At 37.9% G+C, this 72,089-nt stretch overlaps 2 protein-coding genes across 5 annotated transcripts in view; both read right to left on the reverse strand.

Moving 5' to 3' along the window:
- The window catches only part of SAMD13 (sterile alpha motif domain containing 13), a 12,291-nt gene extending 2,755 nt beyond the window's left edge, over nucleotides 1–9,536 (reverse strand). Inside the window, exons 1-3 of one of the 2 annotated variants that reach the window (XM_042818955.1) lie at nucleotides 9,518–9,536; nucleotides 8,041–8,117; nucleotides 4,045–4,156 (exon numbers count right to left, since the gene is read on the reverse strand). In XM_042818955.1, the coding sequence (XP_042674889.1) occupies nucleotides 4,045–4,156; nucleotides 8,041–8,093 (165 nt within the window). In that variant the 5' untranslated portion in view covers nucleotides 8,094–8,117; nucleotides 9,518–9,536. Of the gene's footprint in view, nucleotides 1–4,044; nucleotides 4,157–8,040; nucleotides 8,118–9,298; nucleotides 9,372–9,517 lie in introns of those variants that run through there. The other variant, XM_042818954.1, reaches the window with a different exon arrangement.
- A 10,700-nt stretch (nucleotides 9,537–20,236) lies between these two features.
- Nucleotides 20,237–52,817, reverse strand: PRKACB (protein kinase cAMP-activated catalytic subunit beta). 3 transcript variants are annotated; one of them, XM_042819590.1, is made up of 11 exons: nucleotides 52,575–52,817; nucleotides 38,215–38,223; nucleotides 35,276–35,337; nucleotides 34,270–34,398; nucleotides 30,605–30,703; nucleotides 29,788–29,870; nucleotides 29,029–29,155; nucleotides 26,817–26,912; nucleotides 25,775–25,897; nucleotides 24,408–24,572; nucleotides 20,237–21,316 (listed from the first exon to the last, which is right to left on the reverse strand). In XM_042819590.1, the coding sequence occupies exons 1-11, from the start codon at nucleotides 52,759–52,761 to the stop codon at nucleotides 21,191–21,193; spliced, it is 1,206 nt and encodes a 401-aa protein (XP_042675524.1). In that variant the 5' UTR covers nucleotides 52,762–52,817; the 3' UTR covers nucleotides 20,237–21,190. The 3 variants fall into 3 exon arrangements, with proteins under 3 accessions (XP_042675524.1, XP_042675526.1, XP_042675525.1); XM_042819592.1 differs by lacking the exon at nucleotides 38,215–38,223 and adding an exon at nucleotides 48,430–48,620 and having other exon boundaries at nucleotides 52,575–52,645; XM_042819591.1 differs by lacking the exon at nucleotides 38,215–38,223.
- Between the last annotated feature and the right edge of the window lie 19,272 nt (nucleotides 52,818–72,089).

Below are 72,089 nucleotides of genomic sequence, written 5' to 3' on the forward strand. Positions count from 1 at the left end.
CTCCTTCCAATTTCTGTTGAGAATGTTAATAGTTAAAAAACAGTTGATATTTTCTTGTTTCCATCTGTCACAATTCTTTTTGTGGAAATTCTGACACCACTGAGTATTTTGCTCATTGATACGACTGATCTGAAGTTGCCTTTTCCACTGCCGTTCAATGACGTTATGGAGTAAGAACAACCTCCAGCTTGGAGGGATCCAGATGAAGAAAATCCAGTACCTGGAACAGGAGAAACTCCATGAATAGGTAGAGATAGTTTATTTCCTTTTCCTTCTTCTTCCACAGGATTCCCCGTGGATTTAAGAAATGCTGGGAAGTAGACCATCTAAGGATTTAATTGAATAGAAGACTGATCCTCTAAGCATACCTGGGTAGGAATGAGTAAATATGTATTAAAATTCCAGTGTGTTACATCTCTATGTCTATTTTATGGTTTACTTCCACCTCTTTTTGTTTTCTTTCCCCTTAAAACTGCTTCCACAGATTTGCTATTGTCATTTCACTTTTTGGCATCAGGTAAGACTTTGGAGACTTCTGTGAAGTTCTTCTCTGCTACTCCACTATTTTCAGGTCATTTTTCAGCTTCAGCTTATTATTCAACTTTAATGCCAGCTTTTGTCATGCCCTTTTAGTGCCATCTAGAGAGGCATCCCTCTGCACATCTAGAGCTAACAGTAGTTCCTCAGCTGCAATAGTCAATTTATCATCTTCAGCAAATCCCCACACGACCAGTCAAGAATCAAGTCTGCTCTTTCTCCAAGTGACTGAGAACTGCAGTGTTCTACATCACAGCTGACAAGGAAGTATACCAGCCAGAATGCTCGCATGCTCCTCCATGCCGTGGATCTGCTAGAAGATGGCAGCAGATACCAGCTAATATCAAACCTGTTTCCCTTCTGGTAAGGCACTGCAGCAAGGACCAGCAAACTATCATTGGATTCCTTAGGCTGAGCTGCATAACACAGTACTAATGGTAAGAAGTTGCGTGGCAGTAGTGAAGGGTCAAGCATTGCACTATCACATCTCAGGACACATCACAAGGAATCCATCTTCGAGCAAGCCAAAGCCCCCTGTGCTCCCAAGGCTCCTAGAGAAATATCAGCCATGTACTTGCAGATAACAGTTCTTTGAAGACATTCACACTCTCACCCACATCTGGTCTGCCACTCTCTTCAGTGATCCTCTGTGCCCAACTTCTTGGCTTGCCTGGAAAAATGTGCTTGATGTTATTGTTTTGGATATTGGGCAACATCTTCCAGTTGAATCTTTTCAGAGAGCTCTTACAGCTTGCTGACATCAATGAAACTCCAAGAAAGAATAATGTATAACCATCATATACTCATCATGCCCTACCAGCACTTACAATACAGTTACTAAAAACATTCTGTAGTCCTTAAAATGTTTTTTCATTTTCCTTTAAAAGTGTAAGAAAAAAATCACATCTTACAAAATCCTTTGAGTCACTTGCGTCATGTGAGTCCAGATTTAGATTCATTAGAGGTGTGGACTTACTGTTACGTAGAAGCTGAACATATTAATATTTCTTGAGATTACATTTTGAACTATGGATGTCTTGCAAGAAAATCGTTGTGCTAACCCTTCTAAAACAGTTCAGCGGAAAACAATTTCTCAGTGTTGTAGGTGAATTGGGATACTTCCCTTCACCACTTACAGCCTCGTTCCCCTTCCAGTACATATCCATGGCAGTAGCAGATCAAACAAATTTCAGATTCTGAGACCCAGACAAGCTGCAGAACAAATGGCATTTAAAACCAGAGATGGCCACAGTTTCAGCTGCACACCTTGTGACTGCCATACCTGGAGAGCCTGTGAGATCCTGATAACAAATACCATAAGTATACAGAGTTAAAATTAGTGTCTTCTAAACAGCGCAGAGGAAACAAAACAACACTGCTGTTAAGAGGATAGAGAAAGAATTGCTCCTGAAGCAGAAGGGAAGGGTCAGTTCTTGCCTGGAGAGCACTCGCTGCTCTCTATGCTGCTAAGGAAATAGAAGTGGAAGGGAGTGGCAATGATTTCCACCTCAAATGTCCATCTCACATCTCCTGGCTATATCTTGGTGGCACCCGTCAGCTTCTCTCCAAAGCTTTAGCATGAAGTGAAGTTAGTAGCAGAACCAAAACCATATTTCTGCCTATGGCAGCTTACTGCCCATCTAACCTAGCAGAGCCTTGGCAATATGTTGCTAAAAATAAGCTTACTGCATCTTTCCTCCTGAAGCCACTTGCCCTCACTGCAGAATACTAACAAAACTTGTACTTGTCAGTTCTACATGCTATTTTCCACCAGGCTGTTGCAAATTGCGTTGCCAGAACTCCTGAGCTAGCCTCACTTTGCTGTTGCAAGATCAGTAGTAATTACTGCAGTACTATTGACAAGCCATCTGGTATTTAGAGAGGTTAAGGCATGTGATGAAAGTCAGAGGTATCTGTCAGAATAAGGAAAAAACCCAGAGGCTGCAATTACTTGGCTTGTGTTTTTCTTATGTCATGTTTCCAGGGTTGTTGAGGAGACATAATTGCTAGTATTAAGGAGTTGATAAACTTAGTCTTTTTTCGTTTGTTTACCCATCTTCAAATTCTCAAAAATTATTAGCAGCTGCAGCAAAAACCTCTCTGCCTTCTGCCAGAAAATTAGCCAGCACCAGGCTTTTCACCTCCCAGAACAAAGAGCTAAATTTAGATACTTCTTTATACTCATCAGTTCCAATCAGATGGGACTTCATAGCCCAGGTGCAGAAGGTCAGCAAGATTATTCTGATCAACAGTAACTCTAGTTCAGTTTAGATGTACTGTTCTCCAGCAAAGTTGGCCATATCTTACTCTGGCTCAGGCCTTGGAAAGTCAAGCCATCCATTTTAATAACTAAACAAAAATGTTCATGGAATAAAACACAGAAGGGTTTGGGTTGGAAGAGATCTTACAAGATCACCTAGAGTTCCAGCTGTGGGCACAGTTATCTTCCACTAGACCAAGTTGCCCAAAGCCCCATCCAAACTATCATGACAATTAATTTCCTGGTACTTGCACACAAACCTACAGATATATCACAGAATGTGCTGAATTGATAATCTGCAGTTTTATGATCCGTCCCTATGGAACAAGTGAACCACAAGCCAAGTAAGCAAACACCCCTATCTTTCCTCACTAATGCACTTTAACAGTGTGCTGATAGGTGAGTTACCAAGGAGCTATACAACAGCTATGCTCTTTGCAAAACTGCCAAAAGAAGCCATTCATTAGCATCAGAAAGTGTGCTTATAATGTAGGCACTTATTATACTGAGACTAACACCATATACTGAAGTTAACTCTGGGGTCAATACCACAAAAGCTAAAGTTGTAAAAATGATTTCTGAAACTTGATTCATGCTCCCACACTTGTTTTTCTGTGGAGAGCAGTCCATGGCTGTCCCTTTAACTGATTTTTCTCCAATAGCCTTTCCTTGACATATAAAGACAGATGGAAAATTCTCCAACTCATAGCTTTTGTTCAGTTTAAGGATCTAAACTCTCCAGGTTTTCCTGATACTTACAACCACCCTTCTGCAAGCCTCAGTCGCTTCATCAGATTGGAAGTCCTACAAACATGCTGCTCCTGTGCCTGAGAAGATTACTCCCTTTAATTGCCAACTTACTCTTTCCCTGTTCACATATATTGTCAAGTTCTGTGGAACACAGCAGCCCTTTTCATTCTATATCCTCAAAAGTAATTACTGTATTAGGAACCTTTGGATGAGAGTATTTGCACAGTATACTTAGGAAGAAGGAAATTACCATCCACATTTTAAACCAGTCCAAGCGAGAAAACTTGTTTAGATTCCTCACCTTTCAGATGACATTTCAAACATACTTCATCCCATTATGTGGATCCTGTAACATGACAATCTTCAACTCCCACAGGTTTTTATACCCAATCACCTAATGTGGGATTTTTCCATTTAACAAGGTATCACTGGGCCCATGGCAAAAACGTGCAATGGGAGAAGGTGGCGGCAATCAAAGTGTTTCCTAGCAAACTTACCTGTTCTTGAAAAGCACTGGCTTGTTCTTCAAATCCAGCTGTCCTGAAATAATTCACAACATCTATAACAGCCCAGTCAGCAGGATCTGGAGGTCTCCCATTTTCTACTGAACTGCAACACACAAACCCAAACAAATAATCACTACTTGTCTGTAGAGTCCCTGCTGCTTCTTTGTAGACAACCCATGTATGTTCCCTTCTCTGTTCCTCCAGGAATAGTACCCCTCAACACACCTGCCACCACTCCAATAGAGAAGAATCACTGCTTTTCTGTTCCATTTCAAAGACCTGATACCAGGGACAAGTGACATACTCCTCCCTTCAGAAAAGAATATGGATATTCACATCAGCCAAAGGCAGTCAATCAGGAGCTTTGCCCATGAGTGCACTGCCTTTGCAGAACAGAGGCTACCTCTGTAGTTTGATTTCAGCTATCAAGCATTTACATAGAATTGCAGTATGCAGATTACTCTTCTCCAAGATGAGATTGTGCTATATTGTAACATGGGTTACAGTACTGGAAATTATCTTTAGCTCATAAAACAAGAAAATAGAGGCACCACTGATTGCATTAATTGCTCAATATAGAGAGTCCTCCAAAATTTCTTTTTGACTTACCTTTGGAGAAATCCTGGGACTTTCTGAACAACTAAGAATGTATGTGTTTAACACAATCAGAACAGATTCTTTCTATGATTGACCTTAAGCAATTACATTCCACAGTAGCAAGACCAACCAATCATTCATGTTGCTACTCTAACCCTCCATTTCTTATCCTCAGCTTGCCATCATATTATCTCAGATAACCTTTGTGTATCTGCAAACTCTTGGTGAAACATGTGATGAGCTTGATTGCCTGCCCTACAGCAGTGTAGTAGGATGAAGAACAAGATGTCATTCAGTAGAAAATAAATTTGGACAAGATGCTTCTCCAGCTAGACATCCCATGCTTACGGGTCAGATGTTTTTCACTGTCCTGCATGCTTAACCATAATGTTAATGAAGAAATTACAAAACCATACAGATAGAGTACCAGATGGAAAGTAAACTTAGATTATACTCCTCTGACAAAGTTCTTGTTCTGTCCTTCAGATTTTCATTTTCCAGCGTTCACCACCTCTGTTCCTTCTAGACTTGTATGTCTTTCAGCAAACTCAAGGGACAATTATTTTTTTAAAACCAGCCACGAAGAGATGAAAGTAGAATCACACAAGGTGCTTTAGATCACCATTTCTACAACATTTCTATTTCTATGACCACATGAACAAGGTGAGCATTCTCTCTTAATTCTTGAAACACACTTGTCAATATGACAACAAAATTCTGGCTCCAAAGACTCACGTTGCAGCCTCAATATCACACTGCATTTGTAGTTGACCTTTTAAAAGCAGTTTCTTGAAATTATCACAGAGTATATACATATTTCAGTGCAAGGAGCAAAGGCCAGAGGTTCTTGCTCTTGCTCATGAAGTAACAACTTTACGATTGGGATTGCAGAGAAAGGCAACACTCAGCAAAATTTTAAATAAGACGATCCAACTTTATCAGAGCTGCACCTGAAGTTTTTTGATTTTTTTTTTGGTGTTGTACCCATTCTGAGGCTTAAGAAGTAAAATGCTGTGAAAAGCACCATGCAAAACCTCTGTATATTTGTAGAACCAAGATCTGAAGAATTATATCTGGATTTCCCCCCCAACACAGATACTCGCAATGACACATCTTTAACTAAAAATTAAAAATAAACTAAACCCCAAAAAACTCAATATTAAAAAAAAAAAAGCTAAAAGAACAATTTAATTATTCCTGAACAGTAAATGAAAGACTCAATCTGTCAAAATACTTAACTGTATTTTACTTACTTCCCAAAGCATTTTCATTTCAAGTTGACTATGATCCCCCCCACAATGTATTTCAGGCCAAGAGCATTGGTTCTTCACACAGCTCTTCTTTTACTGCCAGGGAACGTAGTGCTTGGTCTAGTCCCATCCTAGGCCCAACTGCAACATCTTCAAGGGCTCCACCTTAGTCATTCCTAACCCCAGCAACAATGGCAAATTCCTACTTGGAATAGCATCATGTTGGACCTCAAGCAGAGTCCATTTCCACAGTTATAGCTGCAGAAAACTCACAGGCATGTGGTGTACTGTCAGGGGCTGGCTGGATTTTAAATCACCTACCCACACAGATGCTCATTTGGCTTCTAGAGAGCCTTCTCCTTGCCTTGCTGTTGCACATGGCTCTATTCCTTAGACAAGAAAAGGGAATATATATAAGAGCCACTGTTTAGCCATACACCAGTTTATGCCAGACATTCTGGATGCCCTGAAAACTTAAGAGAACTAGTATGTTAGGCTTTATAATCAGATACTAGATGTGCTAACAATGAACAAAGATTTGACTTGTCTTCTGGTTGCCACTGTCCCTGTACCTTTATTGCCATCATGTGGCCGAAGCAGTAAGGCCTGGGAAAAATATAACTGCGAAGAAACAGATTTTATCCAAGCTATTTATAACCTCTTCAAGGAAGTGCCAAATACTTCCTTAGTAGATAGGCACACATACATACTATATATTTTTCTTTAGAAACCACAGCTTATGCTCTGTTTAATTATAATCACAACCAGATTTAAAAAGCCACCATTGCAATTAGTAGTTGAGTCTTTATCACCTAAGCCTTGGGGGAAAAAGATTAAAGCTGTCCTTGTTCTCACTGCTTCCCTTCTCGCCTCTGCCATGGAGTCTCAGGTGCAGAAAACAGGTAACTGAAGGTGGCTTCTGAGAGGCATAATCTATGCTTAGTCACTTAACAGGGAAACACTTTTTACATCGGTGTGGTATTGCCAGACTCTTGAGTTAATGGGGAAAAATACAAATTTTATTGGCTACCAGCAGATCTTCTGATGCTGTATCATAATCATGCATTTCAACAGTATCCCAAAGAGACCATTACTATTATTATTATTATTGTTGTTGTTTACATTACTTGGTGCTGGGGAACCTAAGCATCATCACATTTTCAAGGACAACTCCTGGCAAAGGGATGTGAAAGACAAGAATGAGGTGCAGCTTCATAGAAGTGCTGCAGTCTGGCAGGACAGGTGACAAGCCCTCTCTAGTTCCTTTCTTAGCCTTACTTATCAACAGAGTATTTATAAGCCTAACAGAACTTAGCTGTTTTTCCCACACAAAACTTCACTTTTCAGACAGTAAGTTAGATTAGGACTGGTGATCCCAACTGAAGAACTGATGACCTTCAAAGATAAAGAAATGCATCTAGAACAGTTCCTATCCCTTAGCCTGCAGCCCACCACACTGAAGAAACCTGCAGAGCAGCGTACATCATGTCTTTCTTTCCCTTATTACCACCATAGGTTTGAAGAAGGAATCTGTTTAGGGCTTCTCCAGCAAATAGCATAAAATATCTGCTTTGAAGGGACACATGCTGCTTCTCAGCTTATAATGGCTGGACAGTCAGCAGGGAGATAAAAAGAATGAGAGGAGACACATACATGGGACACTTCTCCCCATCAGGCATTGGTTCTAGAAAGCACAGACACCTCAGGCACCATTTGCTGCTTTGACTTTTGCCTGTCCTTCCTCAGGAATTTCACCTCATCATCAATGCGGACGGTGAGAGGAGCTTTCCCCACAACAGCAAACAGGTGAATATGGGCAGAGTGTTGGTTGCTGTGCTACCACTCGCTTTGGTCTCCAGCTGAGATAAGAAAACAGTGGAAAAAGGAATACTACCAACTTACTAGCTTCCGCACTTCTCCATTGCTGTACTATCCTCCTGCATACCACTTTAAATCACTTCAGTGCCCTAGATTCTTTTATTTCAAAGTAGAAATGCAATAAAACTAATAGAGAACACAGATTGGTAGAAATAAGCAAAGATGGAGATCCCCACCCTTGCCATCCATATTAAGTCAATGGACAAATACAATCAAAATTCACATGCTATTTGCATAAAACAAACTTTAAGGAATCACTTACTTTTTGACGTCCAGAGAACCATTTTCCTTGTTTTCCATGTCAACAGTTAGCATGGAGAAGAGAGGTTTCCTCAGCAGCTACCAACAGGAAAAAAGCTGCGTTTAGTTACTAGTAGTATGAAAAGAACAACCGAACACAACAGAAACAAGTATTCCATAGAAATGCAACTGTTTCCATCTGAGAGCAAAGTGCTGTGGAAGACCACTTCCCTCAGAACCTTGGCAAAGCAGGTAATAACTAATGAATTCGGAAAAGTTTGCCTGTGCTTTGAACACAGGAAATCGCATCTTCCTTGATTTTCAGTCAGGAAGCATCACATACGATCCTTTTTTAAACTAATACAATCTTGACTACGCAGAGAAAGACCAGCCTGCAATATGCCTATAACCAGTAATAGGATACCAAGCATGCTCTCAGTGCCTTCAGTCACCCCGAGCAGAAGCACAACCCTACTGCTAGTGAGGCTTGGAAATCTACGCCCTTGTTTTACAAATGGGGATCTGAAACACCGATGAGATATGCGATTTCTACCCCAGTCACAAACCCGATGGCAAGGCGAGTCACTGAACGAGTCCAAAACTCCTGAGGCCTAATTGTGCACCTTCTCCACCAGCCCATCCTTCCTGTGCTTTGCACTGCTGCCTCCATGCACACTGAGCTCGGAAGGGGGAAGGACCGTACAAAGGACGCGGAAGGAAAGGAAAGCCAGCCCGCTGGTTGCTCCCACCGCCCCAAGGAAGGCACAGAAAGCAGCCCAGCCTCCTCCTTCTGCTCTCAAAGGCATTTCTATGTCGGGGAGCACCGTAACTACCCACAGGCTCGGGATGTTCCCGCTGTAGGTTAATGGACGCCGGCGGTACATCCGAGAGCTCGGGGAAGTACAGAACGGGGAAATCGCGCTCTTCAGCTAAAACTTTGCAAAAAACAAACGATAGCAATTAACGGCGCTGCTAACAAAAATAAAAGGAAAGGAAGGACCTTTTATGAGCCGATTACCAGCACCAGATAGCAGCACCAAACTGGCAGTAAGGATGCTCCTTCCACGCGGAGCCCGGAGCACTCGGCGCAGCCCAGGTGTGGGCGCGCTGACAGCCGCCGGCTCCGGGCCGGGACGGAGCCGCCGCGACCCCGCCCGCACCTGGGGGCTCCCAGCGGGCGCTGCGTGCACCATCTTACGAGCATCTCCGACAGGCAGCGTGGCACCACATTGTCATTATTTTTCGTGCGGGAGAGGGGGAAGCAAGACAGACGGACCTACCTACGGGCAACTATACCGAAGCATGGCTACGCGCTGCTCCGGCGCGGCGGAGCCCCGGCCGCCAGCCCCCCGCCGGCAGCGGGGCGCTCGGAGGCGGCTCCGTGTGGCAGCGGGCAGCGGCCCCGCCTGGCTCCCGGCCCGCGTGACGCCGCCGCCACACACGGCCCCCACCAACCGCCGCCCGCGTCATGGCGGACGTTTTAAAGGCGCCGCGCCTACCTGCTGGATGGGGCTGCCTGCCTCCCTGCCTGCCTGCCTCCCTCCCTCCGCGGGGCTCGGGTTCTCCCGCGGCCGCTTCCACCCTCCTACCCGCAAGGGTGTGCCGGGGAGTGTCAATGGAGAGCGTGGTGGAGATGGCAAACAACTCCGCGGATAGCTTTGGAAAAGAGCCTCGGGAAATAGAAGGGAAATAGGAGCAGGCAGGCTTTGCAAAATTAGAGAAGTTGCATCGAACTATTTCTGAAATGAGTTTGTCAGTACGTGAGTGGGCAGGTAGCGCTGGGCTGCCTCTCAAACCGGAAACCAGCCCTGGCACTGCAGCCCTGGCACCTTGGGGATGTGAGGCCGTGCTCCCCACTGCCCTGTACATCACACAGTGCTGTGCTGGGTTGCATGCGAGTCCCTGCAGGGTTTGCAGTGCAGTGATGTACAAAGGCCAGGTCTGGCCCACTGGGAGTAATGTTCCACCCACTGAGATTAACAAATTTTGGCAGTTTTCTCTTGCAATTACATCTTTGTTTTACTCTACTACACACTGCTTCTTTCTTCTCCCAAGTTTCCCCAAATTCAAGATGTTTCTAGCAGTATAGAAGTATTCCCACAGATGACACACCATCAGTGTGAGCACTGCTTACTAACACATCCTACCTTGCCCCACTAAGGCTTGGCAGACCCGCCTTGCACAATGCCCCACTGACTGTCTCACTGCTCCTAACAGCACCAATTTGGTATCAGTACAGGAATCATTTTGGTATCACCCCCAGTAGCAGCTGAGTGCACCATGTGTTTGCTGACAGGGATCCAAGCCCCAAAACAGCAAACCAGACACAGCACACCAATCACTTGAAAGGCACAACTGAGCTCATGGGCCTGTAGACATGGTCCCCCCTGAGCATTTCATTTTGCCTTAACCAAACAAATAACCAAAGCATACAAAAACTAGGCAAATAATGATAAGAGTGCTGAAAACTAACAGCAGTATGAGTTCTAGCTGCTTTAGATTTTAAACAAACACAGATAAACAAATCAAATAAAGTATTAAACATACCGCACCCTAAAGAAAACCCTCTTCATCTCAAATCCCAGTGCGTATGGTAAAATGTGGCATATTTGCATTGGACAAGTCACAGAAGGCAATTCTTTTTTGTCTCTTGAGAAATAAGCACTCTAAATGAGGTGATAACGAGTTTTCTGCATCAGCTGATTTCTGATTTTGGTAATGAACTGACATTTGAAGCTACAAATATAGACCAGCTCTTTACTTGTGCTCTCCTGTGTCTTCCATCATGTTTTCAATTAGTCTTTGGAGCATTCGGTACAAAGCATGCAGCATAAAGACCTTGAGCAGCAAAGAGAGGAAGTTTAAGAAAACAGGCTGCAGAAGAATTCAGTGCGGAATATGATCTGCAGCTCGCATTTTCACTCATTAGAGTAAGGTGATTTAATTAAAGCAAGATTATGTCTGGAGGGAAACAATGCAGGAAAGTGAATTAAAGGTTTTGTTTGCCTACTTGTGTCCTGCTTCTGGCAAAAACTGTGTCTAGGCCACGTGAGACTGGAGCAGGAGCAGTGCTGGCTGAGCCACGCCAGGAGTCAGCCCTGCCTGACTGAATTTCTGCCGCTTCTCAAATGTGGAAATCAGTGTGGATTATTGTACACAATGATCTTATCTTCTGGCTATAGGAGAAGATGTCAGTTTTTTTGCTGAAAGCCCAGCAGTGACAGCTGGGTATGCAGACAAACATCACACAGCTGGCATGGGACAGCACCAAACACTGACTCTCCCAGAGCTGAATGAGGGGTCCCTTCAGATCCTTCTTCTTCTTGTGTATAAACAGGACTAAACTCATTCATTGGGAAGGTTAGGTGAGAAAACAGCAAAGGAGTTTTGCGCTTCCAGCTGGAGGAAAGCCAGGAGTGCTAAATCAGCCTTACACAGAGCAGAATAGGTCACACACCTGTATAAAACACACATTTCTGTCAGTAAAATACGTGTCCTTTAGACTTACCAGCAAAAAACTGGGGACCAAGAACTCAGTGCTGCAGTGACCCAGTACTGGAGCAGCCCCTCTGCCAGCCCTGCCATTACTGCCCATGCATGGCCCTGCTAACTGCTGCTGGGATGGTGTCCATGGGGCTGCTGGGAGCTGAGGCCCCACCAACACTGCAAGGGCATTCAGGCTGGTCAGGCTGGTCACAGGGACACCGGCACCCTCTGCCAAGAGCCTGCAATGTGGCTTTAGGCAAAGACATCATAAGAAGTGAAGTGTGGGAAGGGTTGGGTCACTTTAAGCAATTCCTGTCACAGGTGTGAGAGTGGCACACAGGTTGATAGTGGCTGCTTGCAGCTCAAATTGAATTCATTTGTCACAATAACCTACTTACCTTCCGCCTTCCCTACGTGCTCTGAATACCCTGGGTTCACATTGCAATTACGCTTCTACCACATACCCATCACACCCATACAGCATTGTTGCTTCTTGTTGTCCTAGGATCTTGAAGTACCCCAGAGTCCTTTCCACAGTCACTGGCAAAAGCTGTGCATCCAGAAAAAGGAAAAATCTCCATTGCTGGCCCTGGTTGTACCTTTCCAACACTTCGTTCAATGAAAACTCTTTCCTCAGTTAAGAACAAGGTCTTTTCCGCTCCACCGTGCTTTCTGTTTTTCCTGAATGGAGCATCAGCATTTAACTTAATTCTCAGCACCAACTGCTGAATGCCTGTCCTCCTGTTCTGCCCTCCTCAGGCATGGAGGGATAGTTCCCAGCTCCTGTCTGCACACTGAGTTCCTGTGCTGGCCAGGAATGTCATCTAAAAGCCTGGTTGCTGTGTCTTCCTTACTGCCACTTCTGACCTGCCAGAGCTCTCTGCGTGGCCAAGCCTTTCCACATTGCTCTGAAGTTCTGCACAAAGTCCAAACAAAAGGCCAAAACTAGCACTGTCAACCCGGAGCAGGAAGAAAGGCAGAAATCCTGTGCCAAGAATTCAGCAGAGTAGTGTGTGCCAACCCAGCCCTTGCTTCTAACGCATGTAACTCCCCTGATGCATGCTGGAGGTGAGACCTCCATACTTTATTCTGATGGGGAGACCCTCAAAACTTTTGATTCTCTTTTATTGATGACTGACCATGAATTTCAGTGGGAACAAAGCTGAGCAGGAGTCATTAAAAATGTCATTTTCATAGCTTCTTAACATCAGAAAAGAAAAATACAATAGGTAGAGGAAGGCTCAGAGCATTACTTTCCATCACGTAGCCCTCTTTTCCTGTTTTACACTGCATTTCTCGCTGTTGTAAGCTGCTGCACTTCCAGAGATGGACAAGGACTACCAGCAGTTTGTGCTTTCCAGTGTCTCATGCGTGCACTGGCTGCACCCTGCGGGTTGCACAGCTGATTTCTCCTAAGGGAACTGTGCTCCCACAGCCCATGCATGTGACACAGCATGCGTGATGCAGTGTGAGTAAAAAGCACACTCATTCATCAACTAATGGCTTTTTAACTCCATAAGTACAGTTTAGGGACACATTCCCCAAATACCCTGTATTACTACGTCAGGAAATTTTTATACTGTAAACAGTATTCAGTCTTCATTGTAAACATATAAATCTCCAACAAGATGTCTGGAACTGCACCTTCTTCACACAAGGATACAAAAGAAATCTCACAACAGTGCAAGGCCAGTAGCACCTTTCTGATTGTGTTTCCTGTGGTTTGCAAAGCTGAATCACTTAAGCAAATGTCCCTGCACGTGAATTATATCCACTTCACTTAGAATTTCCTGCCCTACTTGTTTTGTCGTGTTCCTTCTTATTCTGGTAACTGCTCTATATTTAACAAAGCTACTATCTGGACACAAGTACTTGCTAATTAAGCATGTACTTCATATCAATAAATCACTGTATAAAACACAACCCCATGCCACATAATTGCCTGGCAAGTGATAATGTAGCAAGCGGCTTTTAGAAATTATTCCTTTGAAAGACCAGCACTATAAAATCCAGCTTAATAAAGATACTTTAGATAAGGGTAGCTCAGGTAACTTGGTGAAATAGTGCTTATGTCTACAGGAAATCTGAATGGTCGCAGTTTGGTTATATGAAATGAGGCAAATGAAAAGAACACCACACTTCTGAACATAAGAATGGAAAAAAAAAATCAGTTGTAGGTAATAACACAAGCAGAAATCTAAACTGTATTTTAAATACTATGTGAAGAAATCAGCACTAGACTAGGAATCTGATGGCTTGCTTGCTCACCACTTACTGGGAGGGTTTGTTTTTTTTTTTTGCCTCAGTGGCAAAAAGCCCATCTATGATTGGGAAACCACCAAAAGCCAAATGCTGGGTGCCTTGCAGTCCCAGTGCCCTGCTTGGCAATCGGTGGTGACAGGGCAATTTGCATACCTGCAGGTCCATGCAGGTCTCCCAGAACACTGCTCAAAGAAGAGGCCCACACTCATTTCAAAGAAACATCCATCACAGACACACAGATAACAAGCTGGAAAATATTTTCTGCAGAGACAACCCCAAACACCTCCTCCATTTCTAAAAATCCTAACTTATTTTTCCAAATTCTTATTGTTTTTCCAGCAGGTAAGACTGGCACCCAGCTTCTCCAGCAGCCAACTGACAGTAGCAATCAAGTGTGCCAGTGCAGCTGTGCTGAGCCTTCCTCTGTTTTCAACATGGGTCCATTAACAGCTGCTCTACAGCTGTTGATGTAATGAAGGCTTCTGCTGAATCCTGCACAGGCTGAGGTGTCATTAATTTTTCCTTAAAAGCACCAAAGTAATATTCATATATCACCTTCTCATCAAAAGGTTTTCTTAGAAGCTGAAGGCAGTAAGATTCAGGACCAGGTATACACTTAATGAAGAAGAGCAGAAGCTTGTTCACAAATTCATCTTGGTGTCAGAAGTTCAAGGCTCCATAGGCCCTGAACTATGAGAAAACTAAAAGCAATCAATGCAGTTCTACACCTTGTGCACAAACACAAAAGACAAAGGGACGTGTGCGTGGTTTAGGCAGAGATTGCAAACAGCACCAGTGACTGCAGGAATGAAAAACCCCTGTTGCAGCAGGGCACTCCCACCACGCAGCAGGAGACCCTGCTTTTCCTCTCTACCCTCCTTTGATACAAAACAAAACCCAAACCATGCAGATAGCCACATGTGAACACGAGCAGACATGGCATTCAGAAGTTATTCATTAAGGTCATAACAGTGAGGCTGACCTTTTAAAAATATACATTTACTGATCTCTGAATTGTTGATGAATTCTGACCTGAGACTCCCTGAAGAACATGGCTGCTGTAACTTCACTTTCTCTCCAGCTGCTCTGGTGCTGACCTTATGCAGAAGAACAGTGGGCAATGTGTTGGGATTTTTTTTTGCTTTTAAACAGTTCAATTACGGTTAGTAGTAGAAGTAACATAGAGATGCATCTAAACTTGATTGGTATTCAGCTCCCCTAACAGAGAAGATACACATCTTTTTATTAATACTGTATGTTTAGTGAACCAGTTTAGAAATGATGTTACTGTGAAAAATCTTTGTTTAAAGCACAGGACTTCTGAAATTTCAAGTGCAGGTAATAAATAAATGGGACTGGTGCTATTAAAACAGAAAACACTCTGACCCTAGCTTCTAACTAAAATAGAATTAAGCAGTCCTGGATTTTTAGGAGAATTTTCATGCAGCTGGTGCAGACATAGTACAGAAAAACGCTTTTGTTCAAGTCAGCAGCAAAAAATTTCTTTGTTACTGATATAAAACCCAGTTAAAAACATTACAAGCATTAGTTACTAATTACTTCATAAAAGATTTAAAGGCAAAACATAATAGATAAGCAACAGATATTCATGGTTGGTATTGCATACATTACCTTCTTATTATCTAAATGCTCCTACCCGAATTTCTCCTTTGCTACTACTTGTCCATGGGCACTGTGCAAGCTGCCTGTTCTTCCTACACACCACAGCTGGCACTTCTCATACATCCTGATCCACATCATTTCCACGTGCCATCTACAAGCAAATGAATGCAAATAGAGCATTTTGGAATTGAGAAGTCATGTTAAAGTGGAATCAAGATCCATTTTAATTTGCAGATTTTCATTGCAGCCTGGAGTATAAAAAGTTCAAGAAAAGACATATTTCCCAGCATAAACTTTCTTGGTAAGGACAGAGGTGAAAAAAACACCCTCAGGCAGACACCATATCATGTAGCCTTTAGGCTGATTCTGCCACCAAGATCTTCTGATGACAGAAGTAATATTAAGCAAACTGATGAGCAGAAAGTTAGAAAAGAACACATTTTTACTTTCTAAGTGATACGAAGAAAGTGAAAAACAAGGGCCACACCTTGCCAGTGCCTTTCTGAAGAAGCATCTAGAGAGAACTCACAGGCTGGTGAAAGCTGGATTACTGGATTGGTTTGTTATGGAGGATTTCTTTCCACAAAGGTTAATAATCACCGTATGTAGAGAAATACACCTGTAGGATATAGGTGATTTATAAGGCATTTAAATATTCTCTATTTACAATTCATTTACATAATACAAATGCTTTCATTTCACTCCTTTTCACTATTTATGATCTTATTCCAAAGAAAGCAACAGAATAAGCAAAACTAAAACATCAAGCATCTGTGATGTTTTTCATTTACGTGAAAACAATCTCTCTGGCTCCTGAATTCAGTACTTTGGTGCTGAGGTGAAGGACCAAGCCTTTCTGCCAACAATTTCAGTTTTCTCAATATTGTCTTACTCACCAATATTTTTTCCTGGAATTTTCAAACTGACCAGATGGATTCAAAGTGCACCACACTACACACCAGACGGCTGAGACCTTGCTCCACTTGGGTAAATATCCCCTGGCAGTGTTCTTCCCAGCATTTTGGAAGCAAAGGAAAAAGATCAGCTTCTTTCTCCCAGCACAGGAAAACTGCTAATATGGTTGTCTGTCATCAAACTCCTTAAGAGAAGAACTTTTCATCCTAAGGAGCTTTTGCGCTGCAGTCATGTCCATCTATTGGGTGAATTGTTTTATCTGTATTGATATATCATATATAGATACATCAAGATGTATCACTCTTATACAGGCTACTTCTCAACGTGAAGAGAATTTGCAATTAATGAATTGCTGTCACGTTATCTATAAAAACTGAAAATAGCAACCTGAGCACTAATAAGGAATGTTCAAGTCCACCTCTGGGTCTTTTCTACATAATTCATTGACCATAAGCAATAAATTGCTTTTAAATTTAAAAGAAAGACACAATTTTGGAAACACTTTCTTTTTCCCCTTTCCCCTTTTTTTTTTTTTTTTCTTCCCCACATGCATTTGTATTTGACCCTCTGAGGGAGGGAAAAAGATATCCAGACTATAAGGCTTCTAAAGGAACTTATTCTAACTTTGAAGTAGTGCATTGGGAGCTCATCCAAATGATTCAGTGGAAGCTTCAAATGGCTGTTATTCACCTTAGGTACAGACTTTAAATAGTAGAGAATTATAAGAGTAAACTAGGAAAGCTTAAGTAGTCTAGAAAAAAATACACAACACAACACACACACACACACACACGCACACACACAAACCAACCCAAACAAACAAAAACAATAAGAACAAACCAAGCAAATACCAAGAGAAGATAAAAATGGGACTAGACCTCAGATTTAAACAATCATCATCAACTTCAAAAGCTAGAAAAATAAGCTATCTTAAGGTCTTCTCCTGAGATACCTGTCTTGTCTTTCTAAGGAACACTTTATATAATTCCTATGGAAGATGACATACTTACTATCCTATAGATATTTAACCATCTTCGGGGAACCCATTTACAATGGTCATAATTTAAATTCTTTTTTTCTCATTTTTTGGTCAGACATCCAGATCAGCTGTACACACCCCATCTCCACAACAAAATCGTGCTTTCACCAATTTCCTATTGACTGGATCTTCCCAAATTCTCATCTGGGACAACTCCCCTGTAAGTACAGCAAATCAGAAGAACAGATTTCAGTGACACCTTCAAGTTACTGCTGGACATGCTGTGTTTGCATGGGAGTTTTAGTAAAAGCAGATCATCTAAGGAACTGCAAAATGATTGATTATCTTTAGAAAAAGTAAACAAGTTCTTAAAACGCAACACTGGTTTAGACTGAAACAAAAAACCCACAAAACCACAGTAGTAGGTGTAAGCAAACACAGCATAAGCAAAAAGTCGAAGCGTTGATCAGAATTGGGGAGAAGAGGAGCTGCATTACAGACAGAGGTATCAGAGCCTCTCAGAACAACACTTGCAGAAAAAGCCTCCAGACAGACAGTGCCAAGACCATTAACAGTCTTTACTTCTATCAGTTGTTTCACAGCACAATGAGACACAGCACATATTTGTACAGCGGGATCTGCAGACAATTTAAAAACAGGCAATTCTCTTTAATAAAAAGCAGCAAGTCTGAATGTGAAAATATGAAGACAAACAATACTGCTGATAATGATCACCTTATTTTCTTTTGATTGTCTAAGAAGTCCAACTCACTGGCTTCTTCAAGTGCCTTTGCTCTGTACCGCGTTCTCCAACCATCCTAACTAGTGCAAATCTGAATGGGTCCCAGCTAGTATGGGCAGTATGGGTCCTAACCTTCTCATCTTGTTTCAAAGACCTGTTGCGGTGTGTGGTGAGATGCAGTGACTCATCATACAACATTTTGATTCACAAAGAAGCAGCGTGAGAGTTGTACATAATTTAATTTGCACTTCCGTATATAAATGTTTACTATATTGCACACTATTGCAGCACTTAAAAACATCTAATTATTTGCAAAAATTAGTAAAATACTTTAAAGGATTTAAAAATAAGGGTTTTAATGCAACTGACAAGATAATAAAAAAGCAATTTACTTAATGAGATACAATCCTTTATGTTGGAAATGAAAGTTACATACAACTAGAGTACAATTAAAATATACCATATAGTTCAACACTTAATTCCTCAAATGTGTAAAATTAACAAGCTTCTACTGTCATAGATATACAATTTTTCCATATTGTGAAAATGATTTTTCAAATTAAATACAGGTAACATAATATTCTGCAGTTATATTTTATGACTGTGTTTAAATGAGAGGGTTGTATAATACTCACATTGTCAAATGTATTCACTAATGCCTTGGAAATTGCACACTTCCCCTCCTTTTCCAAAATAGAATCTCATTTCCATACTGAAGTCTATTATGCCATATTGGAAAAGTATTTTACTTTCTAACGGGATTTTCATAAAATTAAAAAATACCATAATATCATGGCATTAAGATGACTTTCCCACTTATGCCCACGTAGATTTATTCTGGATATCAGACAGACACGTCAGAACCAATTTCCTAGACTTTTGTCTTATAGTACACGCAAGATGATTGATTACAGTATTTTACAAAACAGAAAATCTCTGAATCTTACCAGAATTTTTCAATGACTAAAAATTAAAATCATAACAGAATCAAATTGTGATCTCCAACATTTATTAAAATCTTTTAAAGTTCATAAACGACAACAAAGTTACTGTAGAATTTATCGCATACAGCTAGCATACAGCAGCATGTCCTTGGTCTAAATGAAATACAAAAGATCTTAACATTTTCATACAAAGGATTTCTTTAAATTTATTAATGTGACGACATATCTTTGTTACATAAAATTTGCTACAGCAAAGTATCTTATACTTTTCTTGCAAATATGTAAATATGGGTGGACAAAGACTGCATTCAGTATCAGCCTCCTAAAGATGTTGTGCAAAAAATGCTCAACAACCTAAACAGAGAATGTTTGATGGTACGCCTCATACTCTTTTGTAAAATGTCTACAAAGTCTTTTCTTAAAGGAGTGTCATACAGTTTAAAAGGAAGGAGTGTCAGTGGTTTATTTTCTCTGACATTCAAACAAATGCAATGGCTATGAATCAATAGAGCTCAGTTTTATTAAAAACAATTCATCCTCGTATGCAGGTAAATTTGTCATGAAGTATAAGTCTAGTTTAAACTGTTTTGATGCGCTGTTTTAAGACAGGTCATTGAGAGAGCCAGAATCAAGTGTACAAATAAAACTACTATGAATAAGTTTAAAAGCAACCCCCAAAAAAGTGCTGAGCCACTGATTATTAACATTGAAATAAATGTGTGAAAGTGCCCAAAGCTAGCACATGACAGCAATATCTTTTAAGTCAGTTGGTGAGAGTATACAAAACATAATTAAGCCCAAATGCTTATATCTGTGTGACCATACATTCCGGTTGATTGAAAGAAAGTAGGTTAAAAATGTAACACAATGTAACTAAAATAAAACCAGCTGTTGCAGTTTCTAAACTTTGTCTCTTTTCTTCATGAATGAAGTGCTGTAATTAAAAAGAAAGTGATTGTAGCAGTACTCCATCCTCAGTTTACTAATATAGTATACCAGAATAAAACTTGGCAATAACCTCTTATTCTTAACAGCTAACAAAAAATAACCGTGTTCATCCAGCAATGCATCTAGAACATTATTTTGCATTTGCTAAACCATTTGCTTTTCACAAGCCAATGGCAGAGCACATTTTACTTTTTGTGGTTTTTTTTGCTTTAACATCATTTTCTATTTATTTATTTATTTTTTTTTAAAGGATGCCTTTAAAAAAAAATAAATCAAAAAAGGCTTAAAACAAAGAATACTTTGGGAGCCCAAATATTGGCTAAGAAAAAAAAAAAAAAAAAAAAGAGTCATTCTCTACAATACTGACCAAAACTTCCTTTAAGAGTTTAGGGTTAATGTTCTTTAAAAAGTCATTTCATATGGCCAACTGAAATGCTGGTAAGTTGACTTGGTTAAATATGGTCCAAAATCCAGACCAGATGGAATTACTCCCTCTCTTGAGACTGTAAGCTTTCGGTGGTACAGTCTGGTTATGGCAATTGACCTACTGCCTAGGTGGAAATACAAAGGAAGGAGGCAGTGACGAAAACCGCAGGGATGTAGAAAACCAAGGCACGGGGTCTAGCTACTGTCTCCTACTTAAGCCTTCCAATTGATTCTACTGAATTTTGGTCAGTCCCCAGGAAGAAACATTTTAAAGTTAATTTAGCAGACATTTATATGGCGATAAATACTACCTTCAAAAACGCTAAAAATGTTGGCTAGGTTTAGTCTGAGCTACTAAAAAATTATTATAAATTGTAGCATCAGACACGAGACAGACAAGAATTATTGGCTGGCACAGACTAGAAGCAACATTTACCTTTCACTTCAGTCTAAATCACACTAGCCGCAACACCTTCCATTTCACTCACACAAATAATACATTATTCAAAATAAAATGGAGCATTCTTGGGTAAAAAACTACTTCATTTTAAAGGGGAAAAATGAACAATACACAGAAACAAAGAACGACAGAAACCAAAGTTAAGTAGGAAAGTGGTCTATTATTCTGTGTTACTGCACAAACAGTGCTTGCTTAATTGTGCCTAGTTAGAAGGGTTGGTGCAAACCGCACACATGGAAGATGGCAATAAAGACCTCAGTCAGCTTTGTGGAATGAAGTAACTAGGTAACTGTTTTGACATATGATGGTCTCAGCTCCACCTCATCTGATAACAGAGTGCAAAGATCCCAATGTGAGCCCTGATGTCATCTTGTCCTCCTACTCCTACTAAAAATCAGCAAATTCTTTTGCACATTTTTCTGTTAGAGACGCACGAATATCTTCTTCTTCATAGTCATCAAAGTTGCTGGTATCTCCAGGGCCTCTGCACTTTGGTATGAATGGAGCTTCTACCTGTGTTTACAAAAAAAAGAGCACATTAAATGTTATCGATCTAATACCTTCAGATTTAGCACTATGATAACAGGCATAGCCATCTTCCCATTACTTCTCAAGGCCTGCCAAGAAAGTAGATAGTATAGCAAACCAGCCAAAAGTTGTGGCAAATAAATAAAATCAGGCTAAGAACATGTAGCTCTAGATGAATGAATAGATGTTAAAAAAGTCTAATACCTCATCAACAAACACAAATTTAAAATTCTTCCACTTCATAACAAATTTAATTATTTCCTTTCTGCTTTCTACTTCCAAGCACATGTAACTTAAACCTCTTCTCTTACTGGAAAGTAAAAATCTTCCTGGTAAAGACAGGCAGCTCATACTCTCAAATCCACAAACACATTGTTGGCTTTGAAATTCTGTGCATCTTATGCCAACTACATGGTAGTAAGCAATTCACATTTATATATTAGAAACAGTTGTTTTTAGGATTTTCAATACTGCTGCTTCTTAAAGCTGACAGAACCTGCTACTTTTTGATGTTGACCTTAGAAAATTTATCCATCTTCATGCAAAATTTAAATATTACTTGATGCAATGCAAATTCGAAACTATAACAACTGGGAAATGCAAAGTGATCAGATAGGTCTTTTTCTCAGGAACTTCCCAAGAAGAGTGTGTGCTTGAAAACAACACGAGCTTTCTGCATTTATGGACCATGCTACAGTTATCAGGAGCATACTGTACTGTTCCTAAAACAAGGTATCTGTTTAGGTTATGCATCCTGAGAATATTCTCAGCCTTAGTAAATACCTAGTTAATCATACACTTACCATTATCTAAATTCTATTTTTATGTCTTCTCAAATTAATTTTCAATTACTGCCTTATAATAAAGCTCGGAGAACAATAAATGTCTTATTTACTGCTGGAATTACAGAAGGTGTTCAAATGAGATGCATCAGACAGCTATTTGTGTCTGTATTTCACAACATTTTTCCTACTATTTTAACCGAGGAAATAGCTAAAAAGAGATTGCAGGAGATAATACTGTTTTACAGTGAAAATACCTGTTTGACCCTAAGTATACCATATTATCAAGCAGCATTTTAATAAATAGCCATGCAAGCACACAAAGAAAACACAATTTTATCTCATTTGAAATATTAAGTAACTGAACGTATTACTTAAGACTGCAGCATAACAATATTATTCCTATTTGGTTAGCTGCCAAGGAACACTAGGTTTATACAGGAAAATCCATGCTGTGTTAACAGCTTGTGTGAAGCTGGCATAAACTTAAGTTTTTTGCTGTATTTCAATGACTGCTAAAATGAGACTACAATATACACTGTTGTTTCAGACCTCTGGTATTACTGTATTTATTTTGTAGAATTAGAAGCTTCGAAGTTCTTCTGCATCACTTTACACAGTCCTTTAAAACTAATAACAGCTATTCTGCCTGTAGTACCAGTTCATCTTTTAAAAATATTTATTGTTTCTGTAAAAGTAAATTTCTACAGCAGTGTACTAAAAATGCTACCTTCAATAATATAATTTTATATAATAAATTATATTATATTATAATGCTTCAAAATAATGGGGCCTGGGTGTCCCAAAAGAGCATACTATGGAATGAAACTAATAGTGTTTAAAATTATCTTGTAAACAGGCATTAAGCAAGCAGAGAGCAGATAATTACAGTTCTGCAGAGGGAAATCTTTTCTTAAAACATCCATACTTAACACAATGAATATCAGATGTCTTAATTGCATCCTGTCTTCTAGTAATTAATATATAAGCAAATGCCATAACAACTGCACTGTCAGTTCATGTAGCCAAACAACCAGTTTCTTTTTATAAACTATTGTTAGTACCTAAGTTTGTCCTTTGAAATACTTCTGTTACAGCAGCAAATTCATGCCTCTAGTCAAGACTGTTTCATTTCAATGATGGTAAGCAGCTCCTTGAAGTGTTTGTTATTCTATAGTATGCAACCTTTTTATCAAATTCTGAATACTAAACGATTCTTCCACACGATTCTTCTGGGACAACACCAACAGAATTATTTTAGTCTTTTTTGGCATTTATTGAAAAAAAAAGCAATTCAGAGGTTGCCTTAAAAGAACAAATAATTTCTAAACAATCCATTTCTAGTAACTCACTAATATACAGACAACATTCAACTTCGACTTTGAATACTAGAATTGCTAGCTTCAACTAGCTTCCATGGGAGAGGGAGATCTGGAGCTACTGGAAGACAGACCTATGCTGAACTGCAGTCATACTTCCTCTTTTCCCCAGCGTCCTTTCCAAGCCCTGTCTTACTCATCCCTGAAAGCACTACTATACTCCTCTGGTTTGCTACTGGCTCCCCATGCTCTCCAAATCCCCCCAAGTTCTCTGTTTTACTTTCATTCTTATGCAAGGTCACAGTGCATACTGGGCACCAAACTTATTAAATGCCACATTAGATTTCACGTTGGACAGGCAGGTCTAGAAAGCCATTCTAAAAATATCACAAAATAGGATTCAGAAGGGCTCTGTAAGTCACTGCTGTGATTTATGAAACCACAATCAGCTGCAGTGTAGTGTCAGGATGAAAATATCTCCAGCAGATGCATACATGTGAACCTGTTCCAGTCACAGGTAAGGCAAGAGCAAGAGCAAAAAGGGAGAATACTATTTCATCAGAGAGAGTGGTACTTCAGCTTTGGCTAGAGTTTCTCCCCAGTAAAGCACAGCCTGACTGCTAAGAAGTAGTTGGAAAGGAAAACAGATTCCTCTCTGCTGTGTAGTATTTATAGATGCCATTATAGCAGGGATTAAATAAAAAGCAAGAGAGGCAGGAGATGGCTCATTCTGAGATATTCCAGGAATAGACTAAAGCACAAACATGTGTTAAGACAACATGAGTATATGGAGGTCCAGGATAAAATGGCAACAAGAAACAAACATAATTCAATCAATATATAATCCTCAATCTTATATGTTCAACTACTTTCACATTTTCTCATTTGAAAAATTACACATTTAAGAACGCTAAAATTAACAAAATAATTAGAAATTTGACTTCAACTTCTCATTTGATTCAGGAAGTGTCTTACCTTTCTCTGATAAATGGCAATCCAATCTGTAGTCGCAAACCACTTGTGGTTCTTTATGTCATTTACACCATTCTTGAGATTTCCATATCGTTTGGTCAAATCTACCTGGAGTAAATTTCTTAGAAGATCCTTTAGGTCTGAACTGAAGTGTGATGGGAACCTTACCTGAAATGTACATCCACAACATTAATGTACAGATTTGATTCTTCCCTTGTATAAGCAAAACAATGTTCATGCAAAGAGAAGCACTGGTGCCACTTTCTGCTTCAGAAAGCCTTTACCAATAGCATTACCTTCTCCATCTATCATTTTCTGATCTGGAATTTTCTAGATTTGATTGAGTTGGGGGGAAAATATTAATTTAATATAGCAAAGACGTAAAAGCTAAATCTAAATATTACTAACTAGTTTCACAACAACACAACCACATTTCAAGGCATTCTCAACTAATTTCTGGGACCCAATTTTTAAATTACATGCATAAACACACTACATATGCAATTCGTATATACAAGTAATACATACACACACACTCTGTGTGCATATATAGATAGAATATATATAGTAATAACATTCATATACACCAAGTATTCTAAGTAATGAACTAAATGCACAACAAATTAAACTATTAAATTAAGGTTTAAAGGAAATATACTGAGATATGAGATACAAATATACTGATATATGAGAACAGAATACTAGAGTTTCCAGTGCTCGAGTCCAGTGCTGTTTCCACAGCCATCCACTCATGGACTTAAGAACAAATCAGATGATAAACAGTAAATATGTAAAGCAAAATAGGTAAAATTTGAAAACAACAAAAACAAACAAACAAACAAAAACCATCAAAACTACAGCACTTAGCTGCTGCAGAAGAGAACTACTATGAATTATGGAAACACTTTAGAGCTTCTCAAAAGCTATAAAGACATTTCTATAAAGAAAATAGCGAGGTAAACAACGTACTGGTGAGTGGTTGTTAATAGTTACTGAATCATTTTTTTTCCAAGCATAGAAAGGTATAATAATACCGTGCTGTAAATTTAAAAATATGCATTTTAAATTTGATGTCAGGGAACTGTGCAGGCTGCAAACACCTGGATTCTTAAAGCTTTGGTTATTGTTACTATCACAATGCCTGTACCTAATAAGTATTCACTACAAATTCTTCCCATATTCATAGAAAGTTTGGTTTGGAAAGGGACCGTTAAGATCATCCAATTCCAGTCCTCTGCTATATTCATTCCAAATTGCTCAGTGTCCATAGCATCCAGTGAATTTTGCATCAACTCCACATAAAAATCAGGTACTACAAACACAGTGAAAAACAAACTGTGCTTATGAAAACATACAGAGTCTTTACTTACCTTGCCAGAAACAATCTTCTCATAAATTTGAATGGGTTGATCTGCAAAGAATGGGGGATATCCAGCTGCCATTTCATAGATTAACACTCCTAATGCCCACCAATCCACTGCCTTGTTGTAACCCTGGATAAAACCAGAAAAAACACAGTTAGCACCATTTTTAAAAGAGTTTAACATTTGCTATATATTGTAAAGAAAGAAAATATAAAAAATATATATATTTTTGCTTATTTAATACACCCTAGTTCAAAACAAACTGAAGTTCTCCAATTTTAACAGCAATACTGTAATGAAAGCAAAATACTTCGCACAAATTCTTGTGTTGATTCCCAGCGATATTGGATATATAGAATATATAAATACAGAAAACCCTCCTAGCCCCAATTTCATGTGCTCCCTCTGAGATCTTTTACAAAGCTCAAGGTCAAGACTCAGTTGTTCTTGAATAATCAACTATGGAGAATTTGTAACAGAGGCATTGCAACTTCCTTTGCTGCTTTATAGGTCTAACATCATAAAAACCAAAAACATCCAACACTTTCTCCTAAAGTAAAATTTTTTTCTGTTTAAAGACCTACAAAGGGTATTTAATTAAACTACTCAGTGAATAATTTAACAAGATTATGAATATAATGAACAGTTCCATGAACTATAAAAATTTTTCTTTTGCAAAACATTAAAAGATACCACAGCTATAAGATTTCTTCAGTGTTCAAATAGAGTACAAGTATGAGGCTGCGTATAATTTACATGCAAGACCGGTGTTTTTCCATGTTTGATTCATGTGCTTTAAACATAAAACACTGCAAGTAGTTTTTCAATGACTACTGATTCAACCATTACGCAGTTCTGGAGCTCCTCTTTTAGTCTGTTAACACTTATGATGCAAAACTTGCATTTTGTATACTTCACTACAACTTGTCAATAATTTGAATTTTCAACTACCAGCAACTGTTCATCCCTCAGAGATTAATAATTAGGTAATATCTTTTAATCACACCAAATACATGACGGACAATTATCATTTATAGAACTGATGTACCTTGCTGAGAATTATTTCAGGTGCCAGGTATTCTGGAGTCCCACATAACGTCCAAGTTCTTCCTTTTACTCTTTTTGCAAAGCCGAAGTCCGTGACCTGGCATCAGAATTTAAAATTAAGTACCTCTGAAATATTTTGGAGAGGAATTTTATACATGGGAAAAATTTATGTGTCAGATCACACGCTATCACACAGTCACATGCATCCTATATGGCAACTTTTTTCCAGTAATTTTAATTCACTTACAGTTGTTTTGTTTTGTTTTTTTTTCATGATAAAATAAATAACACAAAAATAAATATTCTCTCCCTCGAAAACTCTTCTGTTTAGAATTTCAATAATCAGTAGGAGCTACAACTCCCTCATCTGTACGTACCACAAAATATTAATATATTTTCTTTTACTTTTCACATCAGACTGCTTATACCGCTAAAAATTCTAAGAATGTAAATATAAACAAGATATTCATTTTTTCCCTCAGTTGACAAATAAATGAATCACAAAAAGGGTTAAGATATCAGAGAATCTTGGGGAAGTTTTCATAGCAGAAGTGTATGAAAGTTATAAGGAAAAAATAGTGTGGGAATATGAGAATGTAGAAGAGGTCTTCCAGTAACTTCTCATTCTGAATATCTTTGAAAGCATCACCAGAACCCAGCTTACTTATCTGAAGATTGTGTATGTGGGGAAAATGTAGCTGTAACTGTAGTCACAAATGACAAGTTCTTGGCAGTTAAGGATTCTTCATTCCACTTGTCATGTTTTCTGCAGTAAGTTTTCAGAACTTTGCATGCTATTTCATCTTTCACGCTGGGAGTTTTCCTGGACCATATTGCAGAATACATATGGAAGCCAGCAGGTTACTTTTGAAATTCTGGGACCAGTTTCAACCTATCAAGTCTTTGCTTATTTGAGGATCCATTCCTTTTATTTCCTCCTTCTTGGTATCACTATTACACAACAACTTGTGTCAATGTTTCTGATACAGTAAGGTCACACAGAGATAGTTAACAAGCTAAATGCCAAACTATCAAGGCAGCTTTTGCTTCATTTTTCATAGAAACAACAGCAATCACACCTGCAACTGAATGGAGAGAGCAAACATGCTGACCTGCTTCAGTCAGCAAAGAATTCCTGCTGTGTTGGTGAATACATATTAATCTGAGTAAGAATATACTGCAGGCATGGGACAAACAAGTAACTGTTTTAAAATTCAAAAAGAAAACTAATGGAGCTTTTAAACAAAGTTTAGTTGGAACTGCAGCATGAACACATGAACATCAAACTCCCTTTGTTTAGAAGCAGAAACTAAAGAACCTGCCATGGGAAGACTGACTGCTGGCTCTGCTACCATTTGCAATTTGCCCACCATCATAAAAATGTATTGTTCAATACAGAGAGTCAGCAGTTCTACAGAAGACATTCATAGGTTTATGTTCATGGTACTCTTTATCCACATTAATGAAATTCATATCTCTCTTCTCTCTACAGTGTTATTTTGTTTTCTATGCAGTATTACTGTACTGTTAAAAAAGCTCAAGTTAAGAGTCCTTTCCACTTCTCTCCATGTTTTCATAATTTATTTTACTGTTAGACTTAGGCTAAAGGTGACACTACGAGGGAAGAGAAGCTTCCACAGTGTAAGAACCGCAAGGTACTGCAGAATGCTTGTTGCTGTACATCACTTTCCCATTCGCCGTTTTGATCACAAGCAGAGAAACTAAAAAGAAGTTGAAGCGGTGCTGAGAAGCTGTTGTAAAACAAATCATTTGCAGCACTGCAATTCTGATCTGAATTGCCGAGAAGGTTATGGGCTCTACAATGCTGTGAGACTAAGTACTGCCTGAAATTAAGTACTATACTGCAGATGTTGACATCTAATCATCTTCAACTGCTTATATAGACAATGCAGAGAATCAGACACTGTAGGGTACCTTCTCATTTTAGGGCAGATGTATAATATAGCTCAGATGAACAGAGCCACATCATCACCTCCTCCTCACCGCAGACCACAGGGAGAATCCTGACAACTTGGCATAAGCAATGAACATGCACATACTTTGTTTCGGTCACAGGAAGTTCAGCTCAGTGATGCCCCATAGCATATGCTAACATGCCAACCAGCTCACTTATTCTAAACATATTTGCTACAGTTACCTAAATGCACTGTGAAATGAGAGTCCACTCCCCAAATACATGAAGACTACCATACCTGGATGTATCCTTGCTGATCAATTAAAAGATTTTCAGGCTTTAGATCTCTGTAGATGAGGTCTAATGAATGGAGGTACTCAAATGTTAGCACTATCTGAGCTGCATAAAACCGTGCATGTGGTTCACTGTGAAGAATTAAAACAATATTAAGGAACTCAGTGCTATGCCAAAATACTGAAACAACCACCAGATTGCCAGAGACAGATCTTTTAATCAGTTCTTGTATTGTATACTAAGAACAAAAAGAAAAACCAAACAAAAATCTATATCAAACACAACCCTCCCCCAACCACTGCAAAAACAACCAGCAAATACTTTAGAACTGATACTTCCATACATTAAATCTAATTTCTTAGGTTTTGCATTTAAAATATATTTTCAAATCAAGATGGTTGTACTGTACCGCATAGAACTTAAAAAAACTCAGATTTTAAACTTCACTTTTCGAAACCATTATCAGTTTCAGTGCCAATGTGCATAACAATTCCTAATTACAAGAATTAGGAAATGGAAAAAAAAATAGAAAAAAAAGCAGTTCCTAGATTCTACTATGCCTAGATTACTAACACCTGTATTAAAAAAACTGAAAATTAATTATAATTTTTTCATTGCATATATTAGTCTGCTAAAAGAAGGCAAATTTAAATGCACTTATCCCTTCAGAACTTTTTCATTAACAGTAACACATTTTATGAAACTCTTCCCACATTAGCAGTATAACTATTTTTGAAGGAATATTTTTAGTAAGACTTCTTACCTGAACCTTCCGATTCTTCTTAGATGTGAGAACATTTCACCACCAGGAACATACTCCATTACCATGTATAAATTAGAATTGTCCTAAAGAAGCAAATAAATACACATAAATATGTACTAGACATTCTATAGTGTTTATAATTCCAAGATACAGTATATTTTAGTAAAGAATGAAAGTGAAAAATTATAGCCATCCAATGACCTTAATAAATAAAAAGAAACACAGGTAAAAAATTCTTGGAAAAATGCTGACACTCGACAAAAAGGAGTATCAGAATGTCAAGAAATCTACTAAAATTAATATTAAAATATAACGATATAACGATAATTAGTGGGCTCCTGACACAGAATGGTGTAGAATGATATGAAGGAGCAAAGAGTGAAATGCTGACCACAAACTATGTACTTGCACTCTTAAGTCTACAATATCATAGACTATATTATTACAATATAATCTTAAGCCTATAATATTCTCATCTCCTATAGCTCCATCCCCAAACCTCAAAGTCATAAACATTAAGCTAGAATGTCTGTTCGTTTAAAATGCTATAATAAAAATAAAAATAATTTTAAAAAGTAGTAAATATTCACAGGACACATATCACTATTAGCAAAATACTTGATTTCTTTACAGACCAACAAGCACATGCTGTCTTGGAGTTAGAAGCTAATCTTGAAGTTCTCACTAAGATTGCCACTGAATCCTGCTCCAGATAACAATCTCACACAAATAAGCTGCATAACAACTACAATTTTTCCTAAAGTTTGGTCATGTACTGCCCAGAAACTCAAATAATTACTTTCAAAGTATTGATTACCTTAAAAGAATACTCCAGTTTTACAAGGAAAGGGAAGTTCACTGCTTGTAATATTCTCTTTTCATTCAGTGTGTGTTCTATCTGCTTCAGCTTGACAACCTAGTACAGAAAAAAACCAAAAAAATCTCCAGCCTATGACATTTTATAATCACCAATATATTTTTCAGAACAACAAAATCATTTGAAAACAAGCACATATCTTTACAGACAGCCAAAATCCTAACAGATTATTGGCACAGTAGAAGTAATGAGAAAGGAATGAGAAGGATAACCATTCTAAAGAGTAATACTCATGTTATATGGTCTGCAGATAACTCAAGAAACACCAGTTCTTCCTACCTGCTGAGGATAAGAATCTGTAAGGAAAACATCTTTTTACATGTTCGTAAGAATTCTTTGATCTTATAACAGAGATACTTCCGCAGCAAGACAACCCAGTAAAAATCGAGTAATTCTGACTTAGCTAAGAAAGGCAGGAAATTGCATCATGTATTTAATTATGAATTTTGTTACAAGTGAACAAAGTAAACTGATTTACTTTACAGAGTTCACACATTAGTGAGGAGAAGACTAAGGAAAACATACATTCAAAGTTTCCATTCTTATGAACAGTTACTTCAGTGACATTTCAATGAATTTTGCTTTTCTGCATTATATCAAACTGCTTGGTGACAAAACTAAAAAATTAAATGCTACCTTCTTGAAATACATTACAGTGTTAAGCTACCAGCAAGGCAGCAAGTGGTAGATTGCTGATCACTTCTTGGGAATTAGCAATTTGTTTCCTGATGTTAAGCCCCATTTTACTTCATCCATATTACTTAATTTATCTGTATCTTCAGAATGACATAAAGTCACACTTTTTTTCTGCACTGGAAACACGAAAATGTACAAGGCTGATGAAAATAAGTCTGTTTTCACAAGTTTGGAAAGCAAATGTAAGTGCTATAAATAACAGATAAGCACGATACTCCAGTCCTGACTAAAACGGTGTTTAAATTTAACTATCCTTTGAATGAAAATAGTATTAAAAATGGTGACTTTTTTTTTTTTTGTAAGAAATGTCATACAAAAGAAATTGTATTATTTCTGTATTGAATTAAAAGTATTAAATCTCTTTTCAATCAAGAATTTTTAGATCAAATCAAAAATTTGCACTGAGGCATAAGAACAGCAGGAAAAAAAGCAAGCACTATCAATCAGCTCACTCATGGGAAGTGTCCTCTTTGTCCCCAAAAAGCTATGGCACTGGAATTGTTTTGACCACCAAAAACAGCAAACTAAGGTTACAGTTTGATACTGCAAAGCATTCAGCTTCTAGATAAGATTTAACCCTTTCTGCAGCTTCTGCTGTAGAAATAGTGGAGGGTGATCATAGCAATACCACAGGCCGAGACTGCTACTTAGCACTTCATGCTATCAAATTGGAGCCTCAGCTAACACAGCTTTGCTCTCACTGAATTCTGGCTAAAGGCATGTCCAACGTCACCTTCTAGATCAATGATATCCACACCAGCAGTTTAACTCATAAATTGCTTGGGTCTGAGCTTTTGTTAACATTACTTATCTTCCAAAAGCAATTTTGTAATGAAAGTATGCATTCTTATGAGGTCTGCTCTGAAAGCTTGCCTTCTATTTTGTTATGTTGGCCGACAAAGTCAGAGGTAGATGTTGGTGGGATGGCAGTAGAGGCTGAATCCTCCCACCAATACCCCATTACATGTTGTTGCCATGTGGCAGATGGCAGCAAAGGGGCAGTTTGACAGCATGGAGTCTGACATGTAGGTGCATATGAAGCAAAGGAGTGTCAATGAACTCCTTCCAGTGGAAGAAATTGTGTCCACTGACATTCATCAATGCTTACTGAACATTTCTGGAAAACAAACAGGATTTGAGCACAGTGAGACAGTGGGTGGTGCATTTCAGCAGTGCTGACAGTGACAGTGGTCACCACCACTGTTACAGAACCCTGTGAGCACAGCATGCAGGCCCTTGTTCATTGCTGGCAAAAACGCACAGCTAATGGTGGTGACAATATTGAAAAATGGAATTCTGTAGCTATTTCCTCTGTCTTATGGTGTTTTTGTGCTCTTCGTATCTGTCATTATTTCCGCAGAGATAAATAGGAGGCATCACTTTCAGTGGCCTTCATATATTACATCCTTGCTAGGTCAAGGCAGAAAAATAAAAGAATAACAACCCTACTAACAAAACTACTGGCTACTTCAATATATACTACATATTTCTTTCCTATCCTAATGAACCAGACTTAAGTTTTGTTAAAAAAAAAAATAGTCACCGCATTGGCCATCCATCCTGTTCAATATTCCTTCAAATATTTCCATGATGATCTGTCCTTTGTGACGAAGGACTCATAAATTCTCCATAAAACTTACTGAAACTGGCAGAAATTTCCAAAAGGAAATATAGCTGTGTATTTGATAAAGAGATGATTAACAGGAAACCACTACCAAGAAGTAGTTCTTGCAATTAAAATACAAAGCAAACCCTTTTCAGAAATGACTGAGCTCCTAGCCATTTTCCTTGTTTGTATAACAGCAGCTGGACTTCCCTGTGATCCTCTATGGTAACAAAGGGCAGCAATGCAGCCAGCCCCAGAACAAGAAGTGACTGATTTCTCTATGCCTAAAAATCCCAAGGGCAAGCTGGCTGGGCTAGAGAGGCAATGTTTCCACATCCCACACTTGGTTAATGTGCCTTGGTAATCAGAAGAGACTGGAACACTGCAATAAGGCTTCTTTGCAAGAGGGCTCCCCAGTTCTCAAGGAGCTGGACAACACCAGGGTGTAAAGAGCTTTCCTTGGAATCGACAGCTCAGTGTGGCTGCAGACTGCCAACACAGCACCTGGCACCATGGGACCAGATGCTGACATCAAGGTTTGTACACAGGGTAATTCAAATGCCCAAGGCCTGGTTCCAGCCCGAGCACTGGAAGAAAACTAACATGATAATTGACTTGTGTACTTCATCATGGAACAGCAGACAGCAAGCCACCTAGCTTCCTAATGGAGAACCAACATAACTAGTTGCAAATATCTTTAAGCCTGTGAGAATGTTTTATTGTAAATCCACTACAAGCATTAACAATGTGATTTTTTTTTTTTTTTTTTTTCCAGATAATTTTATAGCTACAGCTATCCAATTTCCAATTTTCCAAGTCAGATAACCGGCTCTTCCCACAGGCACAGGATGCTTTCACTCATCACACCCTGTTTTACAGGGAGACTTCTTGCAGAATTTCATCAGACATAATAAGGGAATGAAGTGTTGAAATGGTCAATCATTTCAAACAGCCTTTCAAATTTCAAATAGCATTTCAAATGGCCTTTCATTTGTACTGTGTTGGGAAGTCTTTTTAATTTAAGTGGATATTTTCTGTCTTTAAAAAAAAAAAAAGAAGTTAGGAAACATTCATAAGAGAATGCTAAAGTTGAAAGAAAAAAAAAGAGCTCTTTCAAGTAAAAGTAATGCCAGAATTTATGCTATAAAGTTTAGTTTCCTAAGTCTTATAAAGGAGTCTTTATTAAATTACACATTAAAATTTGTGCAACTGTACAAGAGAAACACAGTTTAGTCACAGCCACCAGATTTTGTCTACATCAAACCCTTCTGAACCACAAAAACGCAGTAAAAATTGCACCAACCTTTTGTTTGTCCAGTATCTTCATGGCATAATACTGTTCTGTGGCTTTATGCTTCACCATCATAACTCTCCCAAATGATCCTGTTCCAAGAGTTTTTTGCCTCTCAAAATCATCTAGGCCAGCAGTATTCTACACGTAAAGGGATAAAATGATATTATTTACAATCTAACATCAAGATACAACAAAATATAGGCAACCTAGTGCTGTTTTATGTTGTCATGCCTATCAAATTTTAATAAGATTTTATATTTTACATTGCACTCATTAAAACAAAAAGACTTAATTGAGTTGTATTAACATTTCAATAATTTGTCTACACAGATGACAAATGCTTAGTAAGAGGGAGACTAACAGTAAGTAGATCACGAATTTAAGGCACAAATAAATAAACAAACTCCCCAGTGCTCCACAAAGCAGAAAATTAGAGCAAAATCCTAGAACCAAACCACATATAAATTGTCTGGAAGAAATATCACTGACAAAACTTCCTCAGTTACTCATTATCAAAGTATTTCAAATGCTGCTTCAATAAAATAGCATCATGCTTTCCACTGTCCCCATCCCTCCTCTCTATGAAAAAGCCCACTCCCCTCAGTCTCTGAACAGATTATTCTTCCAAGCTCCTCAGCCTGCCCACAAGCTTCATGCAATATATTCTTTATTAACAACATAAGAAAATATCAGCAAGGTAAATTACAGATTCGCCAATGGTTACTGCTACAAAGAGCCAGGTAAAATATGACCATTGATTTTGAGTTTTCTCATGTTGATGGCAAACATAATTCAGTGCAAGAAAAAGCAGTTGCTCAGTACGACCATTTCATCAGCTTAGTCTGGAGGTCTGAGTCTTTCCTGACAAACGTCAGTGACAAAATTAACATTCAAAATGGAAACTCTTTTGAAAAATGCATTAAACTTATTTCAGTCTTTTCTGCTGCTCATTACACTGATCCACACTTATATGAAAAAATGCTATAGAGAAAATTATTAAATTATTAAGTGATACCTGAGGTGGGCTTTCCCATTTTCTTAAAAAGTCTTCTTTGGCTTTGGCTAGGAACTCTTTCACTGAAAACACACACAAAACCAACATTTTAATTAATGTAAGTCATCTTGGATGTGATAGAGATGCACTGTTTACAAAATATATGAATTTCATTATCAATTCCAATCTTCAGTTCTTAAGATACTATTTTGTATCTTCTATGGTGAGCACCAATGTCTCAGAATCCTACAATTATCTCCAGGTGATCTCTAAGCTTCCCGGAGTAGTTACATTATTCCACACACTTTAATTAAACTACACCAGCTGTAGTAGCTCAAAATACTGTGTAAGCAAGCAGGCTTTAAGGTGATACAAAACTTTCTTAATTTGATTGGGAAAAAACCACAAACACCTGATGTATAAGTAGCCATTCAACAAGGATAATTTGAAATAATAATACTTCTTTTTTTTTTTCCTTTTCTTTCAACTTATTAAGACTTATTTCAATCTCATTGCTTTCCCTCCACCCCATCACCTTTAAATAAAGGCTGTTTGCAAGCTCCAGTACCAAAAGCACAGCATTACTGCAAGCAAAGACAAAGCACAGGGCTACAACAACACTGCACGTTAGATGTGCCCACAGTCAGAGAGTAAGTATTCTTAATTTTGCACTGAGACACAAGGAATGAATAAATGCAAAGTTCTAGATGACCATTTAAAATGTGCACCAACATTTTTGGTTCAGATAATCTTTCACTTCTTGTATTTCTCTGAATATCAATTATCAGCCAGATCAAAGTAGGTTACTTAATGCATAGTCATAAATGAGAGGCATTTCAGAAACTGCCATGATTCTGAAAAAGTCACAGAATTGAGAAGAAAATATCATACTGTTTTTGTGTTTTCTGAGTCACTACACATAATGAAATATTAATAACAGTGGATTTTGTGTATTGCAATGTTCAGACCTAAGCAATTTCTAAAAATACTCAGCAACGTGTCAAGATTATTCTGGCCAGTATCTGGAATTTTACAGTTTTGGATCTGCATTTCACTTTCTGAAGCTCATAGAGACCTTTTCTCTTACCATTTTTCTGTGACCGGTGCAGTATCTGCAGTGATAAAAACAACGGCAGCCTTGGAATAGACTGGTCACTAATTCTGGTTTTCTTTCCCTCTCACCTGTGCTATAGGATTCAACTGTAGCAAAATACTCAAGAAAGGGGGGCTTGCAGCTCCCTCCATCACTGACTCCTATAGAATAGCATCAATGCAAGGCAAATTTTAGACAAAATGTCAAAAGAGCTGGCAGACCTCAAGGTTAGAAAAGTGTTTAAAACATGAGACATGCACAGTAATTTTATCTTAAGAGGAACACGTGATAATGTATTCCTTCTCTCTATTACTTTAAACCTATGTGTAAGTAGAATAGAAAAACATTTTATGCCAAAGGAATTACATTAAATTGGCATTTAAACTGACTGTAAGTTAAATGTATTTTAGTGGGGAGCCAATAAGACGTTTGACAGTTGTCCCAAGTAGGGAAAATGTCTTACTGTTTTGAAATTTTTGGGGCTATTGGGAATATTGGAAATCAGGGCATTCTCAAAATGAGGATCATCAATCCTCATCATTCAATGATCTAAAGATCCTCATCTGAAAAAAAGACTGGATATCCTATAACATGGAATTCTCTACACAAAAAAGGAACCTAGCAATGTCTAAGTTCAGGTCTAATGATCCTCTTCTTCCACTAGGAGTACTGAGATGACAACTGATTAGTTTGATGACTACCTGCAATTTTTTTTTTTTTTAGTGTAAGTTGACTCCAAAGTAATACGACTTATTTTTTTCTTAATGTCAAGAAAAAAAAGTTAAGATGATCAGTACAATTACCAAAAAAGCCAAACCTTCAGACTTGTGGGCCTTCAAATTTTCAGGGACATAGTTTAGTGGGCATGGTGGTGATGCGTTGACAGTTGGACTATACAAACAGTGGTCTTTTCAAATGTCAATAATTCTATGTTTCTAAGCAGCTGTAGACAATTAATTAACACTGTTTTAAAAATACAAAGCATAGACAAAACATGAAGTTTTAATTTGCTCATGTTATTATGGTACAGCATGTCTTAAATATCCCTTGCAAAATTTCCATTGTTCATATAAAGAAATACTTCATGTTTCTGCATTTCTTGCACTGGAATATAATTTTCAGTATTTATAAAAATATACCATGACATTTTTATGTAATCATCTCTGTTTCAGTTCTTCTTATGGATGTTTATGAAAAAAGAATGTTTATGAAAAAAATTGAAATCCAGATGGAAATATTCAAACTGTGGATTCATGGGAAGAAGAAGCCTAGTTTCTAGAAAAATCAAGAAGCCACAAGCTCTCCTACAACAGAGAACATTTAACTTACTCTACTTACGTTCCTTTTTCAGAAAGAGGCACTGAACGTGTGTTTACAAAAGAAAGCTACCTAATGGTATTAATTTATTCACGATGCCCTCATCTTTCAAGAGAAAATGTATCAAATTTTGCCTGGTTCTCACATTCAGAAGTCACTTGGGTTTTTACACCACATCGAAATTCAGGAGGTGACTTCCAAAATAATTTAGGCAACTTAAATGCACGCACTTATGTCAATTCTGAAAACAGATATTTTTAAAAAATGGATTTTGATCATGAAACAACCTCTTGATACAGAACTCACTTCATTTCTACCTTTCTAGTGCCAAATCCAAATTTATGCTAACTAGTTGTAGTCTATAGTAGCCATTGATATTATTTTGATGTTGCAAATAAACATTAAATGATGAGTTTGAAGTTTTCCTTTAGTGCACATTTTTAGCCACTTCACATTGCTACAATGAGACCCCCATTACCCCCCTCTATTTTTTCATCTTTAAATTGTTCCCAGCATCTGACTTTGGGCACTAATGAAAGAATGAGCATACCAAAGGTCTCTATAGGTCCCCAAAGGGTTTGCAGGAACATTCACCCACACAGATGAGATGATGAAGAGAGGAAAGAAAGAGAAAAAAAAAATGTTTTATGCATTTCCACAACAAACACATAGAAAACATAAATACATTTCACCCTTTCCCCTCCCCACTCAGGGCTGAACCCTGCAACAAACCAGTCCTTTCCCACACAGACAGAATGACTCACGCTACACCACGGAATGTTTGAGCAAAGATTAACAAATGAAAAATAAAAAAAGAAAGAAAAGAAAAACAACACACCAAAGGCAGCTAAATTCGATATGAAAAAAAGATGTTGCATCACAGAAATAAGCACAGCTTAAAAAATTTCAGAAGATCAAGCTGGCATCTCTAATAATTAACCTATTCCAAGACACACACACATCCAAGGAACTGTTGCTAATAAAAGTGTATCTATCTTCACTGCAGCATTCACTATAAAACCTGGAATTGGGTGATCTTCCCACTACTTAGCGCTTCGCTCCAAAAGACGACATGTGTGAACTGCACACCATGTGGTGGGCAGCACAGAAATGGAAAACAGTCCCCAAAAAATTCAAAACTGCATTTCAATCCCATTACCCAACAGCAGCAACAAAACCATTTGAGAAGCCTGAATCACACAGATGAAGTTACCCTACCCAAAGCGCAACGTGTACTTGAGTTCTCTGCAGTAGCTGTATAAATACGATTTAATTTTATGAGATAGGCACAAAAGAGCCACAGCCAAAAATTCTGGGAGCACCAGTAAGGAACCAGCTGGGAGCAAACAGGCTACACACAGACCAGTGAGCATGAGCAGGCCCCATTGACCTAGCTCTCATTGGCAGTCTCAGCCCTTAGCAGAAGCAAGTTTCATGCAAGGCAAACATCCAAAACCGCAGCAGGAAATCAGGGGAGGTTGAGAAAAATATAGTTAAGAAGTGGAGTAGTGACCAAGGAGTGAAGACTGAAAACTTTTTATAAAACTGAAAGACAGGTTTAATAACCTCTGTCTGGTCAAAGGGAATCCTACAGGTGCACACAGGGCCAAATGCTGCCACTTGTGTATTGCGGATGATGTTGAGACTAGGCCAAAGGACATCTGTACCCATAACAAAGGGAAAATGGTGATAAGTGGGAAAGCCTTCTAAAGGGAAGCAGAGAGCAGGACAGAAATAGATCAAGTTCATAATAAAACACAGCCACTTCCACACACAGTGCCAGACAATGACAGTTACCAGTTAGTTTTTAACTGTCTGTGGTCATAATGAATGCAAGAGCTTCCTGTTCAAATAAGCCCTGTTTTCACGCGACAAAAACCATCTGGTCCCAACATGATGAAAAGGTGCTTGTTCAGAACACCAAAGGGAAACCCGCAGATGGTTTCTTTGGTTCAGAGAGGTGCTGCTCCTCACCTGCTCTGTGCCAGGAACTAACTGTGTACTTAAAACTTCAGCTTGAGATCCATAGGTTCCCAGGTAACACTACTAGCAAACAACGAGGTATTTTTTAAGTAACAAAAAAAAAAAAAAACACCCATAAAAACAAGCAAACAAACAAAACAAAACCAATACCACAAAACAAAACAAAAAATAAACTCCCCCCAAAACAAAGAAATCAACATTCCCACCCTCCAGCCCTCTAAACTACAGCAGATGTGGCAACTAGATTTTTTTTTTTAGTGGTATATTAATGCAGTACACAATGCATTTGTTTAATTATTTTATGGATGAACTTTTGCATGAAAAATTAGCAGAGTTAAAAAGAAATAACAAAGGGTGGATGAATATTATAAAATAAAGAGTACTCTGGCCTGTTATAGTTTAAAAGCAAATGAATCCTAGGAAGGTTCCTGAAAAACGTAAGCAGTCTGGGATGTGTCTGCAGAGATGCAATTAGGGCACAGGGGAAAGGGGTCACAGGTGGAGAAGTCCTGAAGAGTTAACATGAATTACTTTGTCTTTCTCCACCTCCCATGTGCACTGCGCTTGTTATTCTCAAGCGTGTCTCCAGTAGACAGCAAGCCTTTTTTTTTTTTTTTTTTTTTTGGTGGGGGGGGGGGGTGGGGGGGGGGAGTTTTTTAAACAGATTTATGGAAAAAAAAAAAAAAAAAAGCAAGAACTAAACGGATTAAGACTAAACACTGGGCACCACTGCAAATTCTCATATGCTGTGCTAAATGCCAATCTCTGCTTGGTATTTAAAATGCCCTTTATCAAAATACAATTCAATTTCTGTTCCAAAATTGTAATATTATCACTTGAAGTTTGGAATTGAATGGAATATTTAAGTATCCAAATTTCATTTAATTGAAAAATGAGTAAGTGTGAAGAGATTCTGATACACGTACATTTCATTTTCATAAAAACATAGTTTTGAGCCTTAAACATCACTGAGGTGTAAGCCGATGTCTCAGTGAATCCCGTGGTCATGATATCGCACTTGAGAAAGAAGTGGGAAGTGTTTGAGTCAAGAGTTTCAAGCCCCTCTCTTACACCATTAACCTGTCTTAAATTTCTTTTGTACCTTTCAGTAGCAAGGCTTGTAACAAGATTTTTACTTAGGTGAAACACACTTACTGTCTCTGTTAATTGTCTTGTTTCTGCTCTAAGAGTTGCAAGGTCACTAAAGCTAGAGTAATGAACTCTCATCTCATCTATCGACTTTTTGATCTAATATTCAGTTTTTTAAAATTTCAATGATCATTAAAACTGGTGGTGCAAAACAAACTAGTAAATTAACAACGGCAATATAAAAAAAGTCCTTCAATTTTATATACATGGAACTCCTCTGAAATACAAGAACTTATAGTTCTTACAGAGTGAAGGATCATAAGAACAGCCAACTTCTTACAAGTTTGCTATTAAAATGAAAGTACAATTAATTAATCTAACTGCGTACTGTAAACACTTCCAGGGAATACTAGGAAGGAGTAGTAAAAAGTAGAGAACAAAAGAGCATAGAAAGTGAAGAGAGAATAAGGGAGAGGAACAGAATAAACAGTAAATGAAGAGCAAAACTGCAGCTGCAGTTTCTGAAGACCAGGGAAGCACTGGAATCTGATTCAAGAGGAGTGCATTCTGGAATTACCATTATGGTACATTGTAAATTGACAAATAAGAAGGATAATTTGCATTTTACAATGCAAAATATGGCATACAGGCAAAATCTTCTTTTATTATTTTGAAGTCTTGAGCTAGACAGTATTTTATCAGTCTTATAAAATAAAATTAATCCTTTTTTTTTTTTTCTTTTTCCCTTTTCTTTTTTTTCCCCCTATTCAGGACTGCAGGCTACAGTTTTAAGCTATACATTAAACAATCCTGAATTCTTACTTACTCTTAATCTCTTGACTTGGCTGCCTTGAACCCAACAGCCCGTACAAGAGACGTGACAGATTCAGGCAAACCAAAGGAGCTGGATTTTCAGCTACCGAAGATGATGCCTATCTTTGCTGAATTCTGAGTGGATAAAACTCTACTGCATGCAACTGCCACAGACTGACTTTCTTCTTCCTTCTTCTATTTTTATTAGAGAAATAAAAAGAATCTTATTTTCAAATCTAATTTTCAGTCTTTTCCCTTCTGTCATCATTTTAAATCATAAAGCACTGGTCCAAGCAGAGGGAGCAAACTCTGTTAATGTCAAAAGAATAACAGAAAAGAAAAAAATCCAAGGAGAGAGGATCAAATCCAACTAACACTGAATCACTTAAAACATGAATCTCTGAAGTATTGCTTAGAAGTGTGTAATCAGTAAACTCATTCAGTCAAAAGCACAACTGAGTCTTGAACTTGCTCTGCTCAGCAGAGTTGTACAGGTCTATCTGCTCACAATAGATCATTTTCTAACAGAAAGAAAACACTGATGAGAGGAAAAAAATACCTTCTTAAAATAAAAAAAGAATTCTGAACCAAACCTCATTAAAATTTACAACTGAATAAGCTTCACTAAAAAAAAAAAAAAAAGCGATTCCTCCCTGAAGACACACGTAGATAATGCTGCATTTTCCAGTTATACCAAAGCCTCTCATCCTCTCTGCTGAAACCAATCACACAAAACCCATTAACCAAGCTTTATTAGTCAAATCCTAAATTTTTCAATTACATGCAAGATCTCATCACAGAGGAGCAGAACAGCTTCAGAACAGAAGATGCAGATGAGCTTCAGATCAGAACATGCAAGGATGGGCAACCTAAGATATATTTGGCAGATGCCTGCTGAATGCAAGGTGCATCACACCCCTTTGGGTCTTAAGGTCCTTCATGGTGGCACCTCTCTTTCCTGCCCAAGCTCCCCTTCCGAAGAGAGCATTCTAGCAAACTGTCTCTGTTTGACTGAAGTGGATGTTGTCTTTTCTTTTTTCTTCCCAGTTCTCTAAAAACATCGGTTAGAACAAGTGCCCAGTTACTTCTGGAATACATTACAACTAAGCTTTAGGAGGGAAAAAAAAAAAAAAAGAAAATGGGCCCTTTCCCTGTCCTTGAAATGTTCACTGATGGGAATTATTCCAGCCTGCCAGGAGACAACCTCCATGTTTTCCATGTTTATGTTTCATTTCTTGCAACAATCCACATGCTTTTTGCTTTGAAAATCCAAGGAGCAGGTGTTCAAAATTGGATTTGCAAGGTTGCAGCTCAGTGTGGACTGGTACAAACAAGCTCTGCTTCCAAAAACCCCAATCCCATTCTTCCACAGTGCTTTGTTCCTGCCTGTATCATGACCTTCCTTGAAAGAGCAAAAGCAGCCTGTGGCTGCCTGCCAAGCCAGGTTAGGGAACGAGGCCAGATTAAAAAGTAATGGACAGGAGGCAGGAGAGGACAAGGGAAGCTAATTTTAATCCAAAGCAAACTCCCAGCTGTATTCATGACATGAATGCTTCTCCCAGGGTGAGGGAAGGGCAGTGGGATGGAAATGGGCAAACATGTGTGGCAAAGAGAACTGCTCCTTTTCTAAAGGAGTTACCTTATGGTAGATTAACACAGCCTGGAAGTACTGCACTGGACTAACTGAAAAGGTTTCTAAGTAATAACTCTAATTTTAAATGATTAACCTTCAATTATTTGATAGGTTAATTCTATTAGCCTAAAATTTTAAATTAATAAGTAATTTAACGAAATGACTTTGAAATGCAGTACTTGACACTCCCCACATATAAAATTGGATCATGTTATGTGAAGCAATGTTAACAAATAAAATCCTCAACTATTATAAACTGATGTGTTTTGTGAGGAATTAAATGCTATCAATGCAGTACAACTCTCTACAGTTGTAGCTGATCCTCAGCACATAATCGAAAGTGTAGCAAATACCACAGAATTTGTAGTGCAAAGACCTCCTGCCTCTGTGAAATGTAACAGGTACCATTTTACAAAGAAAATTGAAAACTGTGGGCAAATTGTGAAATTTCAAACACCTCTGTTTCTACACTGCATACGTTTCCATGGTTACCATGCAGGAAAAAAAAAAAAAAAGAATAAATTTTAAGAATGAGTTCCAAGAACAAAATTTTCTAGGGCACTACAAGAAAACATCATGTAACTGTCTATATTTCTGAGTAAAGGTTCATGTTATGCTAGTTAAATGTGAATAAATAAAATAATCAGATTTTCCTCTTACCATCAAAAACCCACACCAGGCCAAAGTTTATTTTATCTGCTATGTTTCACTCCAGTACATCCCTCTGCGCTACAAGTACTGGCCAACTGGTTGGCATCAACTTGCTGTCTGTATTACTGCCCCTCCTTTCCCTTCCCTTCCCCTTTAGTGAAAGTCCACTGATGAAAAAGGATAACCAGTTATTGAGCAGCTATCACTTCATACATCATTCTTATCACTATATATATTCGTGCACAAATAATCATTTCTTTAGAAGTAAATAAAGTTTTATTAAATTCATTTGCTGCTTGTATTCCAAACAAAGCATCTTTTGGGGCTGTTGGATGCTATATAAATGCTTGTGGATATGTTACTTGAAAAGAGTAGCTCTTGTGTTGCTCTTCCTTTTTTTTCCCCTCAAGTATTTTGAAGCATCAAAATAACAGTAGATACACCAATCTTGGTTTAACTGCACTCATTTCTAAGTCCACTTCCCATGAAAGTACTTTGTTCCAACCTTCACATTGATAAAACCATACACGATCCCAAGTACTTGCTTTGGAATCAATAACTTCACAGCTGTCAGAGTAAATAAGCAAAATAGCTCATCTCTGCAAGATTTGAGAATCTGACACATCACAACACTGACATGTCTCCCACAGAACATATTTCAATATTCATTTTCAGTATTTAGAGGAAGGGGTTGTCTTTTCTATCCAAGCAGAAGAGGTTCCTTTATAACCTCAAATAGCAGAGATGAATTTTCTGAATAAGAAAGTCTTACATAAATAAACATATTTCACAATTCAGCACATCAAAGTGAGCAACATTTTGTTTCCTTAGGATTAGGGTAGGAAAAAGTAGGTAAGAGTATTTGATACCCATTCTGATAATGAATGGGACTGTAGAGAAAAACTGGTTAAAGTCAGTGCTTATTTTGATGAAAAAGAAGACATAATATTCACACACTGTACATAAAAAAACACAAAAACACACAAATTAAGAATTCCTAATGAGCTGAAAACAACTGCAACAAATAAAGGAAAGCATCAAAACTATTAGTCAGGTTACAAAACTGCCCTTAGTAACCTCAAAGATGTGACATTCATGCTACACACTTTGGTCAACAACAGCAATACCAGCAGCAGCTTTTAGAAGAACTAACAACAAATAATTATATAAACTATTTGAGATATAAACTAAAACACAACAAGAAGAAAATCTTACTGGTAATGCATATATATGTAAGAATCATAGCAGAAAGTAGAGTAAGCCACAGTTCAACAGAGATGCAAGATTACAACATCTAAAATACCCTTTCCTCTGGAAGTAACACAAATTTCATTAAACTAATCTTTTCTCAAAACTAAGCATGCTGAGGGACTGTTCTCCGGATGGAGGCACTTTAAGAACTATGTCAAAGCAGCAACCCATGCTGTTTTTTCTTTCTTCAGATACTTCATATAAGAGCCAGAACCAACATGAACCCAGCTCAACACCTAAGAAGTTACCCTAATCTATTGTCAGCAGCAAATTGATAACGGAAAATTTTTGCAAGGAAGATACCTTCAAACCAACAAGACACACATAGGAGCACACATTTCTAGCACCTGAGCGTTCCACTCTTTCATTTTCTATACCGTCTCTTCAGCACTGGAGGTCTTTCTCCACAACTATATGTATTGAGAGGAAAATACATGCCATGTTTAGTATCAGTACTGACATGCCTCTAGATTTCTCATCTATCTTATCACTTCCTTCTTATCCTGCAAACCATATATCTGGCACTGATAAATGCAGCCCAGTCTCTCTCCCTACATAATCAGTTTCTAAGTTCAGTCAGCCCAGATGCACAGCGGGTCTTCAGCTTCAAGACCTCTTTGTTACATGTTCTGTTACTGCAAAATGGGAACCTTCAGCCAACTCAGCTTTGCTCTGATACAACTCTCTATTTCTCAATTGCTGAAGTTTCAAATTTACTTCTGTGAACTGTGAACTTGCTCTTAGAAGACTGTTGCAATACACACAGCTAAGATATTTATACTCTGTCCCTTCACCCTTATTCCTGAAACACTCCTGTTTGCCAGTGCCTCCAGTCCTGACAATAACTCAGCAGAGGCTATCAGCATTGCTCGCACACCTCATACTGCTCCATCTGTACACACATATGGGGAATACTATCTTAAGAACATAAATTTCAGGATCAGCAAATACTTATTTTCAATACTGAAAGCACTAACTCAACTGTGGACTTGGTGCTACTAGGAGGATTAAGCCTCTTCCTAGTGAAACACCACAACAGCACCTTTCCTGTCAGTTTTATCTGTTAAGCAATGTTCTGCTATTAAAAACAAAACAAACCCTGAACCAAAGAAAATGAAAAACAAGGACTCTGAAAGGCAAACAGTTTTTTTCATTCTTTACAGAAAAAAAAAAAAAATCTCTGGAACTTTCCTGGGGGAAAGAAAAAAAAAAGTAGGCCAATCATGCCTGCAATTGAAGAAAACATTACTATTTCATCAGTTTCACTTCATCTAGACCACCCTTTAAAAGGAGAGCATCTGGCTTTATCCACTTAAGGAGAGAACTGCTGCAGCAAAGACAACTGCAAAGGTGCATCAAACAGCAGAAGTAATTTCAGTGGGGAAATGTTTACACTAAAGATAATCTAATCCTCCTCACAGGAAGCACAAGACACCTTTCACTAAGGCAAAACAAGTCTTCTGATTTGTAGACTATTTTGATTGGGAACTGACACTAGGTAAAAATTGCAGTCATTTATTTTTATTTTCAATGGACCTGGGAGCCTGGATGTCAAGGTGAACATAATGTACAGATGCAAACTGTAGAATAAAACCCCATGATAAAGAAAACCAAAAACAAAAAACAAGCCCACAAAAAAAACAAAACAAAACAAAACAAAAAAAAAAACCAACCAGAATGGTTGTCTCTTTTTCACCCAGTTTCAGTTAAGAAATTTATTCCCTTAAAATCACTCAGTCTTAAGACAACAAAAAAAGGGGAAATTAAGCACTTAAGCAGAAAAATCTGAGATTGATATAGCCGACTTCCACAAATCTTAATTCCTGTGGAAGTTACCACACAACTCTAAGGAAAAACAGGAAAGAAAAAAAAAAAAAACAGGAAAAATTCAGCACTGGTGATGGTGACCAGAGACTTTCCAACTCATAATTTGGGTCCTTTTCATCCACAGAATAATACAGCCATGCATTGCCAGCAACACAGCAGGGCTGCAGGCTCACCCTCGCTCAGAAGCAGCTCCCAGCAGGGAGGTGATGCAGCCCCCCCGTCCAGCTGACGGCTCCATGTGCCCATAGCGACGCAGGTAGGGGCTGGACCACCCCTCCAGGTTGGCCTGCTCTGAGCTATACTTCAGAGGCCATGATGCTGTAACGTGGGTCCTCATAATTCATGGACAAAGTTCTGATAACTTGTCTTGCAGCCATATCTGTACATTGCTGCATGTAACAATACTGCATATTGTTGTGATCCATACCCTGAGGAAATGACGGCAACACTTTCCTTTTTGGGGTGGACAACCTCAAAACATTTGTGTGAGATAAGTACATGCAAACCGATATTAGGCAAGGCAGTGGGATGGCTCCTCCCACTTTTTGTCTCATGCCTTCTATAAAACTGAAATCTTCGTAAAAACAGACCTTTAAATTCGTAGGACAAAGCAAAACCATGCAGACACACACAGAAACTCTGTATAAAAGTGTATTTGTTTTTTTCTTTATAAGCAATCTTTAACCCTCTCAAGTCATTTCCCAAGGCTCCAGATTATCTGCTTGAAATGATACGGCACAATTGCAGAGACCATTATGCTTGGGCTCTTTGAAAACCATTTTCTAATGACATCATCTTCTAAAGAAATAAACGTACACGGTTTAAACATTTAGGTACAATTTTGGATAACATTTCAAGGAAGAATAAAGTACTCCATAATTCCACTAATTTAAAGTGCTTTACAACAAGCAGTGTTTTTGGAAAGCAACCACCTGCCTGATAAGTTCACTGCGCCCATTATAATATTTCATTTTAAATGTCACTCTCCTCCCCTACTTCCATGCACGACCTGAACTATTCTGCTATCCCATCATTTAGAAAGAATAAAGACCAAAGAAGGATAAGACGGTTCAGATGAAAAACAACAAAAGCAGTTCAGACTTTTAGGTGATAATTATAATAATTTCAGAAGGGCTTTTTGATTTGTACCAATTCACAGAAAATAATTTGTTATGAATGGCACACAAAAATAAGTGAAGCAACACACAGAGCATACAATTATAAAATTCTCCATCTCGGATTCTATGCCCTATTCAATGATTTGGAACAGTTATTTCTGAAAGAAAGCTTCAAAATAGAATTTCAAATGCTAAATACCACCTATGCAAAGCAAAATGTTTAATAAAACTGCTAATCTTTAAGACAGGTCATTTTTAGAATCCACAGTAAGTCGATTACAGAAACAAAGGGCTCTGTAGTCGATGTAGCTCTGCAGACAAGAAAGGGAAACCTGGTAGATTTTTCCTGACTGTGAAGACAGAACAAAAAATAGTGTCAAAGGCAATAGAAAAGACTTACCATTCATGCTGAAAAGCTAATTTTCAGAAACATATTGCTGCTAATATTAATCCAATAACTGCAGAAGTATGTTAATCTTTACAGAAATCAGTGCTCCAAGCTCGAAACACAACTATACACTAACTGGAAAGAGAAAGCACACAGAATCCAGAGAGCTTCTCTTCCTTACGGGCTCCTTCTGATGCAAAAATCTGTGAAGCACAAGATAGCAGTAGTAAACCAAAATCAATATTCAGCACACGGGTACTTGGTTTTGCTCATTAACTACTTCTGTTCTGACCAATGCTACCTATTCATGTCTAAAGCAACTCAAAATGGCAGGGCGAAAAAAGCATGCAAACACCAGGAGGTTTTTAAGATGTTCTCAATTATATCAAGCACTGGTTGTTTCCATGGCAACCTTAGTCCAGAATTATCTGTTGACTTGTACCCAACTAGTAGTTACTCTAAAGCTTTAATCAATTTGCACAATGTATTTTACACGTTATTTCATATTTCATATTTTCCTCTCTATATATCTAGCAATTATTCAGCTAAAATTCTCTAAGAAATTCCACAGTATTTGAAATACATTGGTAGGTTGAATCAGTTAGAGACCAAATAGAATTCCTATTCATCATCCGTCCATTTATTCGCAATTTATAGACTATGAGAATCTGAAGATAATAAAAAGATGCAAGTGGTGCCTCTTTGTAACATGCATGTTGTTCAAAGTTAAGACATTCTCTTATTTTGCACAGATTCATAAAAATATTTGTAGCAGCTTAAGAATAAGAGATTCTCACTGATCTTGCCGTCCCTACAATCAACACCAAGCAGCCTCATTCTCCTTTCCGCTTCCACTTCAGTCTTTAAAGAGCAAAAAACTATTAAGAAAACAAAACAAAGCAATCTGCAAAAATAATCAAAACTTGGGTTCCACATAACTGCAACCAGCCACATTCCAGACATCTGAATCTCAGATGGAAGTGTGGCATTCTGCTGCCTACCATCACATCCCTTTTGCCCTTTGCAGCACCCCTGACCAGACTCGTGCAGTCTATGCATTTACATGTGCACTTGGCCAATTTTTTAGAATAGATTCAAAGGCCTGTGGTATTCAGAGATACCTCTGTCCCTACTGGATTCTAAAGATTTTACACAACAAATTAATTTCATATGTAGGTCACTCTGAAAGTAATGCTTCCTATTTATTTCCATGGAAACTACAACAGATTCAAAGAGCACAATAATACTGCTTGACAGAGCAAATTCTTAGCTACAAAGCACTATTTTTCAACACAGACACCATCATTAGCTATGCATTTTCACCAGTGATAAATGACAACCTGCATGCTGCACTCCTAAAAACCTTTTACCAGCAGAGGTACCCACTATTGCTGTTGCCACTACTGAAACCCACCATCTCCCTGTGCTCATATCCACTGTTTCACCTCCATGAATTTTCAGCAAGGGTCAATGAATATCAATCGGTGCCTTTTGGCATCCATTCCTCATGGATGAATTCAATGAGGCACCTTTGCTTCACATGCGCTTCCATGTCAGACACCGTTCTGTCTGACTGTCCATGCGATGCCATCTGTCACATGGCAACATTTAATGGGATACTGGTAGGAAGGTTTGACCTCTACGACCATCCCACCAATATCCACCTCTGACACTGTGGGCCAACACAATAAAATAGGAGGCATCACTATCAGAGCAAACATCGTACGTTAACTAAGCGTTCAAGCTATATTAGAAATATCATGTTCCATACATAATAAAATAATGAAACCAAGGCATTAAATAAGTTTCAAAATCGATCACTGAAAACCCTTGAGGCTGCAGAGCACATGTCAAGGCTGTCTAAGCCACAGCAGTAGCTGACTGGCAGCACATTAGCAAGAAGCCACTTGACAGCAAACAGCTCCTTCACCTTCAGTAAACACAGTGTCAGCAGTAACTGCTTGCACAAGGACATACACAGAAACAGACCTGTTACCATGCTGCTTTACAGAAGGCGTTAATATTCTAATTTTCTTTTTTTTATCAATTCAACTTCAATCCTAGACCTACAACAAAAATCTGAAAAGCTCTTCTGCAATTTTTTTCAGGAATGCAAGACTGGTTTTACCTTCACTTTAGAATTAATTCATGCTAAATATCTGCTATTTAATTTTAGTCAAGCTTAAAATTCCATAAGTTGCTGTTGTATGCATAGAAGAGTCGAGAATATTCAAATATCCATCTAAAACAAACATCATCACATTTCTAAAATTGCTTATTCATTAAAAACTTTGTGAATTTAATCTGCAGCCTGAATTCAGTGACCCAGTACAATTCTACAACACTGACTTGTTAGGGGAGGAGGAGGGGGGTGGGGAACAACAACAACAAAAAAAAACCCCACAACACTAAAGCCTTCTCCCTTCTATTTTTCCTTTGCAATGCTGCAAAGAATTTTCAGGGATGATGCATTTTCCCAGGGATACAGTTACAACTCTGTGCAGTCAGCAGCAGAGAGAAAGGAGAGAAAGGCCACCTCCCTCTGCTCTTTCTTCTCTATCACTTCTTGCGCCACAGTAGTAGTGAAGCCAGAATCCTGACACGTACATGTAGGCCATAGCCTACATAGATACTCAGCATATCACCCTGAAACCAAAGCTACATAATCAACCAATATTCAGCTGTTTTTCTCAGAAAAATTACATACCACCACCACCCTTAATTACTTAAAATGACATTCACATAACAGGCCTTTTCACTGTGTTTATCATTTGAATACATGGCAGTCCATTTCCTCATTGAGCATGTCAGACAAGGAGGCTGGCCTTAAATAGAGGGGAAAAAATAGTAGGGACTTATACATGAGCAGGTCACCATTTGCAGATGTCAGTAGGTCACTAACATTTTTTTTCCCTCCATGTTACATAAACAGAAGTGCTTCAGTGTTATTTTTTTTCCAAACAGTTATTTACATAAAAAAGAACTTCTGCATAAACAGAAGTATCTATTTTTACCAATTGGAAAATACTTTGGAGAAGCGGAAACTCAGAATTTATACACTTTCATCATTTACTTTTCCAACTAAACTATTCCATCCTTTTCCATCTCATTTTGGAGACTCAGATTTAATCTATTTTAGGTCGACACATTAACACTTTTTGTTTCCATGTTTACTGCCTATCCTCTGAGAGCAGATTCACTCTCAGCTCGTTTACTGTTCGCAGTATACTCATAACTGAAAGCAGGGATATGTGCAAATGCTGATTTTCATCATGCTAACACTGGTGTTAAACATTTCAAATAAGGCCTATTTTCAATTGAAACAACTGTGCTATCCTAAATCTATCAATGAACCAGAAATCTGGAACAAAATTATCATCAATTACCATATTGCAACATTTTAAAATGAGTATTTAACCACAGGGATAATAATTGCTTTGAAAAATAATGCATTGCTTAAAAAAAAAAGTCAATTCACTCACACTGTGCTATTGCCGAGTTCTCCCTTTTATTAGCCAACACAACACGAATTTATTAGCCAACAATCACGAAAAGTTTTAGTCCATACAAATGTATATTGTCAACTGTTCACTAATTAAGAAATTAAAGCTGGTGACATCCAGCATTCTTATACTAACACATCATAATTGAAACTAAACACAATTTTATACTGTTTACGACTGTATGGACCATTCTGAGACACCATGCAAAATTAAATGACAAATGACAAAAAGCCCTATAATTTGAAATTTAATCTGTGCAGCCACGTCTGCTCAGTTCAAAATTTAAACATCACAATTTTCAACGAGGTTTCTCTTTCTGCTGAACTTGTAGATTTAATTTGAAACTGAAGGAAGTAATTTAGCAGTATACATTGGAGCGAGGGCTTGCTAAAACAAGTCATGTGTGCTTTAACAGAACAGGACCAGTCGAATTCTCCTGCCAGTCACACAGCCCACGAAACCATTCCTCACTTCCCTATGCATGATAAAATTTCTTATTCTTCACATTAATAGCTTATGGTAATGAATTGTAAAATTGCCCCTGGAATGTATTTCAGATTGCATTCAATTACATACACGGAAGTTCTTCAACTGCTTTGCACCCTAAAAAGAGAAAACCTGTAAAATAAACAACACAAAAGAAGTCCTACTTACTTGATTTGTCCCATAGGACAGCAAGTTCAGAGAAGTGATGGCTCTCATTTTCCAGAGCCACTCTCACTTCATGCGCACTGCCCTTGGAATGCCTATGGAAAAGGCGGTTAGCGAAACCTTCCAGTCTCTGCAGCGCGGTGGCTGTCCCCGTGCACTGGGCACAAGGTACCTCCTTCTGAGCTGCCATCTATGCACACTGGCAATTTTCAGAAAGTCAACACAGAAAATATCTGAAAGGACGAGTCACAAGCACTAAGAGCTACGCATGTGTCTAACTTCCTGTATGCAGTGTTTTCTAACCACTGCTCTGTTCTACTTCCTGTTAAGAAAAGCTCTATCATGTAGTGTTTTATACTGTTAAAATGTCTCTTTTCCTGATAATTAAAAAGAATTTCTGTAAGAAAACACCAGCAACAACTGCTGTAGCTTCTTTGCATTACTTTTTAACACATCACCTATTTCACACTACAAAGTATTTTATACAAAAATACCATAAACAACTTGCTTAGAAGCAAAGATCAGAAGCTAGATATGTATATATATTTTAACTTACCACAGCCACGCCTGAAAAAAGTGACTATTCTGCAGTCCATCCCATTTAGGAAGAGGGAGTACTAGCACCAGTACTGCAAACACAACCACCTGTAATCTAACCACTAACAATCTGAAGTTTTCAGCTTATTTTCTAAGCAAGGGGGTTGCCTTGCAAAATCTATTGAAGAAATTATTATCATTGAAAATATCTCTCTCTACTTAGACCAAAATAATTTTGAAATTGAATTCTATTGTAACATATAAACAAGTATGCATTAGAATGGAATCTGGTCTTGATGATCTCTAGAGTTCCCCTACAGTTACTCTTTCAACCCCTATAATTCTGTGATATTTGCCCATACGGGGCACCACCTACTCCAAAAATTAACCTAATTACTTAAACTTTTTTAGTAATAAACTACCAGAACACATCACATTGACAGGCCCTTACCTACTAGCTCATTCTCTCTCCCAGCCCTGAAAGCAGCTGGAAGGAGTACCAAAGTCATAGCCGCTGCCTCCTTGCATTACTTGTGTTGAAGTGCATATCTTGTGACATTACATATGGAGGATTTTTCATACACAAGAAATCTGAATATTTTCAACTGTAGAGTAAGACTAGAAAGCATCATTCTTATTGTCTCAGAACAGTGGGGAGATAAATTGAAAGTGGCATGACATGTTATATTAATATTTAAATTATGTAATTTTGTGCACTTACAATGACTAATACTAAATATTTGTGTTTGTGAAAATGGAAATACACATTGGGCAGGTTTCCCAGTATATTTTCAGAACAGACAGGATGTGGTTTCTTAAAATTTTAGGACTATTCTTAAGTAAGATTGAAGTAGCTTTTCACAATGTCTCCTCTCTTATTGATAACATGTGCTGACAATATCTTTCTTATTTTTCACCACCATATTTCTCGCTAAATAGTTTTCAAGTATCAGCTGATACCCATACTTGAACATTACATAACTATTTTATAACAGCTCATGTTTTCAGATAGGACAACAAAGCCATTTACAACAATGATGAAAATTATCCTGGTGCTGCAACTTCCACTGGACCCTAGGCCACCACAGGTCCTTGTCTACCATTAATCTTTCCTGGCTTTTCCCTGTTTTGTCTCAGGATCAGCACCAATTTTCACAATGCTTCCCAGGCTCCAGGCTAAACTACCAGAAAAAAAGAATTAGCAATGACCAGGGGGATTAGTCCGCCCCACTGAGGGCACAGATAGGCAGAATGACATATAATAGTGCAAGTAGTGATATAAGCTGGCATAGCATTACTCTAAGAAATATTTACATCAACACGCCTGTGTTCACCCTCCTGGTGAACATTCTTAAGTGCAGAGTTTTGCACTTGGGCCAGAGGAATCCCAGGCATTCATACAGACTGGAAGGAGCAGTCCTTGAGAGCAGCCCTGCGGAGAAGGTCCTGGGGATCTTGATAGATGAAAAACTGAACATAAGCCAGCAGTGTGCCGTTGTGGTTCAGAAGGCAAATGGTATCCCAGGCTCCATCAAAAGAGGGGTGGCCAGCAGCGACAGGGAAGTGATTGACCCCCTCTACTCTGCTCTTGTGAGGCTCCATCTCGAATACTGCATCCAGGTCCGGAGTCCCCAGTATAAAAAAGACAGGGAGTTGTTGGAGAGAGTCCAGAGGAGGGCCACGAAGATGATCAGGGGACTGGAGCACCTCCCCTGTGAAGACAGGCTGAAGGAGCTGGGCTTGCTCAGCCTGGAGAAAAGAAGGCTGTGGGGTGACTTCATTGGAGCCTTTCAATACTTAAAGGGAGCCTACAAAGAGGAGAGGAATCAACTCTTTGAAAGGGTTGATAACTGCAGGACAAGGGGAAATGGTTTTAAGTTGAGGGAGGGATGTCACGGGAAAATTCTTTACAGAGAGAGTGGTGAGGTACTGGAACAGGTTGCCCAGAGCGGTTGTGGATGCCCCATTCCTGGAGGTGCTCAAGGCCAAATTGGATGGGGCCCTGGGCAGCCTGGTCTAGTATTAAATGGGGAGGTTGGTGGCCCTGCGTGCAGCAGGGGGATTGGAGATTCGTGGTCCTTGAGGTCCCTTCCAACCCTGGCCATTCTGTGATTCTGTGATTCTGTTCTAGGGCTGAAAAGAGCCCCTGTGGAAATGTCCAGCCATGCTCCCCAAGAAGCTCACAGCAAGTCTCTGCATATCCAGGGGATCTTTCCAAGAGACTTCTTTATTTCTCTCACCTTTCCTGTTTTCTTCAGTAAATCAAGCCACCTGTCATGGAGGTGTGTTCATTTTGTCTTTTTCATCTCTCCTGGTTGTGTGCCTTTTTTTCATAGTGCTGTAGCTGTATCTTTCACACAGTAGTTTCCCTGATCACATAAAAGGTAACTTAGAAAATTCACATCACTTCACATTATGTATGTCACAAGTCTACCAGCCCTCTGGCATCAAATGAAGATATGCCAGAGCTGCATGAGAGCATCTCTGCCCACTGAAGTTCAGCGTTTTGAATGCCCCCAAATGGCTAACCTGGAAATATGAATGAGAGACCAAAAACAGAGCAGAAATCACAATCCTCTGAGACATAATAGTGACAGGTTATCAACAAGGGATTATTAAAAGATACCTAAGAGAAAATCTGGATTTGCCAGAATTTTAAAATCTCACTTCTCCTTGCAGCCAAAATTAATGCTGACATATTAAAAACAGCAGAAATGGTATTTTCACTTCTCTCTGGCTGCTACATCTTGGCAATATTTTGAAACATGTTTTTTAAGAAAGATTCAGCTAAAAATATAAATGTTATGTGTGTAAATTATGGTACTATGATAAATGTTTCAATAAAACTTCTCAAGGTACCCTCCCAACACAAGAGCGGTCATAGAGACAGATTGGGACTGCAGTGCTGTAATGTGAAAAACACAACATAATCATTTACACTTTTCCTGATGGCTAACCCATAAAGCCAGTGTGTGCTTCCCAGCAGGTGATCCCCAGAGTACATATTTCAGCCAGAGGTAAAAGAGTGCAGCAGTAAAATCCAACCAGACTTCCAGATTCTCACTGAAAATGAGTCTACAATAATGTAACTAGATGGACTATTTCTTTTTAATAATCTCTGATACCATATAATTCCTCAGTTTCTAGGAAGCCAATCCACTCTACCAATCAAGCCTTAAAATTAACTGTTAAGGAAGAGCACCCTCCTTTCCTCCAAGAACTTAGAAATGGAGGAGTAACACCATTATATGTACATTCTGGCTTCAATTGAATACAGAAAAACGCATTATAATTAAAAAATGTTTAATATGTTCCCCAAGTAAAGTTACTGTGAAATGTCTGAACTTCAAGGTAGTACAAAATGGAATAATATTAAACACTATAGCACAACTAAAGCCTTCAAGATGTCTCTATTTTAGTCCTGAGAACCAATGCCACAGAACTGAAACTCCCTCACACTGTATCAGAACTGGAACACCTTCCCATCGTTGCCGATTATGAGTATCTTAGAATCAAAAACACATAGGAATTTTTAAGACAGCGACCCTGACAAGGTCATGAAAGACAGGTCTATTATGTAAAAGAAATTTCAGATCACTTGCAACTAATATTTAGGTCTTAATTCTAATACTGCAATTTAATGTTTTCCTGGTTATCTACAAAACTTAGTCCACTTGCCTGTTTAAGCATGCTCTACTACTTCTTAAGAAAATATCATGTAAAATTAATCACTCTTCTTTTCAGCACTGGCCTTCATCCACAAGTAAAAAAGACATACTGTGACATATTTAGTTCGTTCATAATTATGGAAAAATAACTTAAAGAAACCTCATTAATGAATAGTAATGACTTTTTTCCTCTAAATGTCAAGGACAGTTTATTTATTTGTTTACAAAACAGTTTGCTTGATAAAGTATATCTTTCACTTTACACATCAGTTACTTCTACCACTTAAAGTCCAACTTTATTATTAACAAGAATGAGCAGTTAGTGAGGGCTCCTCCACTTATAAGACCTCGGGGATTTTGCTGAATCTTGCATCTCTCCCACTGATCTATACATTAAGTTGATAGAACCAACATATTTTAAAAAGATAAAATATTTTATTGTCTTATTTTGAACTTCAAAATACAGGATTTTATATTTATTGAATAGCTCTACAATTAGTTAAAGGACATGTAGTAAAGAAAGAAACTGGAGTGTTTTGTGGTATAAGCATGAGGAAATACATATGATCTTTTTCCAGTTGTTATATAAAGCTTAAAAGAAAAGGAAATAAAACAAAGTACAAAAGTAGTCATTCAGTAGCTAAAAATTACAAGAATTTTATCAGAAATTGTGCTATTAAATGCAATTCATACTAGCTCCTGCCAGGCATTCATCTTTCAAAAAAGAATTATGGGTAGAAAAGAGGCAGAATAAAGGCTTCCTGAAAAAGCAGATGTAGTTTGATTTTCACTGTACATCCAGTGCTATGTCACTAGCTTGCATTTCTTTTTAAATGCATGAAAGGAAGTGCACTATTTGCTAATATCTTACAGATTTAATGGCTTTCCACTTTGAAACAGGGATTTTTCAAAATGTGTATCAGCAAAATAAACACAACTGATAACTGTTGAACAAACCTGAAAATTCACCCATGCAGTCTTAATGTAGGTTCACATGCACATTTTTTCTAAAAAAAAATAATTAACCCCCTATTAGAAAGTCCCTGTGTAAGCAGGATCAAAGCTGGGACTGCAGCACTTCTATAAATAGGACTGTCAAGAGGAAGTTGTTGCTATGGAAATGCTGGTCATATTTCTATTTTGACTCAGTAGATCTCTACTGGCATCTACTGTACACAAACTTAATTGCAGCAGACATCTTTTACTTTCACTAGGAAGCATAAATTAAGGGTTACATGGACAACCAACATCATTTTCTCTTTTTCCATGACAATACAAAAGGAAGAAGAACAACAAACAACAAACTAAATGCAAAGAGAAGGAAAAAGAAAAAAAAAGAAGTCAAACACTACCTGTGTTTAACATCTTATTTTTATAGGTAAGATACAAATTGTCCCTCTGTCAGTTTTCTTGTCAAAATTTGACAAATTCATCATCCAAGTCAACAGGATTTTCCTCTTGTATACACAGTAGCAGCAGATCAAGCTTCCTCCTTTTTACCAGCACACATCTGTGGCATTTTGAAGTCAAATACCTTGTAGTCATAATTCCAAATCTAGTCCTCTTAAAGTAGAGGACAGAACTCTCTCATCACAAGTCAAATCTTCCACAAAACTGACCAATTTGCTGAAACAGATGGCCGTGAGTGACAAAGGGCATCATATTCCTCCCTTTCTAATATGGCTCCTTGCTCTCACGACAGCTTCCTTTGAGATGATGTGGTCACTGGTGCTTGAGGTCTGTACCCATCAGTAGCAGCCACATTGCTAGGCAGTTTCAGAATATGAATAAAAATTACACAACAACTTTGAAATAGAACTTCAGTAATCTTTGTTTCATCTTTGACATATTTGCTTTTACGTAAGTACAAGAAATCTTATGAATGAACTTACAGAAACCTTATTAGTAAACCAGCTTATTAGTAAAATAAAGTTCCTGAATTAGAAGAAAGACTAAAAATGTGGACGTTTTACTACACATTTGAACAAGTTGAAGGAAAAACTTATTGACTCAATTCTGAGGGATCTCAATTTGAAACAACAGTTTTAAATATCAGCCTCTCTAACAACCAGAAACAGCTCCAGAAGCCTAGAGTTAGCCATTTCTTTGCAACCCAAGATATACACTCGTGTTTGAAGTCTCCTGTTCAGGACAAATTAAAAATTATGTGCTTCAGTCAAGAGTGTAAAGAGTGCGTAAGGTAACAACTAATGATTAAACCTGAGAGATCTAGGGAGGGTTATGTTTCGAGCTCATTCTTGGTGCGGGGCACTGGGAGAAATAGAGAGAAGGGACAGTAGTAACACGCTTACCAGGGCTAATGTCTTGTAGATTAAAATTCTTGACATGGTAACAACTACACTCTACTAATCATATACTGTACTCTAACCATTATCCCTGTCTTGTACTGTACTAGAGGAACTACAATTATTTTAATATCTCTTTCAGTAAGTTTATCTGCATTTTAGATCATTCTCTAAAGGAAAACAAAACAAACCAACAAAGAACCCCAGAGATTCCATTTTGAGCTAAGTACTTACAGTTACTTAATCAGGAGGAAAAACACTTTTGCATAAAGTAAAAGAGTACCAAATGCAAATTAGAACACAGTGGTGGCCTTCATAAAGCATGGTCTAAAATACAAAACATTTTGACACATTATGTGGAGAGACAAATACCTCTACTTGTATTAGAAACAGACCCTGTATTCCTCTGCCTGGCAGCTATCCTGCAGACACCACTGCATAGCATTCTGGCTCCTCCTCTTCCACTAGCTTGCTCTATGTCAGATATTCTACAGGAGAGGAGAAATACTGAACCAGTATACCTCTACCTCTAACCTCCACATCAGCTGAATTGAACAACCAGCATTACAGTCCCTATAAGTAGAGGGGATGCTGCTGGACACTATGTAAGAGGCCGCAGAACATGCAAGAAGATATATCAAAGATTGTTAAATGTTCTCAACGCATTGTTGGTTAATACAGTAGAATCCTAGTTGCAAGAACACGCGTTAACACAAAGACATAACAAATATAGCTCAGAGACCAGGATTTCTCTGTATATTTAAATTACTAATAACTGGGCTTGCGAAATTTCATGCATGTCTGCATTTAAGTGCGGAATCAAATGTTCTTTGCTGAAGTAGAATCAAACCAAGTGTAAAGAATCGAAATTGGGTTACTAAGCAATAAATTTTAGAAGTACTCAATCACTCGGGTGTTGTATAAACAATTGAACAACTGATTTTTGAGAAGGTAAATATAATCGTCACCATCAACTAACTACATGCTACTTTTACTAGTGAGGCAGCAAAAAAGCACGCAGATATTTTGTTCCAACTGTGACACATCTTCATTTATAAATCATAATTTATAACCAATTGGTTTTATGAAAGGTGAATCTATTTATTAGTAGTCTAAATATAGCCCTAAATAGCATCTGTGTTTGAACACAACAGAAATCAATTACCATCCAAAAATAATTAATTATAAAGAAACATTCTCTGTTGATGTTCACAAAACGTTCCGGCTACCAGTAAGAAAATAGGTATTTTATTTCTCAGTAATCACTATCCTTTCTGTAACAACAGTCAAAAGAACTGAAGTTTAGACAAGTATCTTGAAATTGAGGTAACTTTTTATTATAAGATGTAACTGCTGGTAGGAGAAACAGCCTGGTGACCTTTCACTTTTATACTTACTAAGAATGAAAGAAATAGATTGCAACAAAAAACCGTTTAAAGCACAGGAAGGGAAAAGACACTATTCAAGATGGAAATTTTATATGACAAACTGTATACCTGTTTCTTTCTGTAAGTTTGTCAAGATGCTGTTTTGCTTGTTCTTTACAGAAAATTTAGAGTAATAAATAAATATAATATAAATAAATATAATAAATAAATAAATAAATAAAGACATAATAAAATTTCAAGAATAATAATTAAGAATTCATAAAACAACACAACAACAAAGAATTTGGAAAAAAATCTTTAGAAGTGAATATGAATAAAATGCACCATTACTTGTAATTCTCTTCCCCAAAATCAAGCAACCTATACTGCATTTCAGCCGATCTGACAGAAGGTAAAATAGACTTCCTTAAAACAGTATTCTTGAGAAGCCACAGTCTTGCAATTATATTTTTATTCTCTTGTAAAATTAGATATAGGAATACACAGCAATTGTATTTATCTTTAAGAAAAAAGGAGCAAGCAATAATTAAGAATGCATCCTGCAAATCACTTAATCTCATGCTGCGATATGCCAGTAAGAACAGCTTCTTGCAATAGCACATCTCACACTATCAACACAACTCAATGTTCTACTAAAAAAGAAACGTACGACTTTTCTACATCTGTTATTCAAAGAATTACCCAAGCTAATATTCCAGCAAAATTTGACCCTGCAGTTATCCTTCCCTTTGCCCTCTAAGCTGGTGAACTCTCCTAAACGTAAAGAATTTTTCATGGCATAGATCCAATCTACTTGATATTGAGTAATATTAGCTATAAAGCTCACTCTATGACTTTTTTCCCCACTAGTTTCTATTCTTGATATTTATAGAAATATTATGCTTACAGCAATAGAAGTAATCTCAAATTTTGCACAATTTTAACCCCATTCTCATCCTAGTCTCAAAAGCCAAGAGACCTAGATGATGAGAAACTATTTGTGGTAGATCCAAGACCTAACAATTCTAAGGCAAAAATCTTTGAGAGCCTTGGTCTGGCCTTCTAAAGATTAATTACAAAATAAGCTTATTAAGTTATGATTACGTATGAAAATAAAGCAAGTAAATCCAGTAACTGGTCAATAGCAAGTATTCTACTTGTTCTTAGAAAATGCCACTGGCATTTCTTTTTTTTTTTTTTTTCTCCTGATCAACAGAACTCTTGATAAGAAAAAAAAAAGACACCGCAGATCGAACACAGGAAACACACGGGTCAGAATTTGCTAATTGTGGCAAATTATAGATGCTTAAGTATTTTCATCCTTAAATGAAAGATCTCTGCCAAAAAGACTGGAGCTGCAGAAATGTGCATGCCTGAAATAACCAACAGCTTCAGCGCACACCTCAACTGCAGACTGCATTCTGACACAAGCAACGAAGAATTCGCCTAAACAGGCCTTTAGCAACGTGGGGGATTCCTGCTAATAACTGTGTATGCTATTCTTAACCTTGCCATGATACAGCCTTCCTATCCATGCTGCTGCTCACATCGCCACAATAACAAAAAAAATCGTTTTGTATATCCCTATTTTGAATAGGCAAGATCTATCTTACAATAACATCACAAGGGCTCTTCAGTTTCTGGGAAGCAAAATCCCTCTCATTTAGAAGACCAGGAAGACTTACTATCTTGAATTTATCATCTTATTTGTATCATTTTGAGTAAAAAGTAACTAAAATTTTTTCACTAGCCAGAGGCTACTTTTCTTCCTCCTGGAAAAACAAACATGTTTCACCTAGAGCCAGTCTCAGCTGCTCATAACACTTCCTAACAACCTCAACACAGAGTGGTTATTTCTGGGAGTCACATGGCATGTGGGAAGTTTCTGGTTTTCTTCCAATTCCACTCAAGTTAAACTCTACTCAAGAAAAGTGCCAAATGAAGTACTAGTTGCAATACATTGCATGCATTTTTAAATTTATTTTCACAATAAGATTCACATTCCTTAAGTCTTGGGCAGTAAAAATCAGAGGAAGTACAGTACCATACAGTAACTCATTTAAGTGAACTATCAAAGTAATGGAGTTATTTAATGAGCAATTGCACTTACTGAGCCCTCTTTCTCACCCTTCTTATTATGATAGAAGAAACAAAACTGAAATAATGCAGAAACGAAAACCGAAATGAATAATTATCCTGAAGTGAACTGCTTATGTGTTTAAGTAAATAACACATCCTCCACACTTCTGTCCATTTGCCTCTGCAGAGAAAACATTCTCAGAAGAAAAATATCAACAGATTAATCAGGCAAATTATGTATTATTTTAACTTTTGGAAACACTGCTGGTCCCTACTTTTCCTGAAAATTTGTGAAAGGTTAACAATGCTAATATCTTGTCTAATGCATCTGTGCGTATTTCCTAGGGGATTTCTATGTCAATGTCAATGTCAAATATGTGCAAGTTCTGAAGACAAATGGCTTTGGGACCTCAAGCTGAATGTGCTCTTAAGTTCTACTCAGCTTGGAATATACATTTGAATGACCTTTTCAAGTAAGTCTTACCTCAAACGCAACCCTTATTATATTCATGAAAGTAAAAATAATACTTCAGTGTACCAAATACAATTTCCTTCAGAACTTTTCAGAGATTTTTACATTTCCTTTCTTTCTTTAGTTAAAATGAGACAAATATTAGAAGCTTCATTAGACATCCAGACTGTGCTGACAGCTTAGAAACTGGTCCCTTTGATCGTTCTGGAGATTCACTCGTCAGAACTAGTAGATTAACTACAGTTTCTTATTATTTTTAGGTAAACATTTATTAAGACCTCCAACCATGAGCTGATTAACATCAAAATAAATATAATTGTAGTCCATACTACATTAACTGTGACTGCTTCAGTAACACTCAACTATGCCCAACACCAGCCCTCAGTCCAGTCTATACGCAGCGTCAGCCCCTTCGAAGTTCCAAAACAATAAAGATATACCACGTGGCTTTTAAGCTCTGAAGATATCTTCTAGCTTTATGGAGGATAACACCTCTCACAAACTCTGGGAACTGAGTAGCATATTCCACTCTCTTAACTGAGAAGTTAAATTAATAGATCAGATTCAATAACATTATCAAAAGTGTATCATTAATGTCCATTACCATCCTTCCCTGAAACCATACCTTTAAAATTGTATACAGTTAATTCTGGGAAATAACAGATTAATGAGCAAAGCAAACTTGGCAATTATTTCAAAACAAAACACAGAGCACCAAATATGATTCCACCTTCTCTTATGCTTGCTGCACAAGCATGTAACTTAAGTTACTCCGTAACACTCCACCCAGCCTACACAGAAAAGACAAGTCCAACCTAAAATAAGCTCATCTTACTCTTTAATTAAAAGAGCTTCAACTAGAACTGCAGAGCTTTATAGGTCACTGGAAAATTTGCAGCCTGGTAGCTACTCACATTAGAACAGTTTTTATTCTTTCCCCCCAGGAAAAGAATAGATACCTACATATTCTCCCCAAGAAAAAGGCAAGAAAAGCTGATATCCTGAGTACAAATATTGTTCTACTTAAAGCAACCAGCTCAGCAAATACAGATAAGAAAAGATTATTTTCAGTAGTTTCAAACAAACCCCTAACACTAACAGTACTGATAAGATGCTAGAAGACACCTAGAGCAGATACGAAAATAACAAGGCAACAAACCCAGAGTGAATCTTTACATTTTTTCCTTGCCTACAAATTCTTCTCAATGCTATTAAACAACACAGATCACACCTCTTTGTAATTTCCAGTATAAGATTCTGAGCACCAAGTTATGAGCAACACTACATACAAATACACGTGAAGCACTGCCTTTGAAAACCGGAATGTATTTTTGTCATTTGGACAGCTTTCATTTAACTTGCTTCTTTCATTCCCTCAAGGGAGTGAATGCACATCTAGAGACAAGAGGGCAGAACCACACGACAGCCACACCCCAGTGGAAAGATGAGAGGTCACACAGTCACACCCTGCACAGAGCACAGTGGGGTCAGGCTCACATGTCCCCTCTTCCTCTCCCTAAAGCATCACTTTGCAATCAAATCGCTCTTTGATAGAACTTTGCCCCACATATTCAAATATTTTTCTTTTCAGTTGAGCAGTCTGACTGCTCAACATGCTGAAATTTCTACCATGTATTTCTCTGTTTTCATAAATTTATAACCGAAATTTAAAATAGCTGGTGGCCTGAAAAATTAAATTAAGGTTGAAGCAGGGAAAAAATTCAAATACATTTCACTTGCTTTCATTTAAATAAAAAATGACTCGGTGTTTGATATGCTCAAATCAGCATTCTCAAATTCAAGCGCAGTTGTTAAAAAATAATAAAACAACAACAATAATAATATAAAAGCCACATTCAGCAAGGTCTGTTTTTTTTTGTCCTAAACCAAATTCAGGGCCTCCCGAGATAACATGTTGATTAAAACACTGAAATAGGTCTTATGAAAATGTAAGAGCGAGACACGCACTAGTAACACACAGATCAGTTACTGATGCAACTGGCTGAAATAGGAAAGTTAAAGAAAACTGTGCTGTCCTCCCTGCTCACAAGTAACCAGTGAGCTCTTAACACACAGCATCAAGTAAAAGTATTTTCCTATTCTGTGTCATTAACTGCCAACCTCAGGAACAAACACAATACAAACTGAGGGAACATACAGTATTAGAGTATACCAGAATATCCCTGCCACAGTGAAAATTTTGCAACAGAACAGTAAAAAATGAAGAAGATACCAAGTACCAACTACAGCTTCAAACAAACACAAACAAAAAAACAACCAACAAAACAAACCAAACAAACCCAGCCCCAAAACAGAATGTGACAAAAAGCAAAAGATGCTGTGCAGACAAGTCCAAGAGTGCAGCCAAAGCTCCTCCATACAAGTAAAAAGTCTGTCCTACACTGGTCGTGGAGAAGGTGAAAAAATACCCAACCTATCCCTGTCATAATTTTTCAGTCCCTGAAACTTAAAATGCTCCATGCCTATATACAATGCATCTGTACTTTTGTCTCAGACAATAATTTTAGAAGGCTGTAGCCCAAGACTGACACAATACAATCTCATTATCTCAGCTCTTTTCATTCCAGTTCATAGACCAAATTTAGTTACTGACTGCCAACTGTGCATAAATGAAAGACAAAACACCCACTTGAATATTTCCAATATTCTAGCTACTTCAGACTTAGCAGCAACTGGCTCAGGATATGAATACAGATGCACCTTGGGCACACATCAAACACTCGTTCTTAAGCCTTTTTTGCTGCCCTTCTTAATTTCTACCTGGTGATGTTAAGGATACTGGTTGAGATACTTAAGTTACAAAACCAATCGCAACACCACTAGCATGCTGACCTCTAGGTGATATTAAAAAATGTTTTCTGTCCTTGAGGTGCACTCTCTCAAGCTGTATCAGAGATTTCACACAGAATAAAAACCATGAATACTATTTGGCACATAAGCTGAGAAATGAAAATACCCAGTCAGTTGAGGATTGTGTTTGTCACTCCTGGATGCCAAATGATGAGATAGTTTGGATTGAAAAGAACATTAGTGCTACTTTCTCATATTTTTTAAATGCTGGTATCTTCTCTGCAGTGCAGCCTGTTGGTGGCATTTTTGTCTTTGTGACTGACTGAATTACTTCAAATGATAATTACACAGATTTATGCTGGTAAGCTGCTCAAACTATGATTAGTGTATAAAACAACTGCATACTCAGATGCAACCATGGAACCAACCATTCCAGTAACACCTCATCTGGTCTCCTCAGATTCATCTGTCTTTAGAGCTGCCTTCAACCTAGAAAAAGCTAAAATCCCTTTATTCAGTTTTGTGACAATAATTTGGTGAGGTGCTGTCCTGCTAGAAAAGTCCTAACAGTACAATTGGACTTGCATACTAAAGAGAAAAAAGAAATTTCAATTGACCATTACAAAACAAATACTAACTTTCACATAACTTTTGAGTTGTTTTTCCCGACTCTGGTTACAGAGTAAGAAGGGTGAAGATTTTCCTCTCCATCGGTCAATCTATTTTTCATAGAGATGTTTGAGACATTTAATACACCTCGCAAAAGTTATACACAAAGCGAAACAACAATTATTTATTTGATGTTGATCTACATTTACCAAGAAAACATTTACATGACAAAATAGCATAATGCAATTCTGAGCTTGTAGCATACAACACACATCTCATTTTCCTTTACAGTATCAGAACATTCTCAAGACTGAAATGAAGAGTGGCTCTCCCTGGCGTTCTCATTTTTAAAGAGGATTTGCACAATTCACTCTAGTTTTATTTCAGCTTTTTATGATTAATAAACATAAAAGCCTTGAAACGTAGCCAGAAAGACCAACGGATAATACACAATCCCATTAGGAGGCACTTTACCCAGAAATACATAGGAAACCTGCTCTGCAACAGAAGCCAAAGTTTGCAAAGTACTTTCCCAGAGTCCATTTAGACTTAAAAATAGATAAGCAGTATTATGATACAGCAGTCACATGTGGTACATTTGATCTATTTTGAGCTAAAATTAATAAGCACTCCAAGAACGTGAAGTAAATTGATATACTAATTGCCATAAAAATAAGGTATAGCTTTCTCTGTGAAACAGACTTGCCAATTCAAATGCATGATAGGTGAAAAACAAGCATACACATTTGTTTAAGGTACCAGAAGTGTTACTATAAACCTCTGATAATTATAAAAGGACACATTGTGTATTTCTATAGGCCTATGTCTGCTAAAAAGCTAATTCCTTAATAAATACTTGCAGTTAGTTACCAGTTCTCAGATAAAAGGTGCTTAATAGCTTCAACTAATTTTTAAAAGTTAAGATTTTTCCTAGAAGACTTACTTTCCCCACCAGCAATTCAGAAATGGTTAAAAGCAGCAGGATTGCTAAGCCTGATTGCATTGCCTCTGCCTTGTTTTTCTGGAACATCACGACTGAGAAGTAAGGATTTAGACAATCACATGATTCCCAAGTTTAACAGCCCAGATTTTCAGTACATTGAGCCTACATACAAAGATAGCAAGTACTGTGGTTTGACCTCAGTTAAGAGCCAAATCGTATCTACGAACACTTTTAATCACCAGACAGATTTCTGTTATTCTTACAAAACACAGAAGGATGTGCTTTCAATGGAGATTCAACAAAAGAAGGTTCTAATGTTTTTGGTGAGCAAAAGCTTACCACTAGAATCTATTATCTTACCACAAGCCTACATTTTCCTTGAGGTAGTAGCTATACAAACCAATGTCAGGTTTGCCAAATTTTTAGTACCTTTCTTCAAATTGAGCATACAAATACACAAGCTATGAGCTCTGCCATTGGAAAAGGTTCCCTATGACATCTTAGCTTCACTGTATATTCAATAAACAATAAGCAGAAATTCAGTCATCTTCAGATACAGTGAACTAACCAACTATCAACTCAGTTGTCAAATTATTTACAAATACATGTAACTGACAAGCAAAAGAAAGGCTGAATTACAATTGTTCTACTATCTTCTCCTTCTTTTACATATTTGTTAAAACAACGTATTCCTTTTTCTACAGATCATACCTCATGCAGTACAGCATACTGAGCTACTCTGGCAATTGTTTACGACTATGCACTGAAGGAAATTTTTCTGTAAGACTCTGTAGTGGAAAGTAGAAAGACAGACAGCTCTAGGTAGCTGCAGAACACTGATGGTGAAGACTCTTGAATGCTCCCTTGCAAAGCCAAAGCTCTCTCTGCTCCATGGCAAGTTCCTTAGACCATGTTATTTTCAGTTGGATCTACTGCTGCTTTTCTATCCCCAGTACGATGACCAAAAAGTATTTGGTGTCTGTTCCACAAAGAAGAGCGAGCATTTGTAACTGCCACAGAAAGCCATACAAGTAGCATCAAAACGCTTCAGAAGATTTCATGTAGTACATTCTCTGAGAAATTGGGGCTCCCTAAATAACAGGAAACATCTCTCTGTATCTCAGTCCTGTTAGTAAAACAGAAACTATTTAAAGAGACAGTGTAAGGGTATTGTAAGAATATTTCCACAGCATCTATATTCTAAAATGATTTCTACAAAACGCTCATAAGGAGAAGAATAACGTGCAGTACAGAAGGCAGATGTATACATATGCACAGAAAGCGATAAGGAAAAAAACTTGCTCACTGAGTACTACTTAATGTCTTATGCAGCAAAATCAGCAAAATCCTTTGGAAGGATAAGGTTTTGGGAGAAGAAACATAGGACATGGTAATTTTTTGCTTATAATACCATAAATGCAAGGGAGCTGAAACACTGTTCATTCGGGTAATTTAACTCTGCTCATCCTGTCCTTTTAAAACTGATCTTGAAACATTAGCAATTTTTCCTCTTGTTGGTTACAGAATCTTAAGCTTTTTAGAAAAGAAACCTGAGTCAACTATCAACTTGTGCCATCACCTAGATCAAGAGGTCATTCATGAGAAGATCCCTCCCTTGAACCTGTTACATTGGCTGTTAAGGAAGGTGTCTCTGGAAGTGACAGACTTTTAGACTGTTTTTCTGTATGGAGAAATTCAATGACACTCCTTTGCTTCATACACACTTCCATGTCAGATATCATTCTGTCCGACTGCCCCTCTGCTGCCATCTGTCACACAGCAACAAGACATAATGGGATATTGGTGGGAAGGCTCAACCTCTACTGCTGTACCACTACCATCTGCCTCTGACACAGTGAGCCAACATAATTAAAGAGGAGGCATTACTTTCAGAGCAGCCCTTATAATATGAAGTTGTAGCATTCTAACTTAGGAACTCCATAACATCAAAACCCTTAATATTTCAAGGCTACCTAAACATTATGGTTTATAACACAATGGATGAAATTGGTGCACTATCACAGAGAATCATTTTCTAGCTCCACCATGTGATTATAACTGTAAAAATATAAGCGAGGAGGAAAAAATGATTTATTTTATTCTCTGTGTTGAACTGCTGTGCTTTGGTGACATACCAGATCAAGTATCTTTCATATGGAATTGTAAATAGAAAATTGTTTGGGATGTGTAATTTACACAATAATAATAATAGTGAAGAAAATGTTTCGATTTGAACAAAAATTTCATGGAGACACAAAACATATCTGGCTCAAGTAGAATGAAATGGAAAGATAGTTTTGGGGAAAAAGGTGCCAAAAAAAGATGTCTGTACGCTAAATAGATCTAGAAGTCCAAGAAGAATTGCATGAAGAATACTACAAATAAGAGAAACAGGTTCAATTCCCTACCAAATAACTTCAATATTCAAATATTCATCCTCACCACGGCAATGCTTATTTTAAATTGCCCAGACAAAAAGTCCTCTGATTGTTAGCAGAGCTCTAAGAGCACAACAGTCATTCTTCAGTTTACAGCCCCAGCCTAACAGTTTAAGCCAACTCTTTACGACCCATAAAGGTTTGACAGAACTGGCAGAAATAAACCAGAATTTATTTTAAAAGCCTCTCAATTTATATTAGAATTGTAAACTTTCTGAGCAGCAAGAAAGCACCAACTTGGCAACATAAATGACTCAGTGTGTACCTGGTGGTGCGTAATCATGGGTTCTCGGAAGCCCTTTCTGCACAGACAGCATACACCAGTATTGACAACGGAAGGAAAGCCATGAAGCGACCAAAAAGTCATGCTGGGCACAACGGTTTGCCCGACTGTAACTGAGGCTGCCTGCCTATGCTTCTCATTCTGCTGTCTGAACTCTCACCTCCTGGTGGTGCAGGTACACTCCTCCAGCCCTACAGCTCTGCCCAATGCCTGTGCTTGGATTTGAAACATCCACACCAAAACTAGTTTTGGTGTGGGAGGAGTTTTTGATTTTGATTACCAAGAAAGAGAAAGTTTCATTTCTGTCTTTCAGTATCATTAAACATGTGCCCAACCCACAACATTACAAATGGAAAAGCAAGAAGGGGCAGCAAAAGAAACCTATCTCCTAAGGGTGCAAATCATTTGATCCCTTAATTTTAGAGGACACAAGATAAAACAGGAAGAGACACAGTGTACAAACACCTGTTTGCAAGAAAAGCACAACTCCAATTCAACACGTTTTCTTCTGGTGAAAACAATAATGCTTGTAACTAAAACCACTTAAAGGACAGAACAGAAAATATTCTTCCAATGAAGATGATATCCACTTTTTTTATGTTGCTACATGTACTAAAACAGAAACACCGAATTAAGACAAACTGTCTTGGTACTCATAAATCAATTTGTTCAAACTAGACTCTTCTTTAATAAATAACCAAGTAATAATATATCATGTAACCTCAGTTAATGAAACTTTTTTATGTCTGTTTTCTGACAAAACACCAGCATATCAGATCTCACTGTAAAAATCTTTTGAAGTTTCTTAAAGTGAAAAAACAAACAAACAAACAAAAAAACACCTCAAAAATGCCTTTTAGAAGGCTAAAAAAAATCCAGTGAATTCAGACAAGTTATTAGATCAAACACACAACACAAATAATGCCACGGAAAGCAGACAGTTAATGAAATAGTTTCAGATATTCAACTTCGAATATATGCATCCCATTTTGTGCCCTATTCGTAATCAGACAAACAAACTGTGCAATATCAGTCTCTTCTCCATCACTACTAGAATGCCAATCACCTTATTTTCAAGGAGGTTGTATGCATAGCTTTATTTTCTGATGAAAATTGCTGCTGTATTGAACAGTAATGTTGTCCATACCATCTGAGGTGTAAATGAACAATGGAAAGCATATACACATATACACCATTTAAAAAAATATAGCAAATAAAGAAGATCTCTTATATGGAAACATCCTTATTTTGGTCACTTTGGCTAAAAAAAAAAAAAAAAAAAAAAAAAAGAAGAAGAAAAGGTAAAATTTAAGATGTCACTAGATTAATTGGCCATTACATCTATGATAATGCAAAAAAGGAGGCTGATCTCTGATTTCTGCGTGTTTGTCCTGGTTTCCATCCAAGAAGACTTCTTATAACTATACAAAATATTAACATTACAAGCTATAACTATTAAATATTATGTAAGTCACAAAAGCAATGCCTCCTATTTATTTCCATGGAAACTACACCAGGTACAAAGAGCACAAGAACACTATTTAAACGAGAACATTGTCAGCTACAAGATGCTGTTTTTCAGCACAGACACCACGATTAGCTGTGCATTTTCACCAGCAATGAAGAACCTGCATGGCACGCTTGTAACAATCTTTACCAGTGGAGGTGACCACTGTTGCTGCCACCACTGCTGAAACACACCTCACACCACCTCACTGTGCTCACATCTACTGTTTGGTATCCATAAACATTCAGCAAGCAGTGATGAATGTCAATGGGTTCCATTTTTTCCACACGGAGAAATTCAGTGATACCCCTTTGCTTCTCCACACTTCCACATCAGACTCTATTCTGCCAGATTGCCCCTCTGCTGCCATCTGTCACATAGCAACAGCATGCAGTGGGGTACTGGTGGGAGGATTCAGTCTTTACTTCTATCCCACCAACATCCAACTGGTGCCATGGGCATACCTAATAAAACAGGAGGCATTACTTTGGGACTCAT

Source organism: Centrocercus urophasianus, unplaced genomic scaffold (genome assembly GCF_019232065.1).
Source record: "Centrocercus urophasianus isolate 14NV4802_14NV808 unplaced genomic scaffold, USGS_Curo_1.0 seq_18, whole genome shotgun sequence".
NCBI classification, from domain to species: domain Eukaryota; kingdom Metazoa; phylum Chordata; class Aves; order Galliformes; family Phasianidae; genus Centrocercus; species Centrocercus urophasianus.

Coding starts and splice junctions, on each gene's coding strand:
- PRKACB (XM_042819590.1), bottom strand. CDS start 52,761: ATGGCAGCTCAGAAGGAGGTACCTTGTGCCCAGTGCACGGGGACAGCC. Junction 29,156..29,787: donor AGAAGAATCGGAAGGTTCAG/GTAAGAAGTCTT, acceptor AATTCTTCACAG/TGAACCACATGCACGGTTTT. Junction 21,317..24,407: donor TTGCCATTTATCAGAGAAAG/GTAAGACACTTC, acceptor TTGTAAACACAG/GTAGAAGCTCCATTCATACC.